The 69,652-nt window shown below is 47.4% G+C and overlaps 2 protein-coding genes across 5 annotated transcripts; both read left to right on the top strand.

The window, feature by feature from the left end:
* The first annotated feature begins 9,044 nt into the window (after window positions 1-9,044).
* SUSD3 (sushi domain containing 3) lies at window positions 9,045-38,161 on the top strand. 2 transcript variants are annotated; one of them, XM_050330275.1, is made up of 5 exons: window positions 9,045-9,183; window positions 23,439-23,632; window positions 25,078-25,193; window positions 27,993-28,160; window positions 37,509-38,161. In XM_050330275.1, the coding sequence occupies exons 1-5, from the start codon at window positions 9,105-9,107 to the stop codon at window positions 37,714-37,716; spliced, it is 765 nt and encodes a 254-aa protein (XP_050186232.1). In that variant the 5' UTR covers window positions 9,045-9,104; the 3' UTR covers window positions 37,717-38,161. The 2 variants fall into 2 exon arrangements, with proteins under 2 accessions (XP_050186232.1, XP_050186231.1); XM_050330274.1 differs by having other exon boundaries at window positions 9,047-9,183; window positions 23,439-23,627; window positions 25,046-25,193.
* A 6,271-nt stretch (window positions 38,162-44,432) lies between these two features.
* Window positions 44,433-68,029, top strand: CARD19 (caspase recruitment domain family member 19). Of its 3 annotated transcripts, none has more exons than XM_050330246.1 (6): window positions 44,433-44,549; window positions 54,440-54,582; window positions 56,427-56,580; window positions 60,543-60,602; window positions 62,388-62,459; window positions 63,773-68,029. In XM_050330246.1, exons 1-6 carry the CDS (start codon window positions 44,534-44,536, stop codon window positions 63,883-63,885), a joined length of 558 nt encoding a protein of 185 aa, XP_050186203.1. In that variant the 5' UTR covers window positions 44,433-44,533; the 3' UTR covers window positions 63,886-68,029. The 3 variants fall into 3 exon arrangements, with proteins under 3 accessions (XP_050186203.1, XP_050186202.1, XP_050186204.1); XM_050330245.1 differs by lacking the exon at window positions 44,433-44,549 and adding an exon at window positions 50,342-50,691; XM_050330247.1 differs by lacking the exons at window positions 44,433-44,549; window positions 60,543-60,602 and adding an exon at window positions 50,343-50,691.
* The last annotated feature ends 1,623 nt before the right edge of the window (window positions 68,030-69,652 follow it).

Here is a 69,652-nt window from a genome sequence, read left to right as displayed (position 1 = left end):
CTGTTGTGGAAGCAGCCTGTCTAGAGCAGGATGAGGCTCCAGTGCATCAAGCTGTTTCTGTCTGTAAGGAGAATGCTAAGGTTTGCAATTTGGACACTTTGCTGCACTAAATTTGATGCCAAATATTGAACAGAGAGGTTAAAACTACTGCCAAAACTCCTAGGGACAGCAGTATTGTCAGGGCCACAGGCAGGCTGGTGGCAGCCTGGTTCTGTCAAGATGCTTGCACAGTCAATCTCCTCCTCTCTCAGTGCTCACGTCTGCAGGTGGTGGTAAAGATTTATCATCTTGGAGGTTCAGTGCTTCACCTGCCAATGAAACATCAATATTGCCAGAGTTTATTTACACTGATGGATGGCTTGTGTAATCATCTCAGACATTAAGATCCTCAAGTGGCTGCAGTGGGTAAAGAGTGCACATGTGCAGTGTAAGAAAAGTGATATATTCTGATGTTTTCTTGGGAATGCTGTCTGTCCCTTCTATACCTTGTTCTAGCTGTGATCAGCTCTACAGGCAGACCTCTCTGACTGATTTGCACTTGTCAAGGCCCTGTTTTTCTCAGCTGTGTGTGGGTGTTGTGCTCCCCAGTGTGGCCAGCTCTGATCTGCCAGTGTTGAGGAACCAAGGGCTTTGTGGTGGCTCTGCACAAACCACGGTGGGTCAGGGCTGTGCAGGTGGAAGTGCATGGCTGAAATTTCTCTCTGAAAGCTTCCTACAGATGGTAGAGGTCTTTCAGATAAAGCAGTGACAGCAAAAAAGAAGTACTTGCCCCAGGGACAAATGCACAATGGTTTCTTCCATCACTTTTTCAATACAAGGAGGAGAGAGGCTCTGGAAATCCTCTGTGAACCTTCTCATTTGGCAAAATGTTCCCTTCCCTGAATTTTTTGTCTCATCATATGTTTCTTTAAATTATGTTTATTTTCATTACTCTGCAGATTACCATCTTCTCTTTTCCCAAATTGGAAGGCTAATTTAAAAGAATGAGGCATCATTAAACTGCATTGGGTCTAGAATTCTGGTCAACTAATTTTGGATTTGTAGGAAATTATGTTTTCAACTTTAACTTCCCAAGTTCAGTGGCAGCAACGAGTCAAATACTTCTCACAGTTCTTTTCAGATTACGTTTGTTGCCTTTCATGCAGTTCTTTTAAAGATAAGCTGGTTTAGGATATGGGGATCTCATCCTGTGATCATAACCCAGCCCAAGATGCAGGCACTGTGCCAGCCAGCAGTTCTTTCCCTTCCAGTTTCTGTGGGGCCAGCGAGGAGATCACACCTGGGAGCACTGAGGACCACCTATTCTGCTGGCTAAGGAGTGCATGGGGATTTTTCCTGTGTCCAGCAGCCAGAAGAGAATTTCCCTTCCAGCTGTGTTGGTTGTGTACTAGTCCACTGTGGTACTCGTGCTGATGGTGTTATGATGGGACTCAACTCCTACACAGATCAGCGCTCATGGGGGAAATTTTCAGCGGAGCACGACCCGTGGTACAACACAACTGAGTAAACAGATGCAGGAATAAGAAAGGGGTATTTGGAGTCTCAAAGCTTTGTGATCCTGGCATTAGCAATCTTAGACAGTGTGTTTTAGATGTGAGTTCTCGTTTTCTGCTTATTTTGGGATCGGGTTTCTGAATTCCAGCAAGCTTGATTATTTATAATTTTCGCTTGCTAGATTCCTGATTGAGGAGAATCGTGATTTGTGGTTCACCTCTGTGAACCCAGATGATTAATTTTGCAGAGAAGCCTGAACCATATGCAGTGTTTCCACGTGCTCTGTGGCTGAAATGGCTCAGTCTGTAGGTGACAAGCACTTGGTGACAAGGAGCTGTGGCTGTGATGGGAATTGTGGCGTCGCCTTTGCCGAGTGCAGGATCTCAGCACATGAAACTTCAGCCTTGCCGTTCGTGTGCCTGCAGAATGAAAGAAAGATGGATGTGCTGCTTCAGCTGGGCATGGCTTTTAGATGGGAAGTTTGTCATTTTGACTGGCTGGCCTGAAATGTGTCCAGTTCATGTTGTTTCTGGGACATCCTCACCACTCAGCGGAGTGGCAAGAGCAGTGTTATTTCTTAACTATTTTAGAGCCCTGAGAGATGCCCAGCAGGAACTGGTCATTCCTTCTGGCTACCTGGTTTTACAAGGTGGCCTGGCTGCTTCGGTGGGGAAAAGATTTCAGCAAATGAGTTCAGTTTTCATTTTATTATTTGGTTTTCTTAGCTTGCTTTTTCTGTACTTGTTTCTTACTTTTAATGTTCCTTACTTAATGTATTTCTGCTCCCTCTTTTTCTCTCTCGTGTGCTGCTGTCCTTCCAGTGTTTAGGTTGGAAGCATCTGAGATCCTGTGGGTGTCTGGCAGTCAGGAAGAACACAGTGGGTAAAGGTGAGTGTTCTGACACTGCTTTCCTTGGAACTCAAGAGCAATCTTCTGGAGGCTGTAGACAAGTTTTTACAGAGACCTTTTTTGCCTTTTTAAGCTCTAATATTCCATTCATGCCTGACAAGTCACTTGCAGATCCATTCTGCATATTGCTCTGGTATTAGCACATCCCCAGTTGATTTTGGGGTAGCTGGGGTTGGTTTGTAGTGCTGCTAACATGTGAATAAGTGGAGTTTTCCCCTAACAAACAGGTTAGATCTCCTGGCACTGCCTCCCCACATTTATTTGAGAGTGGAGCTGTTGGAGGGCTGTAGCCAAAGCCCAGCAATCCTCAGTAAACTCAAGTAAGCCATGATATCACTTGCAGAGTGAAATCTTTCCTGTAAACTGCACACCTGGCTGAGCTGGCTCAGAAGGACTGCTGTTCTTCTTGTCTGTTTTATTAGAGGAAGTTATTTCTTGCTGGATTCAGAAGGACTTGAGAGCATCTCACTTAACAGCCCTTGTTAATAATGCAATATACAGGCAATTCTGACAACACCACACATCAGGTTTTCACTTCAGGCCAAATGTTTAGGCTATAGTTCTTCTGTGCATGCTGTTCCAGGGCAAGCTGTAATAAATGGTTATTACAGAAAACTGCCTGCATAAAGTTCTGCTGTATTTTATACAGAGCAATAAACACAACAAGTAGATCCACTCGACTTCCTCGAGCCATCAGCAAATGTAGGGCTTGCACTTTCACAAGTTGCTGATGTCTTTCTTCATAACTCCTGTCAGGAATATAATTTTCTTCATCACTGTACCCATTAAAAATGAGCACCTGAGGTTTCACAGAGGCTCGAGGTACAAAGACTGAGGGGATGGAATGGAGTAAAAGGTACTAATTAGGGAGGGAAGTCAGCGGGGGTTGGAGTGCTGCCAGCTCACACAATATGTTTTGGATGACTGTGACTCCAGGGGTTAGTTTGTGGTGGGAAAATAAAATGAACATAAATATTCTAATAATTACTTTCCTTGTCTGTGAAATCAGATTGACAGGTCCTGTGGGGGGAAATGACTCCTTTAACGAGCCGTTCTGAAGGTGATGACTGCTGTGCTCGTTCTGACTGGTATAAATCTGAACTTGGGGGAGTACATTGTGTCTGTCCTGGATACTTTTTATTTTCAAGACGGAAAACAGGACACAGAAGTTGTGCATTTATTTTCAGTCTAAACAAAATAAGTGCATTCAGGAACACATTTCATGCCTTTGCTCAGAATCAAGGGAAGGGGAGGGGAAGGGGAAAGGGAAGAGGAAGGGTCTAGTCTATTAGTGGGACCAAGTCTCAGTCTGAGCAGTACCCCAGTATCTGAATGTCCCATATTCTGGGGTGTTCATATAAAGGACACCTAATGTGAATCTAGCTCTGTTCCAAATCCTGTGGGAATCCAAATAGCTTTCTTCTTTGAAATGTTCATCTTCCAGGGGATGAGTGGGAGGGAATCCCTGCAGTGGGATCAAGAGGCACGAAAGGTAAAGATCACAGGTTGAGATAAGAACAATTCACTGGAAAAGGCAATGAGATAAGAAAACAAGCTGTAACAGCAACAATATTAATACCAGAAGTGTAGAGAGAAGGTGATTAAAAATTAACCCTGCCCTGGCTAGGACCAGGACATCAGCAAACCTGAGGCAGCTTTGCAGCATGCTCTCACACATTTGTAGAAGGTCCCAGGGCTGTCAAACCCACGGTGTGATGCAGCTTGCATGTTTGTAATGTAGGGATTTGCATGTTTTTGCCATTCATTTTGTTTTCTTATTCCTATAATCAGCACAAACAATTTACATGGGGAAACAGAATTATCATTATTTGCTTTCTATTACAATGCTAAGAAATGAAGCTGGAGAAGAGAGTGTGACATATGCCAGATTACCACAGGCACCAAATCCCAAACCAAACATGAATTTGCAAACCCATGCCTGCTTAACTGGAACCGTGCTGATTAGCCCCGAACAATGCTGGAGGAGATAGCCTGAGTGAGTGTTCACAGCAACGTTTCATCTTGGATGGAAGACACAAATGGTTGTTCTCAGAATGTTTGTTTTTCCAAGCTACTGGCAGAATGGTATGTGTATTGATGCCACTTGGCCTGTCACGCTGTATTTATTCATTCCTGCTACAGAGGGAACAAAAACCGTTCCCTCTTCAAATTAGCTTAACGTTTTTCGGGCTCTGATGGCGTAGATGGCGTAAATGTAGCTGTGCTTTTCTATACTGTGGCACTGCACCGCACCTAATAGTAGTACCAGAAAGTAGTTCCTGAGCTGTGGCCCCAAGCTGAACCCACCACCTGCCCAACACCTCCGAGACAAAAGGAAAACACACTGGGGGTTTGCAGCGGGTCACTCGTGATCAGCCACGAGCTGTCACTGCCTGAGCACCCCAGAGCTCTGCGCCACTGATACCCCAAGGGGTAGCCAGAATGGAGCTGGGCACGTGCAGACAGTGTGTCCTTGGCAGGAACGACTCTCCAGGTCCCTGTGTGCCGTGTTCCTCGCCCCAGGACCAGGTTGGTTTGCCCCGCACTGAGGAGTTCCCAGCATCGCTCCTCCCTGCTGAGAGGAGCAATCCTTTATTCCCACCTCCCTCATAGAATCACACCATGGTTTGGGTTGGAAGGGACCTTAAAGGCTATCCTGTTCCAACCCCTGCCACGGGCAGGGACACCTTCCACCAGCCCAGGTTGCTCCAAGCCCTGTCCAACCTGGCCTTGGACACTCCCAGGGATGGGGCAGCCACAGCTTCTCTGGGCAACCTGTGCCAGGGCCTGCCCACCCTCACAGGGAAGAATTTCTTCCTACTATCCAATCTAAATCTCCCCTCCTTCAGCTTAAGGCCATTCCCCCTTGTCCTGTCCCTCCAGGCCCTTGCCCAAAGTCCCTCTCCAGCTCTCTTGGAGCCCCCTTAGGCACTGGAAGAGGGCTCTAAGGTCCCCTGGAAGCCTCCTCTTCTCCAGGCTGAACAAGCCTGGCTCTCTTAGGCTGTTTTATTTGTGCAAGGTCCTTTTCTGTTGTGCCATAGCTGTTCAAGGTCATTTGAGAAGAGACTGTGTTGAAATCCCTTATATGAAAACCCCTGTAGAAAATATCAACTAGATTTCCCCTACCTTCTGGCCTGCTGACTCCTCTAAACATCTCCAAAAGATTTCTGAGATATAACTTACTTCCCTTCATAAAACCCATATTGACTTTTCCATGATATATTAAATGTATTAATGTGTTCACTGATCTGATTTGCTAAAACATTTTCTGTCATCCTGGCTGGTACAGGCTGATTTCAGGCTTACCAGCGTGAGGTTTTCGGTGTCTAATCTGAAAGGAATGCTTCAAAAAAACTGGTGTCTCATTTCTTCTATTTCAGGCCTTGTGTAATCCAGTAGATTCAGCACCAGAGGTTATGTACCACTGTTTAAAATTAATTTGGTTGTTTCATCTGGAGTCTCTTTTGCACTCTTGCTGAATGCCTCCTGCTCTAGTCCTCTGACTGCATGTTCCACAGCATCCTCTACCACCACAGGGACCATCCTGTGCATCCCCTCCTCAGAGAGAGACTCTGGCTTAAATTACCCTTTCTGCCACGACCTTGCCTTCTTTAAGTGTTTCTTTCAGACCCTGACCAAGTACCCTGCCAGTTCTCTGACAGGCAGGCTTCCTGCCTGGGGGTCATCTAGAGGCAAATTTATGATCTGTTTTGTAAACAGTTCTTCCACTTTTTTGCCTTCTTGTCTCTCTCATGTTTCATCTGCCAGATCTTCTACTTTCTAGATCTTCCTACTTTACTAGATGATCTTTAAGGACCCTTCCAACCCAAGCCTTTCTATGACTGTATGATTCTTTCCTCATTTGGGCACATCTTCAGATTTTCAAAAGGATAGCTGCTTGCTCTAACAACCTTTTCTCTCTGCTGCTTGATTTTCCAGCTTTTTCTTTCTAACCCTTCTCAAGTCCTTGCTGACCAGCTCTGACAACCCAACAGATCATTTCCCAGTCACTTCTAAGGGTCAGGTTTTTCTTTAGGGAATTGCTGAGCTTTTAGCTATCCCACCCATGCATGTGTGAGCTGATTAAACACAGCTACTATTCTCCTTTTCAAGAGGCACAGAATAAGCAGCAGGGTCTGCCGGAGGCTCTGAGCAGAGTAGGCAAACCAGAGCATCACTGCCTGGGGCTGGTGCTCAGCTGGAGCCAGGCAGCTCCTGTGGCTCAGGGACCAAGGGGGTAGCAGCAGGCCTGGCTGGGAGAAGAGAAAGGGGATCAGCTTGGTGCTGCTGGAGGGCTGGAAAGCTGGGCTGGGAGTCGGGGAGCCTGTCCCTGCCTGCAGCCAGGGAAGCCCTGCAGTCACCCGGGCAGCTCCACTGGGGGCTGTTGCTTCAGCAGTTCTTGTGCCCTTGGCATGCCTGGAGCCAACCCTAATAACTGGGATTAAGGAAGGGCAGTGCCTTAGGGCAGCTTAGTGAAATCCAAGAGTTAAACAATCCCTAAGCAAAGGCAGCAAGTGTCTGGTTGGGGCTGCACGGGCTTCTTCTGACGCTGAAGGTGAAACCAGGGACCTTAAAGATTACGCGCAGCTCCATGCTGCAGCCCAGTGAAATGTTTTTGAGGTGCTCTCCCTGTTCTCTTCTTTCCCCTCTCACTTTTTTTCTTTGTGTTTGTTTCCACTATACCAGTGAGATACTTTTTACTGAATTCAAAGTGTATTTGCATGGGAGGGGTGGCTTTAAAGGCAAAATCATCTCACTGCCGTTGATGATGGCAGAGGACAGCATCTGACTTGGACAAAACCCCATTTTACGACAGCTGGGTTATAAGTAGGGGCTGTAGGCTTTGAGACAATGGAATTGGCCACCTTCACTAAAATCATCAGCAGGACTTCCACTGATGGCAAGCACTGAATCCCCACGGCTTCCCTATGGAAGCACTCAGCTACAGCCAGGGAGATGAGTGACCTCCTGGAGGGTCACAGACAGAGCCAGGGCTGCTCCAGGACATGCAGAGAAAACTATTGCTGCTGGGTTACACTTTCCATTAGAAAGCAAAACTGAATGCTGCCCATGAGGTGAGTGGGATCCAGATGCTGCTGGTGAACTTGCTTCTGTGAGCGCCTGTAAGGGAAGATTAGACTTGTAACTCAGTTGTGTTCAACTTGAATTGTGTAACAGCAGCTGCAGGGGTAGTGGCTTACAGAAAAAAAATCACTTCTCTGTCTTTGGTATTCCTCTGGCTTCACAGACATGAAGGACTTGACTGCGGGAGCCTTGTTGGCTTTAATTAGATCGATGAGTGTGTGGCATTACTGGAAATACAAACCTAGGCTGTTGTATTTTCAAAATTGCTGGGGTTTTGCTATAATGTGACTAAGCTTTACTTCTAAAATGTGCTTTAGTTGTAGAGATGGAAATAGCAGTCCTTTATGTCTGCAATATTTCTGTGGGCTCCCTGCCAGGTAAGCTCACAGGGAAGAGTGCTATGGCCAGGAGCACAGTGAGCTGTGTCACCATTACCCATGGGCACGATCCCGCTCCATTTGGTGTTGCCTGAGATTTTTCTGTCTATTTGGGTTTGGTGCATCTTGGAATTTCATCTCTCCAATCAGCTCCCGCGAACTATTTTTTCCTTCTAATTCCATGTGAAAAAAAATAATGAGAGGGTAAAACCAGTGGAGAGTGTGTTAATGGCAGCAGTGCTTGGTGTGGGCCCCAGACCATATGCTCAGCAGCAACACAGAGCTCCTTCAGCAGAGCAGGTTGTTCCTCCTCTTGCTTTTCCTGAACACATGGTGCAGACCACTGAAGGCCTTTTCTGGATCCACTGTCAGTGTCAGCAAATCAAGGATCTCACTGCACACTGCTGAGACCCAGCCTTGTTGCAGTAACGCTGCCAGGGCAGCAAGTGACAGGGGGTGACACGGCCAGGATGTGACAAGCACAAAATGACACATGCAGTGCATGCAAAGCGCTCAGGTTTCACTGAGCAGCCCGTGCTGCCCAGCTCCGGGTAGGAAAACGATGGATCTGGGAACTACCCAGTGGGTTTCGCTGCAGATCCCAATGAAAACAAACACAACTTTGCAGACCGCGAGCTGGCTGCACGCGAGAGATCCAGCGCCGGGAATATAACAGCAGGGAGAGCAGCAGACAGCGTGTTTGCTAGAAGATGAGGTCCATGAAAGCAGAGCGGGGGACCTGAGGCTCCGCGGGCTGCGAGCACCAAGCCCGGGGACTGAGGGCAGGCAGGACAGGAGGGCAGGCAGGACAGGAGGGCAGGCAGGACAGGCAGCAGGGAGGGCGGGCAGCAGGCAGGGTAGGCAGCAGAGCAGGCAGCAGGCAGGGCAGGCAGCAGGCAGGGCAGGCAGCAGCCCCTGCCCGGTGCCGCAGGCGGTGCCGCATCCCCGCCAGGCCGCTCGGGGAGGGCGGCGCGGGCCGGGCCGAGCCCCGGGGGTGTCAGGCCCGGCGCTGCCCGGTGCTCCGGCCCCTCCTCCCCGGCCCTGCCCTCCTCCCCGCCCCGCGGGGGCTGCGGGGAGGGCGCCCGGCGGGGCTGACGGGGCCGCGGCTCCCTCGGGACGGGCCCCCCCGCTGCCCCGGCCCGGCCCCGGCGCAGGGCGGGCGGAGGCGGCGCGGGTGCACCTGCCGGGCGGGCCGGGCTGGGCTGGGCTCTGCTGGGCTCTGCTGGGCTCGGCGGGGCCATGCCGGCAGCCACAGCGCCCGCGCTGGACGCGCCGCGGACCCCCGCGCTGGGGCGGGACGGCCCCCGCGGACACGCAGGTACGACCGCACAAGTTGCCTCCCGCGCCGCAGCGGAGGGGAAGCGGGATGCCGGCGGGGCTTAGCGCCGGAGCCTGGGCAGGGTGCGGGATCCCCGCGGCGCAGGGATGCGGGGCGGCCGGAGCAGGATGCGGTGCCCCCGGACAGAGGTGCGTGTACCCGCGAAGGGGTGCGGGAGAGCACGGCGGGGCTGCGGTACCCCCCGCTCAGACCCGGACCCCCTCCCGTCCCGCTCTCTGCCGGCTCCGGGCCGGTCCCCGCAGCCGCGGAGCGCCGGAGGAGGGGGGTTCTCGCCCGTCCCTTGGAGCTCTCGGGGGCGCAGCGGCTCGGGGCGGGTGTCCCGGGGCCGCCCCGGGCACGGGGGGTCCCAGCGGGTCCCGGAGACCCCGGGACGGCTTTGCCAGGGCTGCGTTCGGGGGATGAGCGGGCCGGGCATCCCCGGGGACGGCGGTCGGAGCGGGGCTGAGTAGCAGCCCGAGCGCCGGGGAGAATTGCTCTCAGAGAGGGAGTGCTGGGGTTCAGCGATGGGAGTTTGGGGTTCGTTCGCTGTGGTGGCCGCGGGCACTGGGTCCGGGTGCGTGGGTACGGAGGGAAATGTCCCAGGGATGGGAGCTGCTGGTCCTCGGAGACATCGTCCCTGGGCACATGTCACTTGGCTGGGTAGGAAATGAAGATATCCGCATTTTAATGGCATATGATAATGCACTGAGGGGTGGAATGAGGAACCGATAGAAGCGGTTTGCTTCCTCTTCTTTCTCTTCCCTTGAGTTTTGGTACTCAGTTCGATTGCACAGACCATAACATCCTTTCAGAACCTCTTTGGCTCGAGGGGGTCCAATAATTTGGGGATAATGGGAGATGGCAGAGGGTCTGGCCCTAAACTGGCAGGACATGCCCACTGCACGGGCCGTGGCCTTGGTGGATGTCTGTGCCCGGAGTGAGCAGAGCCATGGCCTGCACCCGCTGGCCCGGGCAGTGGGAGCTGCTTGGTCCCAGCCACAGCTGGCTCTGGAGCTCGGGAGCCGGGTGGGATGGAGGAATGCTGGAGCTTGGTGCAGCTGCGGGGAGTTCCTGGTCGCTCGGGTTTCTTCCTCCATCCTGCAGATCACAGGGCTTTTCCCTGGCTTCAGTGCAAGCAGGGCTGGTGGCACTCCTGAAATCCAGGGTCCTCCTTCTTGTGAGCAGCCTGTCCCCTTATATCCCTGTGCTTGAATCTGCTCGTGAGACTTCTAACGGACTTTATGGCCTGATTTTGTTGTGCCCATAGAAGTGAGCAAACATATTTGGGCTACCAGTGTAGCGATGCTTTAAATTGCATCCTCTGAATGTGCTTAACTGTGCATTTAATTTGAATTTAATAGAGCAGTTCATTTGAAAATGTGAAACAAGTTCTGGGAAACCTACTTAGAGAATCAACTCAAACCCAAGTGTAGACCCTGTTGCTCTAGTTTGATAGTGTTGCAAATTATTGACTTTCTTTCTTTTTTTTTTGAAAGCATGTATATTTGGCTGCTTTTATTTGTTGTGTCAAAGTCTTGTGTGGGGATGGGTTTGCCCACACTAAGATGATTTTGGAAGCGGCATGTGCTGTGTTACACTCGGCCTTCTTTACAGGTTAATCTGTGACAAAGCTGCCACAAGTGTGGGATCCAAAAAAAATGTTTGGCGTTCAGATAAGAAATCCACCCTCAGTTAATCCCTCAGGTATCTACAGACTCTTGTTCAGGATGCTTCATTTAAATGCGACCGTGTTATTCATGCATCAGTGTTTGCTGCCGACTGTATTTATACAGTGTCTTTCATTGCATCGTGTAATTATTGGTGATCCTTTTTCATGCTGAGTGCCCCCTTCCACTATTACAGGCGGTGAGCAATAGGGTGATAATAAAGATTTGCACTGATAAACTCCCTCACGTGTTCCTTTTGACAGGATGAAAAAAAAAAAAATACGGCAAGATTTCCATTTGAATTAATGTGTGAATGAGAGAGAGATTAAAGGAAGTTCCTTGGCACACCCTTGATGCACTTAGAGGGTCTTTCAGCTTCCTGAGACGCAGCTGTGAGATTCAAACACCCTCTGCTTTTCCTGGTCTCGCCTTGTTTTGAAGAACGGGTCTCCCTCTGACGGGAGCAGGGAGAACGATCCCACCCTGTGTTTGGGGAGGGTTATCGGGGCGCTTCCCGGAGGAGCTGTGGGGAGCCTGGCTTACCCTGGGGAAGGTCAGCAGATGTGCAGGGTGGGAGCACGGGGCGGGGGAAGATCACAGCAAATGTCTGGAAGCTGAGAAGGAGTGTTCTGCGGTTCAGCCTCTCACGTTTTGAAGCGATATTTGGAGCGCTGTTCTGTGTTCCTGCCGTGCCGTGGTGGTTTTGCTGTCACAGCAGCGTCCCGGCGTTATTGCCTCGCTGCAGCAGTGTCCTGTGGACACTCATCGACCAGAGCCTGCCAGGCTCGTTAAAATTCTCCGGAAAAGCCTCTGGCATTCTGAACTGTGTCAGTGTGTCAGTGGTGCCCTGAGAGCTCTCCTGCCCTGTGGGAATCGCTGCCTTGCCACTGGGATACTGGTGCCTCTGGAGCTGCTCAGATTATACTGGGGGCATTTTGGGTGAAATAGGAAGAAGGAGTAACGAAGGTGTATCATTATTTTTAGTCTCTGTGTTGCTGAAACTGGAGGCTCTGGCCCTCTGGTTTTCCAGGGTGGTACCTTGCTTTTGGTGGGATTCCTCCCTCATTCCTTAATGCCATCCTGTAGTTCTTTCAGACCAGGCAGCACATACTTCTGTAAACACAGAGAGGCATCTACAACCACAGACAAAGGGAAAAGAAATGCAGGACACGGCAGAAACACTCATTTTGACAGGTTATAAACGAGTAGGTCTCTCTGCTGGGCTCTTGTCTGTAGTTGTGGTTCTTTCTCGCCCTTCTGCTTCCCAAACCAGGGAGGGGGAGAGGTTTCACAAGGTGGGACATGCTGCAGGACGTTGTGAATGCTCCCTCCAGGCCAAGCTGTGGAAGGAATTACCTAGCAGACACCACTGAAGGGAAGAGGCAGGGTCTCTGGATGAGGACAGACACAAACTGCAGTTTGCTGGAGGGTGGAAGAGGGATCATCACCACGTGTTGGCTAAGGTGTCCCCTGGATGGCTGTTGGTGGCTGTGGTGGAGTGCAGGTATCAGGATGGGTGCATCTGTGGTGTGACTTGAGGTGTCTGTTCTTTTCATACAACAACTTTATTTTTCTGAGTTTCCTCGCCAGCGCGGAAACTGAAATCGTGTCGCTAAGAACTTACAGTTTCTCTTCCAGGAAGGCAAAAGCAAAATTGTTCTTCAAAGCCAGGAGCACTGCTGCTCTGCAGAAAGGCTGCACAGGGGTTTCTCGCCTTGTCCCTCCCATCCTGACGTTCCACTCAGTTTTTAGGCTCGGCAAGAAAATGTCGATCCCGGATTTTCCATTTCCACGGGGCAGAATGTGACACAACTTGGAATGTGCGGGCTTGTAGTTTCCTCAGGGTTGTTCCTCCTTTCTTGTTCTCCCACGAGATCACAGACAAACCTTGTGTTAAGTAAAGTAAAAGAAGTGACAGTTGCACAATGACTGCTAATTGGTTTTATCTCCTGTACATGCAAGATGTTAATCTGGGTGGTCAGGCATTTGCACCAGGCATTGATACTGAGGGTAGGAAGGGGAAGGATTTTTGTGCTTGTCATTAAGACTCCAGAACAGTACCAAACGGAGAAGGAAAAGAGTCATTGGGTTTTCTGAGTCCTCCACAGTGCAAGATTGTTCCCTGTGGCTCTCTCCAATGCTTCGTCCTAGCTACCCTGAAATTACCTGGGTTAGAGAGACAGACTATGATTAGGCTTCTGAATTTCAGCTAGGGAATGATGTGAGCTGAATGCTTTAGACCCAAAACACTGATATTTAAAGAAATCACAAGTCAGTTCTTAAAACACAGAAACAGAACACCCCAGTGCCAGTGGTTAACTTTCCCCAGAAAGTTAGCTGTGACCACAGATGTGGTCCATTCTCAAGGGCCAAACTGCTGCTGGTTTTGCTGTTCCCACCACAGCAGAGCTGGGAGATCCTTGGACCTTTGCCATGAGAAAGCGGAGCCTCCCCATGCACCTCTGCAACTGCACAGCAAAGAGATTTGTAACTGTGCTGGAATTAGCACGATTTGGCTTATTAATCACGATTGCAACTGGCTTTTTATGTGCACTGCAGAGTCTTGCCTTCAGTATTGTGGTGGGGACAAGCCAACGTGTAGGACAATTGCTGGTTTTCACTTAGGCATTTTATTGACACGCTGTCTTTGAAATGCAGCCGTAGATGAGCCAGCGTGTTCTTCTGGGGAACAGTTTTGACTAGCTCAGTGGATCAGGATTGGCAGAGAGATGATTTTGCAGTCTGCATGGAAGTCTGTCTCTCTCGCATTTCGGTTGTCAGATGTCAGAGGGAAATGCAGAAGTTGCAGAATGAGCAACCGCTCCCCAAAATAAATCAATTCCTGTATCTGCTGAGGGTCTCGGGGATGGGGTTGGGCTAATGCTTGGGTTACTTTGGAGCCTTTACCAGCAGAGCAGAGCCCCCTGTGGCTCAGCAGCACCTTTAGGGGGTCTGTAGCTGCTCAGGGAGGCAGTGCTGACAGCTGCCTCAGTGGTTGGAGCAGCAGCTGCCAGGAAGGGGACGGGTTAACTGCTCGCCTTTCCTCCAGCAGACCTGGGAGCCACCACTCCATTATCATTTCTGGGACGAAATAAAGCCAGATGCAATGCTGCTCGTGTGTACCAGACTCCTAAGCAGAGGAGCTTTGATTTGGAATGGTTTTGAGCAGAGGTGAAAATGGGGACAGAAGTCAAGTAGGGTGAAGGGAAGAGATGATGTACAAAATTCCCTGAGTGCATATGTGGGCTGGGAACAGCGTGTGGGAGGGTGATTTGGGCCGTGGTGGCTCAGAGAGGTGCAAAGGGCACGTTTTGGTTTTTGATTCCTCCTGTTCAGAAGAGCAAAAAATTTATGCCTTCACGTAAAAGAGCAGAATTACACCCAGCAGGGTTTCTGCCCAGAGCTGCAGTTATTTCCAAGACCTTTGGCAGCTGATTGGGTCATAAGAGGCATCTGGACTGGGCACACAGGTTCTGCCTTGCTCTAAAAAGTGGTGCCCCATGAAGCCAGGAGCAGTTTTTACATGGGCAAGAGAGCTCTGGTGTTTGGCCCATTGCTATTAATACATGCAGAAATTTAGATTAGGACTAAGTTTTTCATTCATTTTAATCTGGCTGCCCAAAAGCTGCCAGTGCTTTAGCTGAATTTGCAGGGGCAGGTCTGAGTTCCCTGGCTGTGTGCAGTACAAAGAAGGGGAGGGCATGGGGCTGCTGTCCTCTGCTCTGCTCTCTCGAGCTACTTGTCATTCTGCATATAACTCACCTCAAATCATTGACTTTTTTAATGGGAAAAAGTAAACACGATGGGCTGGTTCCCTGTCCCTGATACTGGCATTCCTGTCAATCTTCATGCCACCTTTCACCAATTCCTGTGGCCGGGGAGGCTGAAAGCAGCTGTGCTCATTGCCCCATGCTGTTAATCATTGCTGGTCCTGGCAGGAGCTGCCTGGCTTTCACACCGTGCAGTTTGCAGGTTGCTTTGGTGTCTGTGGCCAGGCAGTGGCTGCACCCCTGTCTGGGTGAAGCCCAGCAATGGCAGAGCCATCGTGACAGAAGCCTGTCAGGAGAAGGACCATCCAGGAGAGGAGAAAAATGAGAAGTGACAAAACCACAGAGGAGGGTTTTAAATCTGGCTGTTGGTTTCTCAGCCCATGAATGATTTCTGTCACCATAATGGAAGGCGTGCTATTGCTAACTTTTTCAGGCTGGTGTCTGAAAAAATCAATTATTCGCAGAAATCCTTGCTGACAGTTTGTGGATGCCAGGTCACAGCTTTGTAGCGTGCATTTCACAGCTCAGCACAGCGAACCAAGGGCAGGAGCAGCTTGAGGTTGCTGTTGGGAAGGAAGAAGGACTTGGAGAAGCCAAAGTGGGCCAGCCAGAGGGAGTGAATGCAGGCAAGGTCTGTAGCATTCAAGCTGTTTTTGCTTAACAGGGTGATTGGAAATTGTCCCATGTTTTGGGGCTTTTTGGCAAAAAAATGAGTGTATCACCATCAAATAGCGTGCAGTTCTGACCCACCTAAAACTTCACGTTTGGGGTGGATATTTTAACGCACAAAGTGTCTTTTGTCCAGCTCTGGACCTTTCCCACTTGAGAATTTTTTCACCAAGGCAGGCCAGGTCAGTGCAATTTCCCCCAACCAACAGGGCTTTCTGCCCTCCACAGAGGTTGTGCCCAGCGTGGCAAACGTCATGCAGGAGCGAGAGGCCACGAGCTGCATCTCTGGGGCACATCTGCTCTTATCGGTGCAGTGCACAATCCAGACCCAAGAGCTGCTGCAGGCAGATAACCTGGGGCCAGGCAGGGCAAATACACAGCCAGGCTGAGCTCTGTGGCCTGCAGTGCCCAGGGTAGTTGGAGAAGATTGCTGGGGTGGAGGAGAGTGGAGCAGTGTTGGGGTGCAGGCAGTGGATGCAGGGGGATGCTGCCCTCCCCATGGCTACTGCAGCCTCTGCCCTGCCCATTGTCTGGGCCATCCTTCATCCTTCCTCTATCCCTGGCTCCTAACAGACATGCATTTCCCCTGTGGAAATAGGTGTGGGGGGTTTCTCTTGACTTCTCTGGTGGCTGGCTTTCCAGCGGAGCGCTGGATTTCAGCCCTGCCAGTTGAAAATTAAACAGAACACTGAAAACCATGTTAAAAGCAGGAGATGTCTGATGTTGCCAGCACATCATATTCAGACTCAGGTTTCCATCAGGTGTGTTCAGATAGTAATTTTCTGTCCTTTACCCTCTTGTCCTTCTCAGCCACAGTTTCTCTGGGCAACCTGTGCCAGGGCCTCCCCACCCTCACAGCAAATTGCTGACTATATTGAGTTGCCTGCTGAAATCCGTATTTCCCAAAGTCACTGCCTTTCTTTAGCACATTTGTTTAACTTTCATTAATCTTTGCAGTGCTTGTTTTCTTGCAGTTATTGTGATGATGAAAAATGCTTTGAGCACTGGTCCCGGATCATGCTTATCTTGACTATGGAAAAGGGAAAATTATGAAAATTAGAAGATATGCAAGGTGTGGATCGTGGAGCCCGTGGATTGCTTTGCTCCATCTGCAGTTGGCTGCACAAGGTTTAACAAATGAGAGGTTATTCATGAGCACTGGGCAAAACTAATGGTGAAAGTTGAGACTATAAACTCCAGACTTCACCAGCCCAGTGAAGGACACTTCCACCAGCAGCTCTCAAAAGCTTGCTGAGGACAGAGGAGCCTGGGGGCAGAGGGAAGGTGCAGGGATGCTCCTCTTTGTTATTCCCCAGAGAGAAGGAAAATCACGTAGAAACATTCCTGACCTGCAGATTTGAAATTCAGAGTGGAGCTGATGGATTCATTTGCCTTGTTGCTTTGTCGCTTCTCACGTCCCCGATTCTGCTTGGCTTTCCCTGAAGATGGGGTGGCAGATCCTGGGGTAACACTTTCATCTTGCTTGGAATGTGAACCTCTGGGAGGCTGCGGGTGTGGAGATGCATGGGGGAGGCTGAGGACCATCTGTAGAAGAAGGTGGTATTGTGTAACCAGTTACTTCTGCTCTTCTTGTGAATACCAGTGCTCATTATGCAAGAAGCAGTTCTAGCAGGCTTTGGAGGCAAGAGGAGCCAGGGCTGATCCCTGGCTGCCTGCTGGGACTTGACTCTGGGAGCCTTGGCTTTTGGTGGTGGCATCCTGCTGAGATCACCTGTGGGGCATTTGATACACTGAAGTGCAGGTGGAAAGCTCATTTCAAGTTATTCCTTTTAACTGTATTCTCCTTAGGATCTTGGGTTTAGAAACCAAGCCATGAACTCTGCTTTGTGCAAATATGTAATTTATTTATCATCTGCTTTAGAATGCCAAGGAGGGGAACCATCAGCACTAATAGCTCCATTCACTAAACTATCACAAAAGAACTGTTGGCATTACTTCCATGGGCCATTTTTAATTGGGAACAGCTTGAATTAAGCATCATTCTGGTGTGCTCCATAGTGGAGAGAGAGAGAGAGAGAGAGATATTGATTGATTTAGATAAAAAATTACCTCATTTTTCATTCAGTTCTTATTTTTCATTCAGTGGGTGCCACAAGAAGATAAATACTCGGTGTTGCCCTCATTTCTAGATCCAGAAGTAAAATCTACAGATGAGAATAACCTGACTTTGATGTAAATTGGCAAGATAAATCAATCATGGTGAGGGTAGTATGGTGACTGGAACAAATCCTGTCCTAGCAGAGTAACATAAACCACATTGGTAAGAATCACTTTACAGCAATCCTACCCATTATTTATGTTTGAAATCGGAGTGGATGGCACGTGTTGCCATCAAGCCCTAATCTAGCACTTGGGTGATAGGTAGCTTGGATTTTACAGGAATTTAAGTTGCTTTCAGCCCCTACTATTCCAGAGTGGAGCTGGGAAGTGTTTAGTGCTGGCTCCTACATCTTGGTCCATCAGTATTGGCAACGAGACAAACTGAATTTGTCTGCTTCGGGTGTGGATGTAAGATTTTTGCAGCAGGGTTTCTTTGGGAGATGGAAGTCAAGGATTTGCTGCTATCTGATGATTGCTGCTACCTTAGCAGGCATGGAAAGGTCTCAAAGGAGGGTTTTCCATCCTTCATCTATCAAAGCCCAGGTTAGAGGGATACTGGGAAGAAATCCTTCCCTGGGAGGGTGGGCAGGCCCTGGCACAGGTTGCCCAGAGAAGCTGTGGCTGCCCCTGGATCCCTGGAAGTGTCCAAGGCCAGGTTGGATGGGGCTTGGAGCAACCTGGGCTAGTGGAAGGTGTCCTGCCCATGGCAGGGGTTGGAATGAGGTGGTCTTTAAGAGTCCCTTCCAACCCAAACCAGTCTGTGATTCCGTGAAAGCAACGCTGCCCAAAATGGACAGATGAGACTCAGTCTGACGTGGGAGTCTCAGCACCCCTTTGTGCTGCACAACCTTGGCGTGTTGTTAATTGCATGTGCTGAAAAATCAGTTTTACCAACAAAACAGACCACAGAATAAAATGAGGCCAATGGGTAGGAGTGAGCCTGAGGTGTCTCCTGTAACAGAGGTGTGAGCAGAGAGCTTATTTGAGCATGGATGTGTAAACATAGAAAGAAACTCACTTCAAATATCTTCTTGCTCTCCTTCCCTCTTTCTCTCTTAATTGCACGGAAATTACTTATTAATGGGAGAATAGGCTCTTTTGAAAAAGCATTTTCAAAGTGGCCTGTGAGAATGATCAGAAATTGGGTTCCCTCTTCCACAATTTAAAAGTTAATTCTATCAATAGAAACCTGGAATGTTTTATTGGGAGGATTTTAATTTGGAAATGCTTACATCGGGCAGGTACCACCCCTGGACCTCCAAAACCTTCCCTGGGGAGTAACTTCATAGGGCTGTCCCTGCGTGCTGGAAGGCAGGCAGGTCTGTAAGAGCTTTCCAACATCTCCACAGCAGCTTTCCAGTGGCTGCAGCACAGCTGGGGACCTCATTCAATCTTTGCAGCTTCAAGAGCCTCGATCTCCCCTGCCCTTTTACTTCTGGCCTGGTGTCATGTTTAACACTAATTCCTTAAAAAGCTATGCCAGCATCTGGATTTTCTTGTGGGAGGATCAGCTCCTGGGTAGCCTTTTGTTGCTCTAAAAGCCCCTCCCTGGCAGGACTTGTGGCCAGCTCTGCAAGGGAGCAAAGGCATGGCCAGGGCCAGCCGGTTTCACTCTCCACAAGATGCTTCTGCTACATCTGCTTTTTTTCACGTCTCACTTCTAGCTGCTGTTCTTTTGCTTTGTGACACAGCAGGCTCTTCCTAGAGCTCTTCTGCGAGGCTGCTGTGGGTGCTCAACCTCATGGCAGAGATTTCAGGGCCGCTGATTTCCGAGGTGCGTTTCTGTGAGAGAAGGGACTCGCAGAAATAATATCAGCATGTTTATTTTCTGCAGGGCTGATAGAACCTCATGCCTCTTAATCAGGCATCTGGTTATTCCAGCATTGTTTTAGTGACATTAAGTAGCCAGCAATAAGCAATGCAAAGGGGTGAGCTGTGTGTTTGGGAATAATGAGGCGAAGGCATGGATCGCTCCCTGTCTGCACAGACAGCGAGTGGCAGCCTTGCTGACGTGCTTCCAGGTAATTACTCCCGTAGTTTAGATAATTCTGGTAGGTACTTATGCAATGTGTTTGATTTTTAGTCTCTGTTTCACGTGGAAGGAGCACAGGAAATGTTTACGGGGCAGGCGTGCCTGGGTTGCTCTCTCATTTCTTTTTTTTCTTATCAGCAAAACATAACCATAAACCCAGAGCTTGCCGACAGCGAAACCATATGGTTCCTCTTTTTGACAAATTGATTTTGCAATACAGATAATCCTGGCTGTGCATGAGAAGAGATATTTTGGATTATTTTGTTTTTTAATTCTGGCGTTGCTCTCTGTTTTTCACCGCCTGGAAATTCTGCGTGTGGCTGTTTCTGAACCTGGAGGTTGGGGTGGATTAAGAATTCATGGAGGACGCTGTGCTTCGGTGTCTTTGCTTTGAGGACAGTTATCTGTCATGTGCAATAATCTGTTTTGCTGTGGCCAGTGCTGTTCCATGCTGGCAAGCAGCAGCATCAGATCCAGGGGCTTTCTGGACCCTGGGTATCCTCTCGGTGTGAGAGATGTGTGTGTGTAAATCAGCTCCTGCTTTGCAAGGAGCTGCAGAAGTTGTTGCAGGACCTTGAATCCTAGAACCACAGAACCACAGCACGGTTTGGGTTGGGAGGGACTTTAAAGCTCATCCAGTTCCACCTCTTTGCCATGGGCAGGGACACCTTCCACTGTCCCAGGTTGCTCCAAGCCCCGTCCAACCTGGCCTTGGACACTTCCAGGGATGGGGCAGCCACAGCTTCTCTGGGCAACCTGTGCCAGGGCCTGCCCACCCTCACAGGGAGGAATTCCTTCCCAATATCCCATCTAATCCTGCCTTCTGGCAGTGGGAAGCTGTTCCCTCTTGTCCTGTCCCTGTAGGCTCTTATCCAAAGTCCCTCCCCAACTCTCGTGGAGTCCTTTTAGGCACTGGAAGGGGCTCTCAGCTCTCCCTGGAGTTTTCTCTTCTGAAGGCTGAAAAACCCCAGCACTCCCAGCCTGTCAGAGGGGCTCCAGCCCTCTAATTAGAGGGTTTATTCAATGTTACAGTTTTTCATTTTTACATTTCTGGGTGATGTTACTGCAAAACAAGACCTGAACATGACATTTTCTAAATATTTATACAAGAAACGCAAAGCAAAATGTAAATCTGGTCAGCACAAATGTTGTTGTTTTGCTTCAGGCAGCAGTGCAGCCTCAGACACCTGTCTCAGCTGAAATACAAAATATAAATATATTAATACAAACAATAATAATATTCTTGATTGTGATAGATTTAGTCAGATAAACATGCCTGAAGAGTATTCAAAGGAGTAGACTATGTGGAACATCTGCTTGCATAATTATGAGGATGGAAGCTTACTTAAACATGATTTTCTGGAGATGGAAAGGTAAAATTAACCCAGCAGAAAAGTGAGTGCAGTGGTTGAGCACAAAAACATTACAGATAGTGCTAGAGCTAACAGGAAGGGTTTTCCAAATGAGTTTTCAGGAGGCAATTGCTGATGAAAATTAGGGCGAATTTTATCCAGAGATGCTAAATCTCAACTTGGATGAAATTCACAAAATCATCCTGGCAAAACTCCATCTGGGCATTTCAGTAAAGGCATTTGTAGAGAACAAAAAGCAGCAGCACATTTAATGCTTTGACTTTAGTGGGAAGAAATGGTGCTGAGAAGCTCTTAGAAGAAGAAATGGTGCTTCTCCTCTGCTCAAATGCAGGCACATGAAATGGTTGATGAACTTTCTGCTCAGGTATAGAAGCTTTTGGGCCTGTATCTCTCTGTTAAGCTATTGTTAAGATGCCCCTCTGGGGTTCTGGCCCCAGTTACATTCATGTGGGAATGATCCTCTGGGAATTATTCATGATCCTGTTGCAGCCCAGGCCAGAGCAAGGAAACACCCAGGGTTTCATGGGACATTGGCTGTTAGAAACCTTTGTGGTGCTCAAGTGGAGAAAAACATTTGAATGGCTGAGAGTGATGCTGACAAGGTCACTGGCACCCAGAAGTTTTAACCACTTGGCATAAACTACCATGGGCAGGGAAGGGTCAAAGCACCTCAACCAGCCACAGCTGCACTTCTTACTCAGGATGGTCAACGCTTGTTTAAATGAAATATGTCTTGAAAATAAAAGGATCCAGGGGGAAATGATCTGTTCTTTGGAGAGCAGAGGGTGAGTAACAAGCCCAGGTAAACTGGCAAGTCTGCTGAATGCCTCTCCTGAGGCTGCTCTGGTGGCCCAGTGAGTGTGTTTCGAGTCAAATTCGGCCCTGAATTACTTTCTGCATCTCATGAACTCTAAGAATGTGATCTCCAAAAATAGCCTTGAAATTGTAAAATGCAAACAAAAAACCCACCTATACCTGTATGTAAACTCTTCATTTTCCAGTTTAGGACAGTGTATTTTTGTGATAAGTCACCGAGTGATTAAACTAAAAAGCCCAAACTCTTAACGCTCATCTGGAGCGAGAAGGGAAGTTGTCCAATGCATCCCGTGTGTTCAAGGAATGGGATGTGGGCGGGAAGGACAAGAGATGAAGGGAAACCACCCCCTGGAAAATGTTTGCTCCCATTGAGGCAAATTGCTGCCGTAGTAAGCTGCTGAAGGAAGTGGCAAAACAAACAGAAATAATCTGCGTGGAACGAGAGAGGGATGGTTTACAAAGCCAGTGCTTGGTAGGTATTTACTCAGTAGATTAGCGCAGTAATTGTCTGCATGGCTTTTGTTTGGTCTTTTGCTGAGATTCCTTTGGGTTTGCTTGCCGGGGGCAGGGGTTTTAAGAGCGTGAATTGGAGAGGGTGAGGTGGGCAGCCTGCCTGCCGTGGTGTCATCCCGGGAGCTTAACGAGGGTTCATGACACGGGGGAGTTTCAGCATTAAAAATAAAATAGACTTGCTAACAACATGTGGTCCTGTCAAGATGTTCTCGAGGAGGCTATCATTTGGGAAGTGTATTTTCCCCCATTTAATATTTTTGTGTGTGTCATAGTGCTTGCAAGCCTGGCCTGGCAACTGCGGTTGAGTCTCCTCAAATCCTTTGGAAATCCAGTGAAAAACAGGGAGCTTGTGCTCTGATCCATAGGCAGTGCTGGTATTTAGCAAACGTTAAAAAACCCACAAAGATTATATAAAAGTTTCCAAATTCTCTCAGTGCACGTGTGCAGAAGCAGAAAATATATTTACTGTTGTTACCTTTGAAGTTATCTGGGTGTTTTGTGTTGTCTTAATGGCACACCATTAAAGTTTGTGTTTAAAATGAGCGTGAACAAGGAATGCTGTGACAGCAAAACTCAGTGTATAAAGTTAGTGGCTGACATTAGGTGGCCGAGGGGAGAACAGCTCCATGGCTCAAAGGGCAGCTGTATGAACAACAAAGAAATAGAAAGAGAAAAGTTGAATGAATAAAAATGTACTTAAATTTAGTGATCTACTTTAAAGCAGAGTTTATCACTTGAAAAGGGAGATAAGTTGTTGTATGTGTATGTTTCTCTCTGTGGTTTCCACCCCCTTGACCCCTTTCAGCCAAGCCAAACAGAGGTGCAGTGCTCCTAAAGATAGGAATTTTCTGTAGGATCACGCCAAGATGCTACCAAGTAGTCTGAAGTATGTGATCCATCCATTAGATCTTGGAAATTCGCGTGGGGGAGGGTGTGTAATGAATACTCCCAGCATGAAACAGGCCAGCCTGTGTGCTGAATTAAACAGAGTCCAACAAGACTGGGATCTGTAGGAGACCACACCACTCAGAAATTACTCTTTCTTAGCATTTCAGTGTTCAGTGTGTGCCAGTGTGGGCAGGTAATGTCACCACGTGAGTTGCTTTGCGCTGGGTGTCAGGGCAGAGGAGCTGCTGAATGGCACCCATGGGGGCTGGCTGTGGGCTGGTGCTTGGCAGAGCAGCCCACCCCGAGGCCTGGTATTTGTTCTGGCCATTATCTGGGACTGATTGACAGCCTGGCATCAGTAAACCCTCAGTGGACCTTCACTCGTGGCTGTGTGTTTGCTCTGCAGGGCAGTGCCAGCGCCTCCTCCCGCCCCACCTCGGCACACTCCAGGTCGTCCACGGCAATGGCACGGATGTGGGGACTGTGGTCATGTTCCAGTGCTCCTCTGAGCACCAGCTGGAGGGACCTGGCATCATCACCTGTGTTTGGAAAGGGAACAGCACCCAGTGGACAGCCGGAGTGCCCTCCTGCAAGCGTAAGGTTCTTCCCAAACCACTCCCTGTTTTGCCCTGCCTGTCTCCTGCAACATTAGAATTCATCCTAAATATCTTTGAAAGGAAAAAGACAAATTCAGTTTTCTTCAGGGTTGCCCCACTGAGGGTAATCATACTCCATATGTGCTCTGACATCAGTCATTACCGTGGCACAGATTGGATTCATCCCTGATCTCACATCGTGGCCCCTGGAATGACTGTGGCTGCAGCTAAAAGCTGTACCCTTCCTTAGAGAATGTATGGGCATGACCAGCCAGTGTGCAAAGCATATGTGCAAACCTCTAATCTCCTGGCAGCCTTTTCTCAACAAGGTTTTTGCTGTAAAAGAAGCACAGTGGTATTTTTGAACAGTTCTGGGTGGTTGCCTTTGGGCAGACACATGGGAAAGTTACCATCTTGACAAATCAGGTTTGAATGGCAACAACATTAACTACCTTTCAGGCTGTGTTCCTGCTTATTTGTTACTAGTTTGACTAGAAGCAGACCCAAGCAAAACTTGGTACCTCTGAGCTTTGAGCACCTCCGTTTGTGTCTCAGACACTGTGTCATTCTGAATCCCCAGGGGATAGATTGCTCTTACAGACACACTCAGTGCTCTCTCACACACTCAGTAATTCTGACCTCTTGTCTGAGAGATCCCATGAAATAAAAATGAGAGAAATCCTTCCCTCAGAGGCTGGAGAATGCAATGCTTTGTGTGGAGCTCAACTGAACCCTTAGTGGTGCTGGTCACTGTGACATTGGGAGAACTAGAGGAATTCTGAAGCAAGACGTGCTTACAGCTCAAGTGAGTTGGCAGAGAGCTGAGTTAGCTGTGCCACACCACATTCCCACTCCTTTCGCCTGGATAACTCACTTCCAGCATCTGATCCCTGTGAACACTCAGCCCTGCAGGTCACTCCTTCCACCCCACATCCTTCCCCAAGCAGCGAAACACCTGCTGTTCGCTGCCTGCTGGATAGGATGTGATTTACATGGAACTGGCCTTGCTCTAAAGGGCTTCTTTAAGCCCATTTACCCCATCAGCATTTGTTTTTGAAGCTCCAATTCTTGTTAATAAGGGTCTGCAGCTCATCTGCATTTGATCTGCCAACAGAGTTGTGCTTTTTAGCTACTGCAGCACTAAAGGCACTGAGTTTAATTAATTGCAGTGGTGAAATGCTTGTGAACAATTCATTAGTAACTTATAAGCAGGAGATTTTTGAATAATCCAGCTTGAAGCTTGCACAGCTCTAAGCTGAAGCCAAGATACTCTAGTGCCTTGACACATACTAAAGTGAAAGTCCTCACTGAGCAGAAGTGTGAAGCAGGTAGGCTTCAACATGGTTTAATGAAAATGTGGATGATAAATTTTGTGGACTGATCTTAGAAACGTGCTTCTGTGTTTGCTTTGCTGCAGCCATATCCAAATACGAGACTTTTGGCTTTAAGGTTGCAGTGGTTGCCTCCATTGTGAGCTGTGCTGTCATTCTGCTGATGTCCATGGCTTTCTTGACTTGCTGTCTGATCAAGTGTGTGAAGAAAAGTGAGAGGAGGAGGACTCAAAGGTAGGTCAAGAAGAGGTTTTTAAAAACGGTGTAAGAGTGTTCATCATACAGACCCCATTGCTGTGATAGCAGAGAGCTTCAAAGGATTTGCTGATTGCAGCACTGCAATGATGTTAATTACTTAAAATCCTTAATTTGTAGGTCAGGCTTTAAGCATAGAAAGACTTGGAATTCCAGAGTATTTAAGCACCTGATGTCTGTTAATATCAGATAACCTCAGTGGGCCTGGGCAGATCTGGATTTACCCAGGATTATGCAGAAGCTGAACACACAAGTCTTATTTTCTAGCCCAGACTTTCTCTCCTCAAGTTATCAAAGACTGGCAGTGCTTTCCCTTCTTCTCTCCTTCTTTCTTTTTTTTCTTTTGCTTTCCTTGAACACTGCTGGGAAAATTAATCTCCCCGTGTCACAGCCATCCAACCCCTCCCCATCTGCAGAGCATCCTCAGAGCTGTCCCAGCACGGTGCTGGAAGGAGGGGGGATTTTGTCTTCTGGCACAGAGTGAAAGTCAGTGGGCAGGGTTATAAACAGGAATGGGAAGAAGTCAAATCTTCAATCCAGTCCATTGTAAAAACTCAGTGTGGATGGTGGCAGCAGGAGCACATCAGGCTGGAGGCTGGAGCTGAGCCACTGTTGCTCACAAGAGCATCCACTCACAGTCATTGCTGCAGAGGATTTTGCATGGTCTCTGTTTCCCTCTCACTTTTCCTGCTTGCTATTCCCACCAGTCCCTCTGATGGAGTGGAAGCAGAGTGGGAAAGGTACTAGTGAAGGTCTCTGCTCCAAGGTGTGCTTTATCTGCAGCTGGGTGGGAACCAGCTGAGGGAAATTCTGTCATTTGAAATCTGAGTGTTGTAGCCAAAATACAGATTTTCTGTTTCCTTGGAAAGGATTTTGTAAGTCAAAAAATGAAAGTCCTTGGTGTCATTCATAATATTGGGGTTTTACTGATAGCACAAAGTAAGTTTTGAAATGAAAGGGTTGATTGACACTTTGGGAATCACCACTTTTCTTTTTGATAAAACTATTCATGTCAAAGGCCTTTTTCTTTCATTTATTTTAAATGAAGTTTTGTCAAAATTAGCCATTCACGTGACTGTGATGACTTGATATTTTTCTCTTACAAGAGAAAAGCCCTTCACACTGGATTTTATGACCTGATTCTGTCATCAGGCTGCAAAAATGATTCCCTTTGCTGGGAGTTTCTCAGTTCCCTGCTGCCCTCTGTGCTCCCCTCCCAGTCTCCTGAAGGAGCTGCTCCATCACGTCAACAACTGAGCCCTGCTCCAGGGGGAAACCTGGGGGCACTGCAGACATTGTGTGGCTTTATCCCCTCTGTCAGAAAGAACTGAAGTGATGTACAAACTGCCCATGCCATGGGAGAAAGAGTAACACAGCCCTGTGTGAAACCTGCTGGACCCTGCAGGAGTGCCAGGTGCAGTGGCTGCATCTCTGCTGGTGATGGAGGTGGAAAAGTGGATTGACTTCTGGATGCACAAAGCATTAATCTGAATAAAAGCTGCAAAGTGAGAACTCCTGGGAGTGGAAATAGTGAAATAAGTGTCTCTTAGACCATCTCTGAAAGACAAGGTACCTTGGAGTAGGGAGGACATCCTCACTTTGCCCAGAGCTCTGAACTCTGCCTGTCTGCTTTTTTTTGGCTCTTTTAATTGGCAGAGATCACCTCTGCCTACAAACCTGTCTTGCAAGGTGTCTAATGATCTTTGAAGTGTCATCTTGTGTTTTATAGAATCAGAGAGTCATTAAGGTTGGGAAAATCCCTTTAAAATCATCAAGCTGAACTGTCAACACAGCACCACCACCCATGTCCACAACTAAACCACGTCCTCATGTCCACATCCACATGTTTTTTGGAGAGAAAAAGGACAAAGGCTGCTGAAAGTCCTCCCTCTGTTCAGCCTCCTCCCAGATCTTGTCCCTCTGAGTCAGCAATACTGCTGTTTTCTTTGGAAGGAGCAGGATTGCCACCCAAGAGGACAGAAACAGCACCAAAATCAGTGTTGTCAGCTCTCACAATTTAATCTTGCCCCATCAGCTAGTGAAAACGTCTGTGAATCTCAGACTTCTTTTAAAAACAGGAAAAGAAATTGGGATTTCCTTCTTTTCTTGCCCCAGAGTTGTAGAGACCAGCATGAAAAACACTCTGAGCATTTCCAAAAGGGAATCCTGAAGGCAAGGGAATATGCCCTGTGCTTAACAAAGGCAACATTTCCTGCCTCCTCCATTTTTAAGTCAATTCATCTTTTCAACCTGGTGATTTTGGAACCCTTAGGAATGGCAGTGCTGCAAAAATTCACAGAAAATCCTTTTCTTCCCCTGAATTAGTTTATTCCATAAAATGGAGATGGTCCATAGTCTTTTCACACACAATAAGATGTGGCCTGACTTGTGGCACTGATGAAGGTCCATGAGAACATTGGCACATCCCACCTTATGGGACTTCTCTTATTACCTGCAGTCTCAAAAACCACTGTTTCAAATTGACTTGATTATTGGGGTTTTGTTCCTTTGAGCAGTCCACAGGTGCTCATAGGAAAATTGCCCCTTTTTTTTGTTTGTTTGTTTGCTGGGTTTTGAGGAGTGCTGGATAACACTTAAAATGGCATTATTTTACAGCATAATATTTATGCCATTTAAGAACTCCCCACCTTAAGGTATTATTTAAGTCTCTGTTTAACTTACATGTGAAGTTCATCACAGGTTTAAGCGGTGTCTTCAGGGCTAGGGTCAGGTAAGAGCTCAGCTATACAGCCATTTATCACCATGCTGTATTCACAGGGATATGCAGCTGTGGTACCAGCTGAGAACTGAAGAACTAGAGCACATGCAAGCTGCCTACTTCGGTTTTAAGGGAAGAAACAATAACAACAACAACAAGAAACTCAGGAATAAGTCTGTGCTGGCCGACGTGGCTCACGGGGCGTACGACAACCAAGGCTTCTACAGGTAAGGCTGGTGAAATGGGGGGCCTTTGAACGAGTTTGTGGAGCAAATTTTACAAAGAGGATTCCTTGGAAACGCCTTTTAAAAGGAGGCCCCTGAAAGGACGTGATGCCAGAGGGTGGTCAGGGCTTGTCCTTGAACTTGCCCGTTGTGTGGGGAAAAGGTGAGACAGCAGAGGATTGAGGGCGACCTCCCCTCTCGCAGCTGCTTCCTTCCCCAGCAGTGCCTGGCTGAGCCTGGTCTGCAGGGGAGTTTGCATCAGATTAGCTGGAGAGAGGTTTTTAATTGGCTTTGTTAAATTGATGCTAAACTGCAGCAGGGAAGTCCCTGCTCTGTGGTGGTCGGCGGGATCAAAGTGCTCCTTTCCCAAGGAGCAGAGGCAGCCCAGGACACCAGGGGCTGTGGGCAGCTCAAGGTGAGCACCAAGCACTGCTGTTCACCCCACAGTGGGCAGGAAAGCTCCCCTGAGAACTGGTTATCAGGGGCTGCAGGGCAAGCACAACAGGATCCTCATCCCCAAGGCAACGAGAATTCCAGTGTGGGAAGCCTGACCCTGGGATAGCCCAAAGACCTGTCCCTGCTGGAAGAAAGTACATCACGTACTGTGGCTGTGTGGATGGTGAGTGCAGGTGCTCTTTGTGCTAGTTCAGGATCAGCTCTGAGTGTGTCCAGGTGTCTTACACTGACTGTGGTGGTGCCAACAGAAGAAAAACAGAAAAATGAGTACGTGTTAAAATCTAATCACTGTTTTGCTCACGCTGTTTGATAACACACACCCTTGTGTCTTTTACATCCTCTGGGTTCTGTTTTCTCATGGTGTATGATAATATACAGCACAGTCCTTGTTTGCTTTTAATTCACTGCTCAACTGTACAGCCTTTCTGTGCAGCAGTATCAGTGATTTCTAGTGCCTACCTGCAGAGAACAATCTTATACAAATTACAAACCTGCTTCTGTGCCACAGTGCAGCTGGAAATCGTGTTCAAAGGGAGTACTGCACAAAAGTCTGATGGCTGCTTAATCGATTTCTGGATTTGGGTGATTTCGGAAAGATGTATAAAGCTAATTAAGTGCTGCTTATAACCTAAAGAGTTTTCAGAAGACTCAAGATGCAATTTTTAATTTTGGGTAACTTCAGTCTGCTGTGATGTTAATGTTTCATGTGAGTGTCATCTGCTTTTAAAATAGCATGGATAAACTTCTAAAGGGCTGTAAGCAGAGGTGAGAGCTGTGGTGGAGCCTTGAGCTCCTTCTGGGTCCTCACCTTCATGGAGCAGAGGCTTGTGTGGACTGAATTCTGCACACCTTTTCTCATCTGAGGGTAGCAGGGAATATGCCATTGATCTGGATGAGCAGCTTCCCTGGGCCAGAAATCAAGGAGTTTATTATTTCTTTAGAAAACTGGAGGGTGTATAAACTTCGGTGGGGATGGCAGAGGCAGGAGGAGGAAAGCCTGGGAGCTCTGTTTTCCTGGGTAGAGCAATGCTGTGTGAAATCCTAGTGCTCATACCCGGCTCTCAGTGCAGGAGGTCAACGAGTGATCAAGGTCTGCTTTATCTCCAGCACGCAGAGGTGGTGGGATCCTGGCTAATCACCAGCCAGAGCTAAAACCAGCTAGGAGAGGAGGTGAATCAGTCTGTGCACCCCCAGCCACAAGTCTGGCTGTTTTGCACGTGGGGAGCGGGCGCTGCTTCTCATCAGAGATGGAAATGGCATTGGAAGTGACTCTGAGCGATGCTGTCCTAGAACTGCTCTTGGAACAGATGTGACCCTTCCTTATTGTTACCTTGTTCCCTTTCTCAACTCAAATAAGAGCTGTTTAATCAATGTCAGCTCAGACTTGACATGAGGAAGCATTTGTGCATTGAGAGGGTGGTCAGACCCTGGAACAGGCTTCTTGGAGAGGTGGTTGGTGTCCCAAACTGTCAGTGTTCAAGGGACATGTGTACAATGCCCTTAATAACGTGCTTTAATTTTTGGTTATTCCCAAAGGGGATAACAGCAGTTGGACTGGATGATCCTTGTGGGTCCCTTCCAACTGAAATATTTTCGTCTAGTCCAGTCTAGCCTAGCCTAGTCTGCTCTACTCTATCCTTCCCTACTCTGTTCCTTCCCTATCCTGTTCCTGTGTTAATGTTTCAGGCACTGGGAGGGATTGTGAAGAGCACCACTAGACCTCTGAGCTAATCAGCAAACCAGCCTGGGTTTCCTAGTCAGGAACTGTCCTGGGCAGCACAGGAGGTAAATTGTTCCCTCCCTGCCTCCTTGAGGGCTGCAGTGTGTGCTGCTCCCTGGGATCCAGCCATGGGAAGTGGCTCTGCAACCCACTTGGAAGAGGAGGCTGAGATGAGGGGTTCCCACGTCTGAGGAAGGAGTGGGTGGAGGCCTGACAGTTTCAGTCATTTTTACTTAAAGAAAACTGTTCTGCTGCTTCTTGTAGCACATAAAGTATCTGGAAGAGTAAAAACTCCTCCACCCTTGAAGAAAGACCCTCTTGAGCATATCTCAGCTTAGTTTTTGACTAGAAAAGAATGTAGGTCATGCTGCTTTTCAGACTTAATTGAAATAGATTTAGAGGTGAACATTTTGATTCACCACTTTAAGGTTCAGAATACTTTAAGAAGAGATAAAATAAAAAGCCAGTTCTTTCAGGCAGGTAAGGTATTTGTTATGGTTTACAGAGAAATTTAGGATTGAGGAACATCAGTTAAGGCAATGCCTTAGTATGCTGATGAGATAATTTTAGCTGCTAGGAGGTGACATGATGTGGATGCAGAATGCTGATGTGCAGAAGTTATAAATAATGGAGAAGCCCAGCTGTTTGACAGCAGAGGCTCCAGTGTGCTGTTTCTGGACCTGTCTGCCACAAAACAAGATCTTTTTTTCCCCTCATGTTGGAAGCATAAAACAAACATGATGAATATGTAGTTTTGCAGGGGAACATTGAATTTTAGTGGCAACTACACTAATTATAATGAGCCCCATTCTGGCTTCTTGGCTGCTTGAACAAGTTGCTTTAAAGTGCTGAGAAATATGTGTACAAATACCTGGGATCATTAACTACAGAGTGCAGTCACTGCTGATGCCTCCTCTTTCATTTGGATGCAAGGAATCACAGCGAGGATGAACATACCAATTTTTAGCAGACAGTCTTATATGCAGGAGCTGTAAGTATTTACAGCATATTTGCTCTTTTATAATATTTAAAGAGCTAAATAATATTAGTTGAGCAGGGACAGACAAGTTACAGATCACGGGGCTGCTGGGAGGGAGGTGTTTCCCCAGCGTTGCTTCTCAGAAGTTCAGAGCAGCCAGCAGAGATAGCAGGTTGGTCTGTGGTGCAGAGGTTTGAGCCAGATTAGCTGAAAAAAAGGGTCTGTGTCTATGGGAGGGAGATTAGCTGCAGCTCAGGGCCACGTAGTTAGAGGAGAACAATGTCCATGAACCTCCAGAGCAGCCCCCAGGAGGATTGCTGGGCAGGAGGGCTCGTTAGTGTGTTGGGAAAAGCCCTCACAGCCTGCAGGATGTACCATATATGTGGGATAGATGTTGGGTTTGAGTCAGTTCATTTCTGGTGAAGAGTAATACCTGACCCTGCAGTAATTCTTCTCTGGAATAATTGCTTGGGGCACCCACCACCTGAGATGAACAGTCCTCTTCCATCCCAGCAAGCAGCCACGTGGGAGAGCGTGGGTCAGGCAGCAGCCTGAGCAGGCAGGTTGTCCTCAGCCCCGTGACAGGCACAGGGTAAAATATCAGTGAAGAGAAACTTAAAGGCAGCTGTCCTTCCTCTGTGCCAGCTGCTGGTAATGTTTGAGAGATGGTGGTGAAGTCACTGAGACGTGATATTAAAGAAATGGGTGCCAAAAAGAAGAGTGGGGTCACCTTAATGCTGCGCTCTCCCACTGCTGTGGTTTAGCTGGAGCTGCTCCCCAGGTGAATGTGTTCCAGGGCTTCTCAGCCCTTTCAGTGACAGAGTTTTTTCCTAATAGCCAACCTAAGCCTCCCCAAAATTTACAGTTCCTAAAAACTGCCTTCTGGTTTTCTGCAAGCAGGCAAAGCTTCGCAGCAATCCAGTGCAACAGCCTCAGCAGAGCTGCTGCTCTGGGAAAGCAGCTTTGAAGTACAAGGTGAGGGAAATGCAAAGAAGCAATAGGGCTGATAAACACTATGAAGAATTAGCCTGTCCTGCTGGAATGTAGCTCAATTAAATTTCAAGCATCCATGCAGGGAGGGGTCTGTCTTGGGCTTGTTTGTGTGGTTTGTAGCATTTCTACTTGTTCTTTAAGTGCAAGCCATCAGTCCCCTAAAATACACAAGGAAATGCAAGTGTTCTGTAGCAGAAAGGGGAGCCTGAATCCAATTGCAACCACTGGAAGGTAAAATATGCACAATCCAGTGTAACACTGTGAGAGCAAACAGCAAACCCTTCTGGCATGAAGGGACATTTAAGAACCAGGCACTCCACTGTTGGAACCTATTTTTATATAAGCATGTGCAGAAGATAGCTCTCACAGGAGAAACACAGGTAGCCAGTGGAAAAAATGCTGAGGGAGCTCATTTCAGTGTGCATAAACTTCCTAATGATGGTAAGAAATAGCCACACCTTGGCTCTGTTGCTTTGCTCTTTCAGCATAACAGTGCTGTAACCTGTCCTGGAATAGATACTCCCTTGACTCAGAGATGTGCTGATTTTTTGTAAGGGAGAGGTGATGATCCAGCATTTTGCACACTTGGGGAGAACTGAATCCTGCTGTAGATTAACTCCTCTTCATCCCCTGCCAGCGAAGAAAAACACCAGAAAGAAATTAGCCCAGCTCAAAAATACATCTAAAAAGTATCAGAGAAATTTGGTGTGGGGTTTTTGGTTTTTGTTTTTTTTCTAGCGTGGAAGCATTTGGAAGAAGTTGTGCCTTCCAAATTTGGAATGTTTAGAGGTGAATTATTTTACACAGCTCTAGGCCAAGTTATAAAACATTCTCTATGAAGTGGTTGATCTGACTGCAGGAGCGAGTCAAATGGAAAAGCCCATGTCTCAGTAGGTTTTAAGTCCTCCTTTCAGCTATCCCCACAGCTGGAGCATATTATCCAGAAAAAAAATCTCTTCTGCAGAGAAGCAGGGTAGTGTGTTCTCCCACAGAAGATATTTTTAGTAGCTGAAATGTTTGTACCAGAGCCCTTTCTGACTACAAGATGCTTTACCAGTGTACCTGGCAAAAAAACACCAAATAAGGACAATCCAACAACAGAGAATTCCAAGTGAAAAGGTTTTGCAGAAAAACCCCAAGGCCAGATGCTCTTAGGAGAGGCAGCGTGGCATTTTTGGTCAGTCCAAGAAGTCATGGGCAAGGCTGGTGAGGTGAGCTCGTGGCTTTGACCTCTGCAGTAAAATTAAATGAGTTTTCTTTTCCTCTTTGACTTAGTGGCTATAATGGTGGAAATTTTCCACTATTTTGTGTAAGGACTTGTGAGGAAGGCACAAATCAGAAATGCATGTTGCTCTAAAAAATGCTGAGGTCTGCCCAGGCTTGCTGAGCTCAGCTGTGAGCCAAGGGACCTTGCAGAAGTGTGAACAGGATGAGATGGGACACCTGGCTACATTCCTGCCTTACCTGCTCTCCCTTTGAGGACACTTTCTCAGCTCCTTGCCCTCTGAACACCTAAATGAAGGATCTGATGCCCTTCCATTAGCAGGGTAGTGTGGTGTGGATTTAGTGAAAGGGGACAACACCTGGAGAACAAGCAAAGCTCGATGGAAAATGTCAGCAGAACAAGAAAAACGCACCAGGACACCTGGAATGACTGCAGGACCCCTCATCACTGCAGGGTTTAACACTGCACCACGAAAAGCACCCAGTGAAAGGGCTGCAAAGGGCAAATGACCTGTTTGATACAATTCTACAGAATTAATATGGTTCCCTACAGGAGATGTTTGATTGCGTGGCACCAAGGACTCCAGCATAGGAGAGGGGCAGATTTCCTTTCCCTGCTTTTCCCTGCGACTTGTCCAACCTTGAGCTTCTCTATTGATGAAGTTGTTGGTTTTTTTCTCCTGTTTTTCCTGTGCTCTGTGTTCCCCCCTGCCACCTCTCAGAGACTAAAATCTTCCCTGTACCTTTTGGCACGCGGGTTTCAAAGAAAGCTGAGACAGGGGAAGTGAGCTGTGGTTTCCCCTTGGGGCCCTGTCAGAAGGGGTAGGATAGCTGGTTTCTAAATTACTCCCATTTCTGAATTTCAGTCTTAATTGTCATCTCAAGAGCATGAAGGGGGTGTGTACAGCAACATGTGCTTTCAATAGAGTTGCTGTTATTGTTTTCATACTACTTTCATGATCACCCCAGGGTCTTGTACAAAGCCACCAGACATACAGGAACAAAAACAAAAAAAAATCCCTTCCCATCCTGCAGCATAAAATCAGTTTTCAGAGGCAGTGCCAGCACCGGGCACTCTGTGGCAGCCCCGCTGCTCTGTGTTCTCACATGTCTCGGGTGTCCTGTTAACAGCATTTTCCCTCCAGCAAGGAACAGCTCTCAAGCCACACAAAACAAAATTCTTGTGAATCCTCTAAGCCCCATTGATAAATGCTGTGATGGCCATTCTTCTCCCCAGATGGGAATGCCGAATTTATCTGTCAGATAAAGGCTGCCCTTCTCAACTGTACCGTGCACCCAGCCTGGCTGTGCAGCACCCAGCACCCTGGGGGGGTTTGCAGTGCCAGATAAAGGTACAGGGAGGGCTTCTAATCCTCTTACTGGGATGTTTTGGCTCTTAATCCTCTTACCAGGATGTTTTGGAGTAGCCCAGCTGGGCTACTGGACGTAAGGGAAGTTGAAGTGCTTGAAGAAACAGTCACACTTATTCAGGACAAAGTACAGAGCTCCCACGGATGAGAGAGCAAACTGCAGGCTGTGTCTGGCTGAAGACACGCACACAGAGCAGAGCCCACTGCCTGCACAGTTATCTGTCCCTTGGGGACACTGCAGCTCCTTTAATAGCTCTTCTGGTCATCTGCTGAGGTGGAACCCCAGCTTGGTGAGCTGGCTTCACTGCCCCTCTGATGGGGAGGGTTCGATGCATTGCAGGCAAGGGAGGGTGTCCACTGTTTCCTCATCCTATGCTTATAGAATCACAGAATCACAGAATGGTTTGGGTGGGAAAGGACCTTAAAAACCAGCTAGTTCCAACCCCTGCCATAGGCAGGGATACCTTCCACTAGCCCAGGTTGCTCCAAGCCCTGTCTAACCCTGAACACTCCCAGGGATGGGACAGCCACAGCTCCTCTGGGCAACCTGTGGTGGTGGAAGCCAATGGAAGTTTAATAGTTCCTGAAATGGCAGGAAGGGATTGCTAAGACACAAATACAGCTGTTCTCCAAGTGCAGTTTTAGCCAGTTTGGCTTCCTGAGTTGGTGGTGGACTGTGGGTTAATTACAGTGTTTCACAGCGTGAAGCTTTAGAGGGGACAACATCAGAGCAGGATGAATTCTGCCCAGGTGAACTGTATTTATTGCACCACAACCAGAATACCTAGATTTGAGCTACAAACCTGGCAGGGCAATTTGCAAAGGCTTTTTTTTTTTTTTGCAAAGGTAGTTTTGCTGGCCCATGCAAAACTTTATCCCAGTTCTTCTCAGTGTATACGCTGCTTTGATTTGATTTTTATTTTCATTTTTATTTTCCCCATTGATCACCACCTCAAGAAGATGGAACTGAGTTCCTTATACTGTAAAAAAATAACGAAATGCACAGCAGCAAGTATCTCAGAAGATTTCTTTTGGCAGTGAGGTGTGCAGCATTGCTCCATGTAGCTTCTGTTCCCTCATGGCAGCTCACAGGGCTGCTCAGACAGGTGTTCTGGTGCCCAACACAAAGATGCTTTAGGGCTTGTTGAGGCCCCAAGATTAAAAGGCACAGTTAAAACAGTGAGGTCAGTACAACATAGGTGAAGTTACCAGGCTGGTATTTTGAGAAATACATGAGTTTGTTGTTGTCTGAATTATAGGTGGGTGACATCTGCTTCTCTGAGGACCTCCTTGATGAGTATGTGCAGCCTACAGATGCTGATCCAGTGTCCTCTCACATCCAGTACAGCAGTGTTCTAAGATGCTTACACATTACCTGACTGTAGCTCATGCCCCAACTAGTTTTGCAACACAGCTTTCCAGGGAAGAGCAAGATTTAGTCTCCTTTACAGGACAGATGTATCTGCAGCAGACCTGCTCTGTACCAGGACAGCAAGACTTCAGTTGTTCGGGTTTATGTTCTGTTATTCCCCTGCAGTTCCTCTGTTTGTGCACATCTTGTGTGTGAGCATTTCTGCTGGTTTCTGCAGCTGATAAATGCAGAATGCAGCTTCTGTTTCCTGACCAGCTTTTCAGTCTGAAAGGGTAAGAGCATGGGTGTGGGTGTGCAGGCTGCTGCCTGCAGGGGCCACACCGAGGGTTCAGAGGAAGCTGGAGGAGTTGGCTCAGCTGCAGTGACTGTGGGGCAGGAACCCTCAGCCTTCCCCCTGCCTGCACGAGCTGCTGATGTTGTACAGAAGCCCCCCCAATCAGGCTGCAATAATTACCTGCATCTGGTGCACAGACCGTGTGTGTAAAGGCCACGGCATCTGTCAGCAAAGTTCAGGAACAAGCTGATCCCATCCCCACCATGCTGCTGAACGAAGGGGGTGTGGTTTACTGAGCATCTTTTCAGCAGCTCTGCCATCTCCATCTGCCACTGCTGCTGCTCTGCACCATCCGCTGCCCGGGGCGTTGATGTCTGGGGCAGTGGCCCGTGCTGGCTTCCCCCACAACTGGGCAAACCCTTCCTTCCTGGTGGGATAAATCAGTGACTGCCAGTGCTGCAAACACAGCCTGAGGTCCCTTCAGTACCAGGGCAGGCAGCCAAGGGCTACCATGAACCCTAATGCAACCACTGGCAGCTCTGCAAATAACACCTCAGATCCCACTGGGCACAGCTGGCTCCTGTGCTCCCAGCAGTGCTCCACTAACCAAGCAAGGATGTTCCTTCTGCACCAGGCCCAGCATTCAAGCCCTCTCAGTCACATTCTGCCAAGAGCATGGTGCTACATTGAAGCTGGGGACTCGTTTGATGGCAAACAAACAAAAAACATCTGCCCCAACGACAAAAAAACCCAACCTCTCAAGTCTTTTCAAGGTCTGCATCAGCTTTTACAAAGACATGACTATTTTCCCCACTGCTGCCAAGTGGTTTTGATGCTGGGAGAAGCAATTTGTTACGGTACAGTACAAGTAGTTTGTGAAATAAAAATAAAACCGCTTAGGAAGTTCTGTTTCCTCACCAGAATCGATGGAACAGAAATAACTTTTTCCTCTGTTGCTTGCAGGTTCCAGGAGGAGTGGACTCGGGATGTGGTGGCTCCTGGGTGCTGTAAAGGCAGTGATCAGGTGCTGAAGCAGAGCAGAGGTGCCCCTGGGCCGCAGGCTGTGCCCAGACACAACCCCACGGTGCAGACGGTGAATTCCATACACGTCGTTGAAGTCCACGGTCACAAGGACAGCTACAACAAACCAAGCTGCCACATCCCTGGATAGCTGCTGTCTGAGACACAACTGCTCCTCTGGACCAAAACGAAATCTGGATGGAAATACGTGCCTTAAAGACGACATGAGAGAGTTCGTTATTCGTATGAGTTTGAAAGTTTTCTATATTCCAAGATGGTTATTTGACAGAAGCGCTTCGAGGCCTGAGACAAATGAAACCAGGAATGTTGGGGCTGGCAGTCTGTAGCTGAGTTCTCTGCAGTTTGCTGTGCAGTGGGACCGTGGCAGAAGCACAGTGTCCTCCTGTACAGCTGGAGAGGTGGTACCAGGTTTGTATATTTGCCTCTTACAAAGTCGCTGATGATAATTACGCACCCGCCAGATTCCAGCCTCCTCCGCACCCTTGGGTTTTGTAAAGCATTCCAGAATGGAAAGTCCCTCATATTTTTACACAGTAGCGTGATAGAACCGCAATAAAATGTTGTTTTTAACGGAAGGCCCCGTTGTTTTGTGTCAGGAAGGTCTTTTTCTTTAATTCATCTGCTCTGCTTTGAGAGACCCTGTGAGACTGGCCCACCTCCAGGGCCACCAGCCCGTGGGAGAGGGGATGGCACGTGGAGAGATGGCCTGCCCTGCTGTGTCCCACCTTGCTCTGCGAGGGACCACAGCCCTGACCCCCTGGAGCTGCTGCAGGTGTCACAGTGTGGGAGCTGTGCAGCCTCCCTGCAGCTCAGGGGATCACTGCAGCATCCTGGTGAGAGCACTCAAAATAAAGGGCTGAGGGAGCTGCTGGAAACCTGCCTCTTTTCCTGTTACTAATCTATTCCTAGTGTGAGGGAAAAAAAAAAAAGGTGGTGTGTTTTCTTGTTTTGTCCATTCTGAATAGTTAAGTAACTGGTATGGCTCTTATTCTGCTGTTTATATGCACATAGGTGTACCTCCTGTAGTTATAGTATAGTTATTTTTGTTCAAGTTGAAGCCTTATTTATTCTGTCATCACTGTCTAATGGGTATTGTCACATCCCTCTCATGATGGAAACAGGACCTTATAGCAAATTCCAGTAATTGTCTCATGGCATATCCCCTTGTTACGAATCAGGTGTCCTCTTAAGACCTTCAGTTTTGGAGCTTCAGTTTTGAAATTCAAATTACTGTAGCTTTGCTGGCAGGCCTAGGAATGCCCTCTTCTATCCTGGCCACACTCTGCAGAGATCAAAAACACGTGCTGGAAATTCAGTAACATGGAAGTTGCAGCAAAAGACCCTTTTTCCTGCTGCTAATGAGCTCAGTTCTTCTGTGCAGTGCACCACGATGCACCCTGCAACACACTCCTTGGGATGAGCTGGAAAAAAGGATGTACTTCTCATCACTCTCTTCTCATTCTCTGCTCTGGAGCCAGGCTGGCAGAGCTGGGGGCATTCACCTTCATAAGAGAAGGCTCCAAGGAGACCTGAGAGCCCCTTCCAGGGCCTAAAGGGGCTCCAAGAGAGCTGGAGAGGGACTGGGGACATGGGATGGAGGGGCAGGACAAGGAGGAATGACTTCCCACTGCCAGAGGGCAGGGTGAGATGGGAGATTGGGAAGGAATTCTTGGCTGTGTGGGTGGTGAGGCCCTGGCACAGGTTGCCCAGAGAAGCTGTGGGGTGTCCAGTACTGACTCTGCAGATACAGGAGAAACTGGTGGAAGTTTACCTGGGAAAATACCAGAAACATCTTTAAAAATGGGTGATTTTTGTCTGATTCTCTGCTGGAGAAGTGTACAACCACCAGGAATCCAGACATCTATACCAGCAACAGCTTCATTTCTGAAGGTGGTGTGAAGTGGGGGGCATTTGCTTCTGACTGTAGCAGGGAAAAACTTGTTAAAAACCAAAAGGGACATTTGGGTGAATGTGAAAATATATGACATCATGTTTTTAAGAAAAGGAGAGCAGCAGAAAAAGGGAAATGGACTTCAAAAAGACAAATTGTGACATTCCCAAATAAAAAGTACAAAGGTCTTGTGGAGAAACAAGCTGTCATTAGCAGGGACTGATTAAAGGCACAGCAGACTTGGAAAAGACCTCAGAGATCATCGAGTCCAACCTGTGACAAACACCGTGATGTCAACTAGACCAGAGCATTGAGTGCCACGTCCAGTCTTTCCTTAAACTTCTCCAGGGACAGTGACTCCACCAGCTCCCTGGGCAGCCCATTCTAATATCTAATTCCCCTTTCTGTGTAGCATTATTTCTTCCTAATGTCCAACCTAAACCACTCCTAGCGCAGCTTAAGACCATGTCCCCTTGCCCTGTTGCTGGTTCCCTGGGAGCTCAACCTCCACCTGGCTCCACTCTCCAATCAGGGAATTGTGGAGGAGCCTCCTTTTCTCCAGGCTGAGCCTCCCCAGCTCCCTCAGCTGCTCCTCATCACACTTGTGCTCCAGACCCTTCCCCAGCTCCGTTCCCTCCTCTGGACACACTCTGGCCCCTCAGTGTCCTTCCTGAGGGGAGAGGCCCAGAACTGGACCCGGGACTCAAGATGTGAGTACTGATAGAGCTTCAGAAAACTCTGAAGGGACAAGGGAAGTATTAGAAAATGGGAAAGGGCAAACCTAACTTTAAGAAGGGGAGAAAAGAGAACCTCAAGAAGTGCCAGAACGAAGGCGCTTCTCTGATCCCCAGAAAGTGTAGGACAAATGATTTTAAACAATCCCTCTGCAAAGGTGGCACATCTCAACCTAGGATTTAAACAGAGTTGTATGCATGGGAGGGAATTGTTCTGTCCTACTGGCAATACCATGCTTGAGGTACACGTGTGAAGGGTGGCTCAGATATCCTTGATCCTGCCTCTCTGCATCTGCTTTGAATTTCTTTTCTCTTCCCCTTCTCTGTGATTATGTTAACTGGATTTCATAAATTAGCTCCCCGGTGTTTTAATTTTACCATGTGGCTTTAGAATGCAGTAATAGGGCTGCAAGGAAATAAATTCCCTTGTTGGGATGTCTGGGTCAGCACACCAGGTGAGCAGGGAGCCTGTTCTACATATGAGGCCAAGCTGAGATGTTGGATGGGAGAAAGAACACCCTTGAGATGACATGGGAAGCACCAGAGAAGGCAGGTCAATTCACTGTGCCTTGTCTCAGAGCACTGGCTCACTGTCATCTATTTGGGCACAAGAAGCAGCAAAGTTACACCAAGATAAGGAAGCAACACCCAAACTGTTTGTACAAGATTTGTGGCTCGGCTCCCTCTGGGACTGTGCTTAGTTCTGATGGCTGCACCCCCTGGAGTCAGCCTTATTGCTCATGCAAACATGATTTATTGTCAGAAGGGAAATAAGTGCTGTGCAGGAAGGAGATGAAAGCAGCTGAGAATATAAAATAGACTTTTAGAACCTCGTATTTATTACATTAACCCTTAAATGTTTCCCAGCCAGTGGTTGCAATTGGATTCAGGCTCCCCTTTCTGCTACAGAACACTTGCATTTCCTTGTGTATTTTAGGGGACTGATGGCTTGCACGTAAAGAACAAGTAGAAATGCTACAAACCACACAAACAAGCCCAAGACAGACCCCTCCCTGCATGGATGCTTCAAATTTAATTGAGCTACATTCCAGCAGGACAGGCTAATTCTTCACAGTGTTTATCAGCCCTATTGCTTCTTTGCATTTCCCTCACCTTGTACTTCAAAGCTGCTTTCCCAGAGCAGCAGCTCTGCTGAGGCTGTTGCACTGGATTGCTGCGAAGCTTTGCCTGCTTGCAGAAAACCAGAAGGCAGTTTTTAGGAACTGTAAATTTTGGGGAGGCTTAGGTTGGCTATTAGGAAAAAACCTCTTCACTGAAAGGGTTGAGAAGCCCTGAAAGAGGCTGTTTGAACACACCATCCCCGGGAGTGTTCAAAAAAATGTGTGGATGTGGCACTTGAGGACATGGTTTAGTGGTGAATATGGTGGTGATGTTGGGATAATGGTTGGATGGTGACCTTACCTGCCCTTTGCAACCTTAATGATGATATGATTCTACAATCTTACGTGGAATACCAAACAGGGAATGGTTTCTAAGGCAGCTGGCATGCTCTAGAGGGTATCTGATCCTACTTTCTTGAGAATTCATTCTTTGCCACACAGGAAACCCCTGCAGCAGTAAATCCCTTGAGATCTGTGGGATGTCAGAGCTCAGTGTTGCCAGGACCTGTGAGTTTTGTCGCAAGTCTCATGATATTTCTCATTTTCTTAATCCACAAATGGTAGATTTGGATGGTTATGTGGAAAACACAGCTTCTATTTAAAAATCAGTGTCTCATGCTTGTATTTGAATGGAGAAGTCTCAGTCATGAAGTGTCAAACAACAGAAAAAGCACATCTCTAAAGTTTCTTTGATGGTAATGACATGGTTTAGGGGAAGCCTAACTCATGATTCACAAATAATTGAAGCTGTCCAATGTATGTATGACCTATCTTCTGTGGTTGAAAGAAAGAGAAATATTACATCTTGATCTGGATGGAACAGTGAAGCTTGGAAGGAACACCAGAGTATCTACCACAGAGTTAAGATTGCTTTCATGGAGCCTTCCACATGGATTTTTGGCCATGCAGGCTTTCTCCTGGACCCCTGCCCTTTGAGCATTAACCTGGGAGTCTCTAAAGATGCTGTTTCCTCAGCACACTCTGCTGCTGTCAGTCCAACTTTGGGTTATGGGGTAGTACTGGTAAAAGTTTCTGAGAAGCCCAAGACCCAGAAAAGAAGCAGAACTGTGAACATGACAAACAACCTGTAGGATGTGGCCAATACCACTGGTCTGAAACAACAGAACACAGGAAAGCAGGAACTCTCTGGTTACACCAGACATCAGCTGAGCAAGATCTAAGTGACTGATGGTTTGGGGTGGAGAAGATGCAGACATCTCTAACAAGTTTGTTTCCAAAACATCTCAGTCATCAGTGATGCCCTGGAAGGAGAGGAACTAAATTAATCTGTTATCACTTATTGTCAGATGTAAAAGGCTTTTGCAACTAATTTTTTTTTTAATTTCACATGACTCAGCTTTTTAATAACTTTAATTAAATATGACATTTTAATAAACTCCTGCTGTGGGGTGGAGCAGTGCCTTTCCAATTTGGGATGTCATTTGCAGTTATACCTCATAATACAGGACTATGTGAAATCTTCTCAAATCCTATCTACCCCAAACTGATGTATGGAACCTCTCTTGTTTGTTCTCTCAGCAACATGAGCAGGTGACCTTTTCTACTTATTTTTAAGGACTATTTTGAAGAGAGAGGTGATTGACAGAGCCAGTGTTGAAAGGCTCTTGTATAATTATTCCACAAGCAATAGCCATTTCTGGTGTCACTGCAGCCCCAGCATATCAGCTGGTGGGAGCACTGCATAGTTCCCCAGCACACAGAGATGTTCCAAAAGCCAGACTCCATTCCTGGTAGCCAATGCTCCTGCAAAGATGGAAAGATGCTCTGCCACAGCAAGGCAGGGTAAGTTCACCTGGTGTCAAGCACCCTCTCCATCCTCCCTGGCCGGTGGGGCTCAGCTGAGGCCAGGAGCTGGCAGGGATGACTCTACGTGTGAGGACATGGAGACAAAATGTCTTTGTTCCCTTCCCAGAGCTCTGTGGCAGGTCAGTTTGCCAAATCTGTCAGCTGTTTATTTACACACCTATTTTCAGGGGAGGATGCTCAAACAGATTTATTTACTTCCTGCCTTCAAAGAATTCAATTGTTTGGGGATTTTTAAATAATTAGTTGAGTATTATTTTCCCCTGCCTAAGATTTGATTTGCACTTCACAAGGGATCAGATAAGGAGCCAAGTGTGGTATTGAACATGCTTGTGAAGCTGGTTCTTCATTATCCTGTGGACAACCCATCAGCCAACACAGTAACTTCTACAATGTTTATCAGGATTTATGATCAGTAGAGACAGGCTGATTCTATATGCTGATTTTTCCCTTTTGACAGGAACAAGAGGTACTCAATTTTTCCATTATCTGCATCATCTTGTCTTACTAATGCTGTTAAAATATCCAAGGATAGGGTGTCATACAGCAGAATTGGGGGGGGGGGGGGATTTAATTCTCCAGATAAATATGCAGGAAATTAAAACTGAGCAGGGATTTCCAGACCTGTGGGTGCTCCAGGCTATCGCAGAACCACAGAATCTCCTGAGTTGAAGGGAGCCACAAGGATCCTCAAGGCCAACTCCTGGCCCTGCACAGACCCCCCAACAATCCCACTCTGTCCCTGAGAGCATTTTCCAAACACTTCTTGAGCTCTGGCAGCCTTGGGACCGTGACCACTGCCCTGGGGAGCCTGTTCAGTGCCCAACCATCCTCTGGGGGAAGATGATTTCATCCAAGTCAGTTCTATTCCCATTTAACAGTTTGGCTTAACTGGCTGGAAATAAAGTGCTGGGAACTTGCAGCACAGCTTCTGCCTTTGTTTGGAGTCAGAGAATTTTTTTTTTTTAATCTCCTTCTAACCAACAAAGGAATAAAAGAATTCTACCACTAATAATACTACGACTACATAAATAAGACTGGAAAATAATCCATTCTATATGCAAAGCAACGGTAGAAATTAGAATTAGAAAACAAAAGCAAACAAACAAAACCCCAAACTTTAAGAAAAAAAACCAAAAACCAACACATTGTTTTCAGAGCTGAAATGATCGGCGGATTGCCGCTGGCTCGCAGGAGCAGCGGAGCCCGCGGCTCCCGGGGGAGCTGTGCCGGCTGTCCAAGCCCTGCTCGCTCCCTCCCCGTTTACTTTCGCTTCTCCCAAGTTACCCGTGACCTCCGCTTATCCCGGCGAGGAGGGAGGATTGCCCCGCGTGGGACGCGCGCCGGGCACGGCACAGCCCCTGCAACCGATGGACGATGCTCTACAGGAGATGTGAGTGCACTGTTTGTGACGGGGAATTTGGGCGAAACAGCGGTCTGAAAAGTCCGAATCTGCCGGAGCAGAAGTGCGGAGCCCGAGGGGCAGTGGCTCGGACGGGAGTGGCCAGCCCGACGCTGCCTTCCCAGTTTTTTTTTTTGCTTCTTAGAGCTTGTTTTTAATAAATTATTGACTACAGTTTGCTGAAGGGAGCTTAGTGTGTAATCTGAGCTTTTGAGAAATATTTTATTGTATTTTGTGAAACACAAAGAAAGACTTTGTTACAGGAACTGCCTGCGCTATCTGGATTTAATTTGTCGCTAAAGAGATTCAGTCCTCTTGGGCTGTGGGAAAATAACAAACTGCATTGTGATTCAACAGTTAACAGATAAAACAAACCACTACATAGCGATGCTGCCAGGACAAGAGTGATATTTAGTAAGTCAAGCAATTCACTCAAATAAACAAATCCGTCGGTTTAGCGAGGGGAAACAGCACTGGCTTTTGAGATTAGCTAACCAGGAAATGGATCTGCTGGGAAATAAAACATTGTTGGGCAGCTCACTTCGCTTGGCCACTAAATCGGGAGGCAGAACTCTTGAAGTGGATCAGAGTTTTGGAAAGGCATTGGGCTCTGTCGGGAGGTGGGGGCTTCTCCCGGAGCCCCTTGGCCTGGGAGCAGTTTGAAACCCCCACGTTTTTGCTGGGCTGGCTGTGACCGGCCCGAGGTGTGCCTTCCATCCCCGCTGTGCTGCCGGAATGTCACGGAGCACACCGTGGGAGGGGCTGGGTGCCCAGCCCCAGCCGAGTCCGTGCCTCCCAGGCACGGTGTCCATGGCTGCTGCCTCTGCCGTGGCCCTGTGGCTGCCCGAGGATGCCTTTCCAAGGCAAACCTCGCGGCGATCCCGCTGCAGAGGTCCTGCGTGCCACAGGCATGAGGAGGAGATATGTTTAACCTCTGCTTCTTGTATCATTATCTGGGTCCGTAGGACAAAAATATCTCCGGGCAGTGAGGGTGGCACTGTGCATCACAGCGCTCTTGAGGGATTGATTTTCACTCCCGTTTCACTCACTGTGCGCTGAAAAACATTTAAGATTTATATTAGAGATTTCGGTCTATGTCACGTTAAGATGACCAGGTTTTCGGTTTAGTGGTTTAGATTCTGGTAGTTTGAAAAGTTCTAAAAGCTTATAAATTAAGAATTTCTAAAATTTCTAAAAGTTTCCAGGGAAACTTTTTAGCAGAGCACCAAAGGCAGTGAATTCACAAACTTATAAAATGGTCATAAAAAAAAAATCCTCAGCATACCATTCTGCCACTGCTTCTTAGTACTAGGCAACACCTCTGGCTGTAATATTTTCATATATATATATGAAATAGGATAATAGAATCACAGAATGGTTTGGTTTGGAAGGGACCTTAAAGATCATCTTGTGCCGTGGGCAGGGATAACTTCCACTACATGAGGTAGCTCAGGGCCCCAACCAAAATAGTCTTAAAAATATATGATGAAAGGAGCTGTAAAGTGACAATTTCCTTTCCTGTTTCTTTACTAAAATACATTGCCAAAATCACTCCAATACAGGCATGAGCAAGGTCTCCATGTGCAATAATAATAGTAATTAAAAATCTATTTCCACGCTGTTAGAAAAATCTGGATTCCTTAGGGAAAATGGAATAGACTCAGGATGTTTATTGGTCTTCTCAAGGACATGCACCATGAATGTCACCGCATTTGGCAACACTAAAAATATTTCGGTGAGGTGCTTTCCCCATGTTCTTCCACTTCTCGTGGTAGAGATCAACATGTCAAAGGGTAAATGTGGGGCTGCAGATATTTTGTTTCTTGATGGACGTGCCTCAAATTGTGATGTGGCACAGGGTGGGACGCTACTTTCTTGGGAGAGCTGTGCCACACTAGGAACTTCTCCCTGGCAGGGAAGTGCAGACCCTGAAAGCAGAGGTGAGAGTATCAGAGAGAGAAATTATGCAGAAGAAAGCGTCAGGATGGTGTGGGTAACCCTGCCAGCCGAAATGCTGGTACCCAGGACCTGCCCGGGTACGGCCCAAGCCTTGTCTCTGCGGCTGTGCTGGGTGTGACGCTCACCCCGTGACACCACGGAGTGGCAGCACTTGCAAACTGCAAGCAAATTCTCTGTTTCTTTTTCTTTTTCTTTTTTTTTTCTTTTACTAACCGCCAGGCTAGCTGCAGCTGTCTCTCATGAGAGGGTGTGAGAGGGTGTATGGCACGTCCTGTGCAGGGCCAGGAGCTGAACACCACACCACTCCAAGCACGGAGCCATATGATTTATTATCCGTTTAACCAGTCCTGGTGTATTGGCACAGCTTTTCCACACACTTGGGTTATGATGGGTTCAGACTGAACAAGTGGAAATTTAGGTTAGATACAATTTAGGAAGAAGCTTTTCCCTGTGAAGATGGTGAGGCCCTGGCACAGGTTGCCCAGACAAGCTGTGGCTGCCCCATCCCTGGAAGTGTCCAAGGCCAGGTTGGGTGGGGCTCTGAGCAACCTGGGCTAGTGGAAGGTGTCCCTGCCCATGGTAGGGGGGTGGAACGAGATAAGTTTTAAGGTTCCTTCCCACTGAAACCATTCTATTGGTTCCATGATTAAATAGCGCAGAGGCAAAATAGGGCAAACCTCTCAGGGTCATATGGACAAGTATCATGCATGCAATGGGTGTTTCCTGGTTTAGAATATATGTTGCTGCTTAAGGACTTGTTACTTAGGCAAATTTTAAATAAGAATAGTGTCTGTGCAAGGGCAGTTGTGTGGTTGAAGTATTTTATGTACCAATCTGGAGGCACCTTTGCCTACTGTGATTGTAATCCCTCCGGAGGATTTCTGTCTCTCTTAAACATTTTCTTCATGGTTTTGACACAGTCATAATTAGAAATAACCCTGTGTCTTTGCCGTAGTAGAAAGTCACCTTTTCTATACAATTAAAAAAAAATACCAGATTTTGAGGTCAAAACCCCCCTGCAATAATAAATATCTCCCTTTCTTCACAATGTTCAAAACTGAGGTTCACTTTCAACCCTCTGCAGCCTTTATCCCTAGCAAGGCATATTGTCCTCCATACCTTGCTGGGCAACTAAATGGTGAAATTCAGTGCAAACAGGATTTTTTTTTTAAATCCACAGATTTGCTTGTACTTCTTCCCTCGTGAAGTTAATATATCCCAATTAATTAGATGCTTCGCTGCAACCTTCTCTATGAGAGGAGCTGCCTCTGCCCCTGGGCTTGAGTAACTACGGGGCCAGAGGTGCAGCTGCCCTAAAACTGCCGCGGCACAGGGAAAACATGAACTGTACGTGGACATTGTGGAGATGCAGACGTGGTATTTCGGACAGTGAAACCAGCAGTGGGAAAGGAAACCGCGGCATTACTAATGGTGCATTAATTGTTGGGGCCGAATGTGCCTTACCCGCTGCAGGCGCACCGCAGCCGCTGCGGCACAAGGGAAAAACGCGGATATCGCCAAGGTGCGGACTTTGGACAGCGGAGAGTGCGAAAAGAAAATCGCGGCCGTTCCTAATGGTGCCCCCGTGAATCGTCTCCAGCCCCGGCGGGTGTGCGGTCAGGGTTCCCGAGGCCGTCAGGGGGTACCCGCTCTAGGTTCGGGGGGTGCTGGCCCGGGGGGTGCCGGCCCGGGTGACCCCCTCTCGGCCCGGCCCCGCAGCACATCCCGGCTCCCCGTCCCGCCTCCCGGAGGCGCCGCCCCGGCCCCGCCCGGCCCGGCACAGCCCGCAGGCCGCCCAGGGCCGGAGGCCGCAGCCCGCGGGCCGGGCGGGGCCGGGGCCGCCATGGCCGGTGAGTGCGGGCCGGTCCGGGCCGGGCCGGGAGGGACGGGCGGGACGGAGCCCCCGGGGCCGCGGGGCGGGGGGTTCGGGGCCTCCCCGCGGGGTTTGGCTGCGGGGCCGCGGGTCGGGGCCATGGCTCGCTGGGGCTGGGGCGGTGACAGCGCGGGCAGGGCAGGATAGGGCAGGGCAGGGTGCGGGGCCCCAGCCCGGCGTGCCCGGGCGCTGCCGGGTCCCTCTCCGGGCACCCCCATCCCCCGTCCGGCCGCTGCGCTGGCTCGGGGGCCCTGCTGCTTCGGAGCTGGGGAGGCCCGCGGGCTGCGTGTAACCTGGTGTCACACTCGGGGGGTACGGGCCTTTCAGTGTTCTGCTCGCTGTCGCTGCTTTTTCTCTTCTGTTTTTAAGAGATGCTTCGGGTAGAAATGAGTTGCTGAAGTCTGCAACTTCCTGGCTGCAGCCAGGTGGGGGTCGGGCTCTTCTCGCAGGCAACAGGTGACAGGATGAGAGGAAACGGCCTCAAGTTGCACCACGGGAGGTTTAGGTTGGATATTGGGAAGATTTCTTCACTGAAAGGGTTGTCGAGGCCTGGCACAGCCTGCCCAGGGCAGTGGTGGAATCACCATCCCTGGAAGCATTCAAATATTTGGACATAGCACTTGAGGACATGGTTTGGTGATGACCATGGTAGGTCTGGGTCGATGTCTGGACTCAACAGTCAAGCTTATTTTCCATCCTGAATGATTCTGTGACTCGCTGTCAGAGTGACAGAAATGATTCTGTGTCTTGCTGTCAGAGACTCTTGACTTCTGGTGACTTGCCAGTAGCAAGTGGCAGGGAGTGACTGTGGCTGAGGAGGGTGGCATCTTGTCTTTCACCTCTGTATTGCCCTTCCAGCCCAGAAGAGCAGAGCAGTTGCTCTTTGTTGGGAGTGCGTTCAGCAGCCAGTGCCATCTGATCATCTCAGAACATTTCTCTGCAGCCAGAGATGCCTTCTGAAATCCTCAGCATCCCTTTCTTGGGCTCTTGAAAGGGAAGAGCCAGAACTAAATTAGTGTTAAGCTAACAGTTTGTTGAGACAGAGACTTTTTCGTCTCTTTCCTGAAATGCTTCAGCAAGGAGTTTGCAGGGACACATACAGATGGTTTGATCATCAGATCCAAACTTTCGAGGTGTTGGTTGCCAGCCTTCCTGTCTAAAGTTTATGAAAATCATCCAGGAGTTTTACAGGAAGGGGCAGCTCGTGTTTGCACTGCACAGCAGACACCAGTGAGGTTTCTGGAACAGATGTTTGCGAGGTCTGTGTGTTGTTATGGAGAATGTCAGAGAGTTGTATTGGGTTTTGTGTCTCATGTGTTTAAATTTATTTTCCTGATGATCTTGTCTGTTTGGTGAACTGAAGGAGGCCTTTAAGGGGAAAGCAAACCGAAGATGAAACCATGCTGAAGATACAGTGGTGTCAGAGGCAGTCTCAAGAGTCCTTATGTAAATGTTGGTGGAGTTGCTAATTGGGGGTGTGTGCCTGATGAGGCAGTTGGCAGCATTTACACTCCCAGGCCTGGATGAGAGGAGTTACCTGTTCCAGTGTGGCAAGGAGGGGCTGATCTCAGCCTCTGAATTTGAATGCAGCTGGATTTATTAATTTACTGTGATAAATACAAATGGCAGTGCAGACTCAGCCTAAAGTGGCAGATCCATCGGGCCTTGTGTCTTTATCCAGAAGGGCAGTGGAAGTAGATGGTGCAGCAGCATCTGCTCCTGCAAGAGACAAAGTCCCACTTGATCTTCCTGGTACAGAAAGCAACATGGGGTCTTTTATGGTAAGAGTAGTTAGGCAGAAACAAAGTTACAAAGGGGTTTTTGACAACCAAGATAACCTGAAAGTCCTGGTTTGTGCAGTGCCAGTGGCTAGTGACAGCTTTCAGGGGCCAAACACCTCTGCACAGGCTGAGCTGGAGTGCAAAGGCTCGTCCAACATCCTGGTTGCTGCCCATGCCGAGGTTAGGAATTGTGTCTGACAAACTCCCTGTGAACACTGCTATTAAATCAGGAAGAACTTCAGCAAGGGTGTCCCTGTCACCCCTGCCATTTTTCCTGACAGGGCTGTAGCAGACAGCCTGGCACGCTGTGGTCACATCTGATCAGGGTTTTTATGAGCTCTGTTAATTCCAGGAGCAGAATATGTTTCAGCAGCCTTACAATGCCAGCAGTTTGTGTAGTGGCTGGGTCGTTCTGAAGCTATTGACAGAAACCTAATTGCCCATTTGGAAGGAAGGATCAAGAGATGCCATTTTATGAAGGGTTTCACTGGGGGTGACTTGTACTTGCAGGTGGAAAATGGTGAGTATGCTGCTTTGTTACTGTCATGTGTTGCTGGTGCATTTATCATCACTAAATCAGTGATGATATTTTATAATCTATTTGGTAAATTATAAATTTAATAGATGTTATAATTATGTTATAATCTATTTTATCCTCTGAGGAGCTGCTGGCTGCTTTCCTCTGGTATCTCTTAATTTTATGTGTCCCTCCTTTCCTTCCATGTGTTGGTCAGGTGCAGGATGTGTGTGCTGGTGTGGGTGCCTGTGCTGTGTGCTAGAGGCTGCTTGGACTTAGTGTTAACAGAAAAAAGTGGTTGTGTGTGGTGTGTCACGGGCTTTTAGTAATTATAAATCAATAACATGTTTTCCTCCCAACTACCAAAGACAGTTCCTGAGTTTCCTGTTTGCCTCTTTGACAAGTTTACATTTTCTGTGAGTAAGGAAAACACCAACTTTTTAAAAGCAGGTCAGGTTCAGTGTCATGATATCCAATCTGAGCTGTATTTGCTCTTCAGCAGGGCTGACTCAGTGCCAGCCCTGCACAGCACTTGCACACTTGAGCAAACCTGCTCCTGACTCCAAAGACTGTGGGACAGGATTAAGCCCAGTTAGATCAATGTTCTGGCAGAGGGAAAGGTGAAACTGTAGTGTGTTCTACTTCAAATGTGAAGTTATATTCAATCCTTGTGCAGTCTGGGGCCATTGAAATGCCTGGCAGTGGCACACCTGTGCACTAAACTGTGGTAAACTCACCTGGTCTCCCGGTTTTGCTGCCCTGAAATTTCTAGGCAAGTACTGACTAACAGTGTTACTGTCCCTTTAATGCTGGGGTGAGTCCTGTTTAAAAACAGTCTCCTTAGCATAAAGATTTGTAATTGTCCTTGCAATAGCTGTTGTCTCTTTGAGGCAGCGAGATAAAAGCTGGATATGCAAAACATCCCAAACAACCCCTCCCTAAATTCTTAAGACCTGGCCTCACATCAGTAGCTTTGCTGCAGTCGTGAAGTCACCTGGTTTGGGGTTCCTGTTACTTAAAAAATGTTCATAATTAAGGTGTGTTCTATTCAAAAGCTGTGTGTGTGTGAGCAGTGATCACAGAACCTCCCAGCACAGCCGTACCTGGGCCGTGACTGGAGTGCAGGGGAACGGTGACAAAGCTGCCAGAGCTCCTGGGGTAAACTGGGCCCAGAAGCCTTCAAATGCACACGTGTGCTGTGCAGATACCCTTATCACTCCACAGCAGGGTGCCATATTCCAGCTGCTAGGATTGGTGGGGCTTTTTTTGTTTGTTTTCTTTAAATTTAGTAGCTGGGGCTACAGTTCTGCACTGGTGAGCGGTGTCAGTGTGGGAAGTTTCCCTTCTCTGGTCTGAAGGCAGTTCTTTGGGAGAGAGATTTCTCAGAGAAAAGATTTTAGAAGAGAGAGGGGAGATACTGGAAGGATGAGATACATTTGCTCTGCTTTCATTGAGCTGGTGTTGAGCTTGGTAAGTGCTCTTCAGGAAACGTTAAGCCTTGCACCTCATCCTAAATACTGAACTCACACGCTTTGGAGGAGGTGCAGGTGCAGGCAGGGGAAATGTCTGTAGGAGATGTTTCCTGGGGGCTTCTTAAACACAGAGCATCCCATAGGATGGGTGAAGCATCTTGCAGGTGCCTAAGCCAGACATTAAACATGTCCTTGGCAGGCACAGCTTAGCAGTAGCCAGAGAGGCCAAAACCATGGTCCCATTCTCTGCCCCTGTCTTTTGGCTCAGATTGTGAGAAAATGTAGCTGCCCCTGAAATCTTGGAGAGGCCTCTGCCCTGTAATTTGGTGCCCTGGGTGGGGAGTTTCAGAAAAAGACCCTGGTAAGACTCATAAATTGTCATGTAAGGTGATGGTTTACTGGGTGTGTGTAGATGGAAACTACCAGGAGGACAGGGAGTGCTTGGGACTGCTCAGAAAGTGCTCTTGGCTTAAGTGGGATCTTCGGCTGGTCCGAGTTCCCTTCACTGCGTCTGGACACTGTAATGATGGGGCAGCAACAGAGAGGAGGTGGCACTGTGAGCCTGCTTTTATTTCACTTTGTATACTCGTTCTTTTGGACGTTTAGCCCTTGCTGTGGTTGGTTGGTTGTCACAGCAATGTTTGAAGTTTAATTGCTGGGCTGTAAGACCCTGGTTTTAATGCGTGTCCTGTCCAAGTGCAGGTGCAGAGTTGTTGGTGATGCTGAGAATCACTACAAATCCTGTTGCTGAGGCAGAGGAGGGGGAGGATGCTTCGGGCAGCTTCATTACCCAAAAAGCATTTGCATGAGCAGACAAACTTTACAGCCTCCTGATCTTTGCCTCAGCCCTTTGTGCATGCCACTGTGTGTTGATTTGAAGACAAGGTTGATCTCAGCCCTGAATCCAGGAGAACCTGGAACTTCTCGCAGCAAGAGGGAAGTTTGTCAGCGCAGCAACTATTTCATGGCAGTGTGTTTGTGACAGTGCACTACAGCTGCCTCGGAGCAAGCTGTGGAAAAGGGAGGCATCAGAAAGACGTGGAAATAAAATGGTGTTTGCATAAAAAGTAAGAATGTAGCTGGAATCCTGTTGTGCTCGTAGGATCACAACTCTGTGCCACATCAGTAGCGGGGTGTTCTGGTTTGAATAGGAGTGGCACTGGCACTGCAGAAGTAAGGGATGGTCACACGGGGAGGTTTTCCTGAACCCCTTCTTGTAAATGCTGTCAGCGCTACACAGATACACAAAAAGGACAGTGTGGTACCCAAACCAGTCACACTACAGGAAGGGCAAGGGCTGTGCGTAGGTGCAAAGTTTGATGGCTCTTTTCTTTCACTCCTTTGTTTATCTTCTCTAAATTGCAGGGCACAAGGGGCTGATGGTTTTGTATTTTCTGGTAGCCTGAATACCATAAAACCTATGCATTTTGCTTTAAATGGAGAAAGGGCTGGCGGCGTGGGGGGTGTTCTGTGTTTGTTTTCTGTGGTGCTCAGTTGTAAAGTGTTGTACTGGCATTTTAACACTCATTTCAGACACGGTCATGGATGTTCTCTTTTTAAATCTGATAAGGGCACAGTAACCTGTGGAACCAGTCTGTGCTTGTATCTTAATCTAGGGATTACAGACCAAGCAGCTATAGGGAAAGCTATGCTCCTGCAAAATCCATTGCTGACAAATTGGGTATGGTGCCTAAACCAACAGCGAGTCTGGATCTGTGTATTTGCAGAGGTTTGGGTTAGTAGAAAAAAATGTGTTTTATTTGTGTGTGTGTGTTTGAGTGTACTTCCCTGTAAAAATATACTGCTTTTTGAATGCCCTTTCTCGCCTTTCTGTGTGAAATCCTTTCCTAAAAGCCTCGATGGCTCCTTGGCAGAGATGCTGTTATAAAACACATCAGTTTTAAATGTCATAATCTGCCTTCCTACATGATGGAAAACTTATCTTCAGTGATTTATTAACTTCAGGGCTGTATTTGATTAAATATCCATAAGTGCTTGACTTCTGAATGATTTAGAACCTTCTCCCTTTGGAAAGAGAGAGGCAGCAGGACTGACCAGCCAGGAGTTGGGATGTGTGTCATGTCAAGTGGATGGGTCTTTGGAAGCAGGTGGCTGTGTTGTGTTTCCCTAACAGATAGTTCAGCTTTCTAAAATTAGGTGGTGGTGGTAATTTTATTTTAAGCTATTTAATCACTGGTAGGAAAATGAAATTTGCAGAATTTAAAACCGGCTTGTTAATTAACTGCTGTGGTTTGTTCTGTGTGTTGTTTTTTCTCTAGATCAGTCATATTCTCATCGGCTGCAGCACGACATGTATTTCCTTACAAGCACCAGCCGGCTGAATGAGCAAGTGGTTGATAAAATTATTCTTCAGCTTAACAGAGTCTATCCCCAAATTCTTACCAATGAAGAAGCAGAAAAGGTAATTGGATGAGTTCTGCGGTGTCTCTGACTGTTGTGTTGTTCTTGTGGGTCACTGGCCCAGCTCTTCCCCACAGGCAGCCAGTCCTCCTCACCTCCTGCTTGCTGACCAGTGGTATCTGGGATCTCATGTGAGAGGAGCAGTCACAGGGCTGGCACATTCCCTGGGCCAAGTGGTTATGAGAGAGGACACTCTCCCAGCAGCAGCTGAGTGCCAGGGTCCCTGCCATGCCCAGGAGCACGCACCCTCACAGGCAGGAGTTCACAGTCCTGTGACCAAGTGCCCCACGTGCCTCCTCCTCACATGGGGCAGCCTGGGGGTGTCACGTCAGATGATCTGTGCTGCATCCAGCCCTGTCCATAAAATCATCTCTTTCAGCTTAATCAGTTTTAGTAACTAATTAAGTATTGGTAGAGAAGGAGGGGGTGTTAGTCCCACCAGTAAGTGCAGGAGCTGTGGGAAGTGGATGGAGTTAGTAGCATCTTGCAGTGGCACTGCCAGGTGTGAAGGAAGGCCACCCTCCCTGGCATGAATCTTTCAAAAATGGGAGCTGTTTTTAGAAAGAAAGAGCTTCTAAGTTTGTGTGGAGACAAAGTTAAAGAGCTTCCCCTGATCCTGCTTATTACAGTTTCTACTTGCCCTCTGCTGGCTTCCAGTCTGCACAAGTGCTCAGGGTTTTGGCATATCAGTATTTTAACCTCAGGAAAAATGGGTCTAATTCTACCATAATCAAACCCTGTGAGTACAATTAGTGTTTTGTGGTGTAGAGCAGAGCTAGATCATCAGCTGAGCCAGTCTTGCCACTCAGTTATGATAACCAGTGTGACATGTGCAAGACAAGATCATCTCATTCCCTCAAGAGCTTCAAGAGGAATACATAAAGAAACAGTGAAATGTGATTTGTGAGTTCTGCCCTTAGACAGCAGTGAGCTGCTTTTGCTTGGGTCCAGGCAAGTTTGTGTCAACTCTGTTGAGTGTTTAGGAAGCTTGTAATCTCAGCTGTATCTGTTAGACCCTGTTTAAATTTAGTCAGAATAAGGAGTGTTGTGTAAGGTCTGTGGCATTCCTGTCCCCCTCGAGCAGGAATTGTTCCTAACTCAGTCTGCTCCAAAGGTTATCCACTGTGCTGATATGAAATACGATGCTTTGCTGAGAATGGCTTTGGACATTTTCCAAATAAGCTGAAATCAGTTCGATGTGTAAGGTTAGGGATGCATTTTCCTTCTCTTTGCAAGGTCTCCTAGTACTCATCACAATCAGCACTACAGAAAAGAGGTAATTTCCCCTGCAGCTGCTCGCCATGTCCCCTGAGGAATGGGAATTCGTGCCTGTTGAACTGGGCACTCAGCAGTTAATTGTGCTGGAATCAAAGACAAACAATGAAATGTGTAATCTTGGGATGATGAGCCCTCCAATACTGGGACTAGGATAAGGAGTATAAAGTGCCTTTTCGGGGATCATTACTAAGGGCAAACTTGAAAACATCAAGCTTTATTATAAGATTTGATGATATTTGCTATCAGCAGCTGTCAGAATGGAACTGTAGAATAGCAAGTACCATGTTAGCTCGGATCCAGGGAAGACATCAAATGCAGAGTGGCTTTCCCTTGATCAGGACAGAAAAAGCATGAGGGGAAGCAGAGGCAATATCCTCTCCATCAGGCAGTGCTGACCATATGGAGCTCAGTGCATGTATGTCCTGTATAGGTTCTGCTTATTTTTTTTTTGGCCTTTGAAATATCAAAGAAGCTCCAAATCTTTGCTCCCTGGAATACCGGAAGGTGATGTAAAATTGTTCTCCAGCCGTTGTAATCTGTCTTCTGATGAGTGCTTTTCTCTTACAGTTCAGGAATCCAAGGGCATCACTCCATACCAGACTCTCAGATCTGTTAAAGCACCTTCAAAAGAAAGGAGACAGACACTGTCAGGAGTTCTACAGGGCTCTGCAGATCAATGCTGAACAGCTGTTTAATGACCTGCCAAGTAGGAAGATCTTGAGTAAGTTGATTTGTAAGTTGATTGAGTTGTGAATTTCCTCATCAGTGAATTTCCTCATTTCAGAGGAGGTTTAGGTTATTTAGACAACCTAAACAGGTTATAAATAATATAAATAAACAGGTTATTTAAATAAATTTTGGGGTGTACCTTAATTCCTTCTGACTGGAGTTTTCCAAAAGCCGTAAGGGGATTTGACTTCTTGTTAGTTGTTGATTAGAGCGGGCAAAACTCTTTGATTGTTTTGAAATATGAAATATGTATTTAAAACCAGTTTAAGTGCAAAATGTCAGCAGTATAACTCCTATGAATTACAGCTTCTCTTTCATACTCCATTGCTTCATAATGGCTTGTTTATTTCCTCTGTGCTTATTCTGACTTGCAGCACAGGAGAAGCATCCCAAACCTCCAATTTGTTAAGCTCAAATGTCTGCTGGCCCAGGAGCTTGGCTTTCCCCCAGTCCATAAATCTCCTCCTTGTGTCTCGTTTAACACGAAGCACACATTCATAGGCCCTTGCACTGATGGACTGGGATATTAAAATCACTTAGGACTTGTTCTGTGCAGCTGACTGATGTCCATAAAGCTGCCCCCCAAATTCTCTTGTTATGTGCTTTGTAAGGGCTGAGGCTCAAACAGATTTGGTTCTGTACTGCAAAGGAGTTCATTTCTTCAAGGAAAATTTCCAGCCTGCCTTGCCAGCCTGGGATAATGCTGTCTACTGTGTGTTGGTCTTTCTTTTTTTTCCCTACCTAAGAAATGCAGAAAAGAACACTGTTGCAGGTGGATGGGAAATTGGTTCAGGCATCCTGCACACTGAAATGACTTGAGGAGCTTGAGGGAAAACTCCCCCATTTATGTTAAGGAAGTTGCAAAAGGACTGCAGTTTAAGAAATCCTCATGAAGTATCCCAGCAGTAATGCTTCACTGCTCAGTTGATTTCTCCTTGTAAGAAACTCCTCAGTGAGGTGCCAGGGCAAATTACAGGCGTGAGACAAACTCCAGTGGGATCCAAACCATCACTGCAGAAGTCTGTAGGTTGACCTCTTTTACTTCTGCAGTGAAAATGTCACGTAAAAATGTAATTAGCTTAATTTCACCTTTCATTTTGAAGGAAGAGATTTGTATCTACCCAGCCCAGGCACTGTGAGGCTGCAGAGTTACCCCACATCCATACCTGAACCCTTTTGAAGTGGAAACTTCCTGCCTCAGGATCTCAGCTGAGCACCAATCCCAACTGTTTGAGCCTCGCAGCAGCTTTAAGGCAGTGTTATCATCTGATATTCACCTTGTAGAAGTCATGCCCTTTGGGGAACAGGCTCTTAAATCAAGCAGTTTTGGATCTATGATTTTCACTTGGGTAGAGCTCAAGAGCAGCAGGTTTTTCTGCCAGAAGTCAGCAGACAGTCAGCCTGTGTAAATTAAGAGCAGTTTAAAAAGCCTCAGTGTAGTCACTAAGAATAAAATTTCAAGACTGTTTTGATGTTTAGGAGTTCAAGCCTGTTGATGTTCAAGAACACCTTCTGCAAGCCGTGTCTGATAATGTATCTTTCCAAGGACACTCGGGTAGGGTCTGTGGGGTGTTTTCACTTTTAGCCCCAGCAGAAACGTGCCCATCCTTGCACCTGATTTGTGTGGTGACTCAGAGCTTTCCTCAGGTGGCCCTGTGAGTAGGCAGGGTTAGAGTTCCTCATGTGCAGACTGTGTGCACAGCAAGTCCCCGTGCTACAAGTGCTTCATGTTAAACATCCAGCTGCTTGTGGTGCCCCAGAACTGTTTTGCTGCTGCTGCATTATGCAAAGGGACTTCAGTAACCATCAGAAGTCATTAAATTCTCTGTATCTTGGTACACTCTCTTATGTTAACCATCCTCAGAAGGATGAGAATAATTTAAATATCTGGGTTAAAACACTGCCATGTGCTGAGATTCTGCAGTTTCCTTCTGTTGACCTGAGAAGGAAATACTGAGATGATTGTGTTAATATGCTTGCTGCTTCTCATGAGTTCTGTAATTAAAACAAGTGTCTGCAGTCTGGATTGAATGGTCAAGAAATGGTCTAGTGGAAGGAGTCCCTGCCCATGCCAGGGGGGTGGAACTGGATGGTCCTTAAGGTGCCTTCCAACCCAAACCTTTCCACGATTCCATAATACTCTTAAGAAGTACTTATTAAGTTTGGTAAGTTTAGCACAGAGCATTTACCAAATTGCCATTAAAATTTGTAAATGGGAAGAAAGAGGAGTATCCCTAACATGGGGGATTTGTTCTAAGTGCAGATTGAGCTGATACAAACAGCATTACAAACACCTGGAGAAATTATTGATAAGGACATGGATGAACCATGGCCAGGACTGAGTTCTGTAATAGCTTACATGCAGCTGTACATATGACAAATGTTTTCTACAGAGGAAATCCTTTCAAATAAATCTTCTTCATTTTTAAAACGGCTTCAAAAACTGTGCTAGAACAAAATTTCTTTGCCTGAAGTGTAAATTGCCAGCGCAATGCCTGGTAATGTCTGAGCATTCCCACTAGAGGGGGGGTAAGGCACGCGGTTGGAGCAGCCTCAGAGCTGTTCAAGGCCAACAGGAGCTTCCAGGTGACTCAGAAAATGTTTTTATTTCCCTCAGTGCTGACATAGACTAGAAGGATAAAGGCTCAGACCAGCCCCAGGCAGCGAAATCCTGAGAGAAGTGCAGAGGTGTGGCTGTGCTCTCCTGTGCAGGGTGAGGATTTCCAGCTGGAGTTCCCAGGAGGATGTCAGCCCCTCAAAGGGGCAGGCTGGGGGAGGCTGCCAGTGGCACCGAGTGCTTTGCAGCAATCCTTCCAGCTTCAAGGACTCTCAGGCCTCACAGCAGGGGTTCCTGTCCTGCTCCATGTGCTGTCCCCACACCGAGGGGCACATCCTGAGCAGGGGAGGTGGCTGTTCCCCTGACAGCAGCTCCTGTTGCTGCCTGGGTGTACAGGGCAGTTTTCCAAAGCACCTCAGCGAGCCTCAGATGTCATGTGGGAGAAGGAGATCAGCTGAAACCACAATCAGTCTCAAATGATTTCCTATTGGCAGCCATGTGTGGAGCCCTCACTTCTTCTCCTTTCCTTTTTTTAACCCTTTTAACCCTTTAGCGGTTGGACGTGGTGATCGCAGAGGTCTTCTGCAACCTTTATGATTCTGTGATTTTTTTACAACCACAAAGAGATTTGGCTGAAAAAATTGGTGATGCAGATTGGTGATGTTTTGAGGAAAGTCACTCCTCTGGCATGCCTGATGACTGCTGTGTGCACACCCCTTCTGCAGTGTTGTCTCCACGTCTGTGTGGCAAAGGCAGCTCTAAAAGGCTCTTTCTGCCCAGAGTGGAAACTACTGCACACTTTGTCTTAAGGCCAACCTCCTTTTCTACTTCAATTTGGGGAAAGATAGAGGCAAAAAATTATTTGTGCCAAATGTTAGCACATAGAACCTGAATTTAGGTAAATGATCAGCACCAAGAGGCCTTTTCCAAGTGCTTTGTCCATTAAATGCCTCAATACCCAGAGAGAGTTTGCTCAAGAACAAAGAATGGTGATACATCAAATTATAAAGTTTTCAGATTAGTGTGTCTATTAACAAATAGTTTGTATTTATTACCATGAAAATTGCCAGCATTATGGAAGGATTAGCTCCTGCTTTCCTCACTTGGGAAACAAGGGTAATGTTATTTATATGCTCAGTGCTTAAGCAGATCAGAGGTGGGGCTGCAGCTGTTTGTGGTTGCATTCAGGTGACTGTGTGCCTGTCTTTTGATCAGCATACCCTCAGCTTTTCTGACTCCAGCGATGATCTGTCTTCGGAGGGGTTAAAACTCTATGTCAGTATTGGGTATTTTTTTTAAATGTGTTGTTTTGCATCATTTCGCCTGTGCTGATTATGTTTGTTTGTTTGTTTGCTTGAGCTGAGTACTAACTTCTCATGTGTTGCTTTTGTTTCTAGAAACCCCAGATCCCACAGAGATAGACACTGACAAGGAGCAATATATGCTAAATGACAGGGGTAAATAAACCATACAGTGTCACCGGATGGAATGGCTTTGCAGATTATGATGCAATTTATTTTATCATGTAATTTGCATTTCGTGTAACAACTAGTTTGGTTTATGATGTCTTTACTGTCACAAGTTAAGTAGAATTAATGGAGTAAAATGTATTGAGCTGCTGTTGAGGAAACTAGTGCCAGGAAACTGAAGAGACTGTAGAGTTGAATCAATATTTACAATGGTATTTTTACTTATACTGTTACAGCTAAACTCTTCATTTCCTGTGATTTATTCAATGCTTGAACAGTAAGGGCTATTCAGATGCTGCTATCACTTTGCATAAGGCCATCAGTTTTTTTTTAATATGACTTTCAATTTTTTTCATCTTTTTGAGCTCTCAATTTAAGTATAAAATCATTTGAAAGCAAAGGCAGAAAGGAAGGATGTACTTAAATGTATTTTCTTTAGGAACACATGTTAATTATTTTCGCCTTCCTCTGTTCAGTGCCAGATTACAGAGACAAATGTTTTATTCACTGTAGGATATTTTGGAAAGGAAGAGCTGAAAGAAAGATGAAGAATTTTCTGAATTTATAATGAACTGCTTTATCATTTAAGTTTAATTAATATTTTATTTAGAGTTTTGGATACAATTATGAGATATTCAAGACACCTTCTGTAAATTATGCCTTTTTACCGGTTTTCTGAGAGAAAACTGAAACAAGGGGCAGAGGCACAGTTTAACTCAATGTATACCTTTGCCTGTGGTGGTGTTTCTTTGAATATGGAACCAAATTGCTGTTCACATTTTTCACACTGCTGTTGCTGTCTGCAGCATAACAGTACAGGAGGAGCAGGGAAAGTGCTCAGAAATAAGAAAATGAAGTAATATTTTATTTTATTTTTACTTTCTATATTTTTGTTGTTGTTGTTCCCCCTGAGCTGTCCTCAAACTGGAGAGTGTCTGGCCTCTAGCCACCCTCACTGGGAGGTTACATCCCAAGGAGCAACTGAATCCTTGCTCCTTTGCTGTTTCTCCAGTGTCAGCTCCGGGAATTTGTTAGTCTGCAGTACCCTTGTCCTTAAACTGACAGATGTAGTTTAATTGTAACTCTGTTCCTAGTGAAGTTTTAAATACAAATAGAATACTGGGCAATAAAGAAGCAGATATAAATCTTTATGAGGTTTTGTCAGTGGCTATGAGTGAGAAAGGTTTTATTGAACATCAGTACCGACCATCAGCATTAAATGTGTAATTCCAGGCAGGCAGTTTCCAGGGGGAGATTGGTTTTTAGGTGCACGGGTGGCTCTTCATCTCAGCCCCCAGGAGAGTTGTAAACAGGAACAAGAGTATCTGCTCTTGTCACGAGAGTGGAGTTTGTGGAACATCTGTGGGGAATAGGAAAGCCCCCTAAGGATGTGGCTCTGAGGGGCTGTGGGTGGAACTGCCACACTGTGTGGTGAGGGCCCTGCAGGCTGGTTAGTGTTTCCTGTGGTGTTTGAAGGGTGGTTTGCATAAAGTTTGAGAGTGAGGAAACATCTAAGGAAGCTTTCCCTTAAATTGCCCAGGCTGCAGCTAGATGAGCAGAGGGGAACAGGGGATGGTGGCAAAGCAACTGTAGTAAAAATTAACTGCAGTCCATTATGCCTCACAGAACATTAGCCACAGAACATACAGAATTGTGAATGTGTTAGCTTCATTTGAATATGCTTAATTATGCATATTAATAGCAACTGATGATTTATGAACCAAGCTAAACTTCTGCCTGCCCTTAATGTGTTTCCTTTTGCGTTTTCTCCAGGCCCGGTGTTCTTCCTGGCCTGTTTCAGCGTGGCTGCAGGACTTGCCCTGTTTTGGTATTGCTGTAACTCAGGTGAGCTGCTCTGGGGGGGTTTCTCTTGGAAAGGGAAAGGAAACACATTGGAAGGCTCTGCCTTCCCTAAGCACGGGGCAGAGAGGGCTCCTGCTCTGACATGGCTCAACGGGGAGGGTCAAGGTGTCATCATTCATCAGTGAGCTCAGGGTACAGACTGCACTGCAGACGTGCTGGGGTATAAATAATGGATAGTTTGCCTGAGAGGATGCCACAAACAGGGGCTCTTTTTAAAGGCAGTGGTCACACGAGCTCCTGTTGCTATAGCAATGGGTCATGATTCCCAGCAGTCATGAGACAGACCCAAGGCCTCTGATTCCCACAGCCCCTGGGAGCCAGTGGAAGCTTGGCCAGTGCCAGGGCTGGACCGTGCTGGCTCGACTGGCTGAGCCTGAGCAGCTACAGCCATTGCCCCTGCTGCTGGCTCTGGGTCTTGGCTCTACCTGTCACTTTTGGGTCAGTGCCTTCTGCTCCTCCTGCCCCGGACACAGCAGTTACAGTTATGTTGTTCTCTGCTGGTTTCCTTCACACAGTTGTAGGTTCAAGTAGCACCAGTTGATGGAATTTTCAGGTGCTGTGGAAGTCTGGGCTCTGTGCTTCGTTCCCAGATCAGAATCCCTCAGCTGGACTGTCCATGGTGTCACAGTTTGAGGCTGAGGGAAGCCCAGCAAGCCCAACCCTGTGTGTTTCTTTATATGCCATCCCTTCCCCTGATCCCAGTTCGTCCATAGCGCTATAAGTGTGTATCTTACTCTCAATTTGAACAGGCTTCAGATCCAGCCTAACATTTCTGTTCAGCCTTTCTCTGCCAGACTGCAGAGCCCCTTGTTTCTGTGCCAGCTGACTTTGCATATTTGCTCCCCGTGGAGTTCCTTGTGCCTCAAGCCATCTCTATGTCCGTAGTGCGTAATTTTAGCAAAAATAATCTCAGCCAGTGTTTTGTTGCAAGGCTGCTTTTTGCAGTTTGTGAGGCTCTTTCCTGACTGTGGTATCTCAATGCCCTCTGTGTAACAGGGCCACCAGCCCTGGATGTGGTGGTCCAGCCTTGCACCATCCAGTGCCACGCTCAGGTGTAAAGCTGCCCCTTCCCTAACTCACCAATCTCCTCTTCCCATCTGAACTTGCAGCAATGAATCCCAACAGGTTCATTGTTCTCCTCTCTTGGCAGTTGATTTCTACAACATGGAAGGAAATGTTTCCTCCAGAGTTATTTTCAACTGATTTTTATTTTTTGCAGGTGCTGCTTCCCTGCTAAGAATGAATCTTAACTGTGTTCACTTTCTCTTTTTCCTCCCATCTTCATTCTGTTTTAGATACAAAAGTCGTAGGAAGAGCCAGGAGAATCTTGGGCTTTTCTCCTATTATCATAGGAAGACATGTTAGAAATATTTGTATGTTGTATCTGGAAGACATATCAAGAGATTAAGGAAGAGCTGCCTCCTCGCTTGTCTGTACAGTAACCTGCCAAGGGAAGCCAACGGTGCATAAATATTAATCTCCTGTACTCATACCAAAGATTTTATTAACTAGCTTCATCAATAATTGCCTTGCCTCCAGATGTATTCAGAATTTCAGCTATAAATGTCCTTCCCTCTGGGAACAGACCATTTATTTTTGTAAATGCTTATTTTAAAATATTTATCGTTTGGATAAAAAAAGGTATTTTTTAATACAAGCTTTAAAAGGATCTCCTAAGTGAGGGCCTAAAGCCGTGTTTGCATATGTGTTTTGTACTGGAATGAAGGATCACAACTGTCTGAAGAATGCTAGCCTGCCTTTTGTGGTAATTAATTTAAGAGAAGTACTTCAAACAAACACATGCACTCAAAGCCTTACTAAGAAATGGATCTCCATTTCGGAACTGTTTTGTCTGGATCCTTTGTGCTGCCTGCCCTGAGCTCAGGTGTGAAAAGTTTATGGGTGCCAGTTCCCTTTGTGTCTGCCTCGTGCTCAGAACGTCTTTGGATTCCCCGCTGGTGCCTCATCCCAGCCTGTTCCTGGTCACACCCTGCTGGCCCTGGTTTGGATGCCCTGGACTGGTTCCCAGCCCACAGAGGGTCCCAGGGACTGGAATGTCTGGCCTGAAGCACTTCAGACTACCAAGAAGATGTTTAAGGTTTCTTTAGCTCTCCCTTTCCCAGTGAAGGGCTTTGCACTCTGTGTGTCTGAGAAACAGAACTAATCCAAGATACTTTGCAGTGACTTAAGTGACACAACATGGGGCTTTTTTGTGGCCAGAAATACTTGAAGAGCCTGGGGTTGTTCATATGTCATGTGGTGATGTTATGTTTTCCTCTTCTGTGAGTTGAAACCTGAGAGACTTGCAGAAACCATTGCAAGATAAAATTCCTGAGGGAGAGGCAGGGAGTTGGGCTGCAAGTCAAGCAGCTTGGGGTTTCTCAGCTTGCTCCTGCCCCAGTCAGTGCCAAGGGCTGTGGAGAGTTCTTCAGTTACTGCTCAAGAGCAGCAGGAGCTTGGGGAGACCATGGTCCTGTACCTGGTGAGAAAGACACTTCTGTGGCTCTTCATTCAGTCAGGAAATTTCCAGATCAAATCAGATGTCATCTGAATGAACAGCTACAGCACAAGGTACCAAGCACTGGAGGATCTTGTGAAATTTTCAGTCATTTGGAGTGGTTTTTTTCAAAGCCGACTGAAAATTGTCTTTCAGCTTTAAACCTTAATCATGCTATTAAAATGTCATCATCAGGGATTTTTATGTGGGTAGATAGTGATAGGACAAGGGGAAATGGTTTAAACAGGCAGAGGGCAGGGTTAGATGGGATATTGGGAAGAAGTTCTTGGCTGTGAGGGTGGGGAGGCCCTGGCACAGGTTGCCCAGAGGAGCTGTGGCAGCCTGGGCTAGTGGAAGGTGATAACAATAATAACACCCAGCAGAGCAGATTTTTTGACTCCTTTCTTGACCCCCCCCCCCCAGCTCATGTGTCCCTTGATCCCATCTCAGGGGGAGCTCTTATTAGGGAGAGAACATCATATTTCCTACAGAATTGGGCAGTCAGGAGGCTCTGCTGCCCCTGTTACACAGTGGCTGCTGCTGTGCTTCCTCCCAGCTTGGGGAGGGCTTTAATCATAGCCTCTTGTTTTCTCCCTGCCTTGCCTTGTGTTTAAGGTGAAAACAGGTTCTATTTTTTCTCCAGCAAAGCAGATCTAGTTTATAACATTTAAAATTATCCCTCTCTCCACTGGTGCTCCTCTAGCAGCCCCTTCTTGAGGGACTAAAAGAACTACCTCTGAATGCTGAAGGGGTTTTAAATCTCTGCTCTGAAGCCAAATTTGAAACCTCATTAGAGGAACAGTATACTGTTGTTCACACAAAAATCATTATTCCAAATAAGACAGGCACCTCATTTTGAAGCAGAAGCCTTACTGCTGCCAGGCAGATTCTTTTTTTTTTTTTAGCTTACCCCCCATGGAATAGCAGGTTACAAATTGTTGTGAGCTGCTGTTGAGACCTGCAGAAGTTATCAGTGCCTTTCTGAATCTGAAGATGAGAATTTGCTGTACTGCCCTCTTGGGCCAATCTAACCCTGTGCAGCAGGACATGGTCCTCCTAGTGCCTTAAACAGTGCCTTCTTGGCATGGAAACCATATGGAATCAGGGAGTCATAGACTGGGTTCAGTTGGAAGGGACCTTAAGGACCATCTTGTTCCAACCCCATGGGCAGGGACACCTTCCAGCAGCCCAGGTTGCTCCAAGCCCTGTCCAGCCTGGCCTTGGACACTTCCAGGGATGGGGCAGCCACAGCTTCTCTGGGCAGCCTGTGCCAGGGCCTGCCCACCCTCCCAGGGAAAAATTTCCTCCCAGTATGGTACAGAGAAGTTAACTAAAGGCTAGAACTGTATTTCCTCCCTTCCTGAGGTTGCTTGAGATGAGGATGCCTCTTAGGGGGAAGAAAAATGTGATCCAGGATGAGCTGTGCCAAGGAGGTTTAGAGCTGGGAGGAGAGAGGAAAGATGAGTCTTGGTTCATCCCAGCGTTAAAGGACCTGACCACAAAGAATAGAAAACAATCTGTTCCTTTATGAGTGCCAGTTACTAATTCCAAAAGGGAAGGTGAGGCTGCCTGTAAGACTGGCATGTGCATAGGCTGGGAGACATTCTTGGAAGATTTTTCTTTCAGAAGCTTCTCTGCAAGCCCATGCAGACAGTGATAGTTCCATCTTCAACTCCGGGAGGAAGCACATGTGTGCCTGCATGGGAGTCAGGTCCTTTTTGGCAACCAGTGTTATGGACTGGGGAATAAATCAAGCAGGGTCTTGGATGAGGCTGCCTGGCTGCAGAATTCCAGTTTCCCTGGCAAGTCTAGAATATTATCTTGGCCTTTGCTGCTGAAACTGTGCTGGTATTTATTTATAACTGTGCTTCACTCTGAGTGCAGGGAGGTTGTCCTGGCTGGGTTGTAGGTGGGTACATGTGCAGAGGGTGGGGGCATCCTTGTGAGTGCTGCATCCTCCTTGTGCTGCAGGCAGGAATTTCACAGGAGCTAAGGAAAAGCAGGCGTGTTTCCAGCATACCTTCTCTCACCTTGGGCAGCTCCCTGAAGAAGTTCTTGCTTATCCCTGCAGCATTGTGCCTTTAGTGGCATTCCAGGCTAAGGAGGCAGGTGGCTGCTGGAGAGGGATGCTCTCCTGGAGGGCTGGATGTGGCTGTCAGGAAGGAGATGAGGGTGGGATGTGCAGGTCATGGAGCCCTTGGCTCCTGCCAGCTCAGATCCTGCTCTGCAGCAGCTGCTCCCACCAGGAACTGTCCCCCTGTGCTGCTGGGAGACTTGGGCACGAATCCCAAGGGGAGGGAATGGGGGATGAGCTCCAGGTTCTTCAGCCCCAGGACCTCCTGATACTTAGCAAAGAAATCACCTCCTTCCCTGTTTTTCTTTGTGTGAATGGGCATTTTGATTTAAGGTAAAGCTGAACCACCTCTGATTGTCCTGGTGGTGATGTTAGGGCTGTCTCTATCCCAGGACAAGAGCTATCCCATGGGATAACCCCCAGGCTGGCGTGCAGGTGCTGGCCTGAGCCGTGGAAATGGTTAAGGCAGAGCGATGGGGCCATGTGTGCAGAGAGCTGGGAAGCGAAGTGACAGATCCCACAATGAATTTGCACAATTCCATTTAAAGCCAGCCTGCTATTTAGAGGACTTGGTGAAGGATGGTGTGCCTGCGATCCGGAGTGGGAAGGAAGTGATGATTCATTCTGGATGCGCTGGGCTCTGTCAGAGCTGCTGGCTGGAGTTCACAAAGCTCCCGAGGCAAACCTACTCCTCTTGTTTCTTTCATTTGTCGTTATTCTTCTCATACTGTAATAAAGTGAAAACATGTTCAGTGTGTGCAGATGTTATTCCGCGTTATTCCATGTTTTTATGCCACGCCTCGGCTGTGCCCCAGCACTGCTACCCAGGAGCAGTTTGCTGCTCTTCCCGAGGTCCTGTGCCTTGTAACAATGTCTCTGAATGTACATCTCCCTGGATCCTGTAGAAATTCATGGATTTCTTTTTTTTAATGGGATAAAGCTGGCAATTCAATTGAAATAAAATCTGTACTGAGAAAAGGATGCTGCTGTTTGTCTTGTAGTTAACGTGATGTGCTTCCTTGCAGAGGGGCCCCTCGGTTGTTGCCCTCCTGTCGGTCCCTCCTGGGCTCTTGCCCCTCATGGTTAAAATTTTTCTGGGTATTTGTGGCAAGATTTTTAATGTTTTCATCCGCTTTCAAGATTCTTTGCAGTTTTTCTGCTTAACGTGTTTAAGTGATCCGGAGTTAAACAATGGGACTCTTTGGTTAAGCCCTGACTTGGTGTCATTTTGGGAGTCCTGTGAGTCACTGCCCACGAAGGCTTGTGTGGAGACCCACCTGTGCTTGGTGCAAAGGGGCTTTGACCACTCAAAAAGGGACTGCAGGTAAGAAAGAGATTTGCAGACAGATTTGTCACTGGCCTGTTCTTTCGGATAAATTTTGAAGGGGGATCTGCTGGTCTGGGTGCCTCTCTGGGCTGTCTTAAGGATCCCACCAAAGGCACTTGTTGCTGGAGTAGGAGAATCACAGGATCATGGCATTGTTAAGGTTGGAAAAGACATCTGAGATCATTAACTTCAGCCATCAACCCAGCACCACCACCACATTCACCACTCAGGTGCCACATCCACACGTTCTGTGAACACTTCCAGGGATGGTGACTTCGTGACTGGGCTTTCCAGGGCTGGACAATGATGAAGAAATCTTTCCTAATACCTAATCTAAACCTCCCCTGGCAAACCTGAAGCCTCAGGGGGAGTCACTGGCCCACAGCCAGGATTATATCCTCTGCTGCAACACTCTTTGGGGGGCAGGAGGAGCCCCAGAGCCTGGGCAGTGGGCGCTGTTTAACAGGCCCTGGGTGGTGTCGGTGGAGGAGGATCTCCAGCCTGAGATACCTTGATCAGCAGGAGAGATTTTCTCATCGTCCTGTGCCTTTCCTTGGACTGTCTCTCCCTGGTGAGTGGGAACCAGAGTGTCTCCCCTCCTTTCCCAGTGGTTTGTGGCCCTTTGGGAGGAGGAGCAGCTGAGGATGCTGTGCCTGTGCTGAGGGCTGTGCCCCCACCCTCTGCTACCACAGGAATGGCCTCGTGCCAGGTGCCAGAAGGGACCAGTGCAGAACTTCATGGGCATCCCCAGGGTTTGGATGTCATTGAAAACCAGCTTGATGATGCTACAAAACTCTAGGATTTGGTGCAGGGGGTAATTTTGTTCATATATTTAACTCACCCACTTCACTGGGATGTTCCTAATGCCAAATGCAAAGAAAGCAGAAGGAGATGAGACAGACGTGCAGCAACACTGCTCTGGTTAATTCAGTGCCACTGCTTTGGCATAAAAGAGCATTTTGGGTGAATCCTGAGTTGCCCTTTCTATTTTGGAGCACAGGCTCCACTCTACACTGTGGTCACAAGGAAAAGCTTTCTGCTGTGGTGCTGTTGATAAATCTTTAATAACATTGTGTCTAGTAAAGCAAAACCCTTTCAGTCTCGGTCTGTGCTTCATGAACTGGTGACAGGGGAAGTCAGGTGCCAGCAGCTGGAGTGTCACAGCTACCTGGAGCCTGAGTAAATCACTGGCAAGACACGTCCTCACAGCACAATTTACATCAAATCCTCTCTTTTCAGTAGCAAAATATGTCATCACACTCGGGTGGTTTGGGTGT

This window comes from Myiozetetes cayanensis, unplaced genomic scaffold (genome assembly GCF_022539395.1).
Source record: "Myiozetetes cayanensis isolate MyiCay16 unplaced genomic scaffold, myiCay2020 scf40, whole genome shotgun sequence".
In the NCBI taxonomy this organism is placed as follows: domain Eukaryota; kingdom Metazoa; phylum Chordata; class Aves; order Passeriformes; family Tyrannidae; genus Myiozetetes; species Myiozetetes cayanensis.
The sequence above is the reverse complement of the archived record's forward strand: the minus strand, read 5'-3'. Positions and strand labels throughout refer to the sequence as shown.

Bases quoted from the DNA above. Each gene is read 5' to 3' on its own strand.
- SUSD3 (XM_050330274.1), top strand. From the start codon at position 9,105: ATGCCGGCAGCCACAGCGCCCGCGCTGGACGCGCCGCGGACCCCCGCG. The intron at 9,184-23,438 runs GTACGACCGCAC...TTTGCTCTGCAG, and splicing joins CGGCCCCCGCGGACACGCAG to GGCAGTGCCAGCGCCTCCTC. The intron at 25,194-27,992 runs GTAGGTCAAGAA...CTGTATTCACAG, and splicing joins GAGAGGAGGAGGACTCAAAG to GGATATGCAGCTGTGGTACC.
- CARD19 (XM_050330245.1), top strand. From the start codon at position 50,646: ATGAAGGGTTTCACTGGGGGTGACTTGTACTTGCAGGTGGAAAATG. The intron at 50,692-54,439 runs GTGAGTATGCTG...TTTTTTCTCTAG, and splicing joins GTACTTGCAGGTGGAAAATG to ATCAGTCATATTCTCATCGG. The intron at 60,603-62,387 runs GTAAATAAACCA...CGTTTTCTCCAG, and splicing joins ATATATGCTAAATGACAGGG to GCCCGGTGTTCTTCCTGGCC.